Consider the following 72,089-nt stretch of genomic DNA (forward strand, 5'->3'; position numbering starts at 1 on the left):
GGTTCTGTTTTTTAGCCAGTTTGCTACCCATCTTGTGACATATGGATTTACATTTAGGCTGCTGAGCTTGTCTATGATGCCAGAGTGTGGTATTGTGTCAAAGGCTTTAGCCAAGTCCAAGTAGGCAGTGTGGCCAGCCTTGCCCTCGTCGATGGCACTAGTGACTGTCTCGAAGAAGTCAACCAGGTTTAAGAGGCACGATCTGCCTTTTACAAAACCGAACTGGGTGGGATCAAGGGTCTGCAGATCCCCAATGTCGCCATTTAAGAGTTCCATGATGATTCTTTCCATAGCCTTGCAGACCAGGCTGGTCAGACTTATGGGGCGGTAGTTACCAGGGTCAGTAGAATTTCCCCCTTTGTGGAGTGGGATCACTGCTGCTGTGCGCCAGTGTTCAGGTACGTATCCTGTAGTGAGGCTAAGATTGAATAGCGTTCTTAGGTGCGGGTTTAGTTCATCTTGAAGTTCACGTAACACGCAACCGGGGATACCATCGGGTCCCATAGATGCTGTGTTTATTGGTTTGTTGAGTGCTGATTTCGCGTGTATGTGTGTGATGACAGGTAGGTTACATTCAGCAGGGATAATTACTTCATCTTTAGGGGTGAGGGAGGAGAAATTTGCACTGAACCTATCTGCCAGAATATTGGCAATGTCGGTAGGGTCAGTGAATTTTTTGTCGTTGTGTACTAACTCAGAGCATATCTGAGAATTTCCTCCCAAGGTTCTGACATAATTGAAGAAGGCCTTGTGATTGTCTTTGGTATCCTTGGCAATCTTTTTCTCAAAGTTTGCTTTAGATGTTTTTATGAGAGAACGTAGTTTTTTACTTGTGCTGATCAGGGAAGCCTTTCCCTTGTGGGATTTGGCTTTGTCCTGCAGTAGCTTCCTTCTTTTGTTGTACAGTTTGTTTATAGTCGGGGTCCACCAAACCGGGCGTTTTCCCTTGGTGGAGAGGGTCTTGGTTTTAGTTGGGATTGCTTGATCCATGCATTCTTGGAGATGTCCGTAGAAGGCTTTTGTGAAGGATTCAGCATTTTGGGATGTGGTTTCCATTAACCCAGTAGGCTTAAAGGATATCATTTCTGACTTAAGGAGCGCAAAGTCAGCTTTTGAAAAGTTTTTCACTGTAGTCTTTTGTTCTGGGGTGGGGTGGGATATGTACATCCAACGTGATCAGTTTATGATCTGTTCTTACAAGTGAGGGGTTTATATCCGGTGGAGCATTTGGACCCCATGTTTGTGATAATCAGGTCAAGTATATTATCTCTCCTCGTAGGAGAAGTGACCAGTTGCTCCATAGCATTTGAGTTAATGAATTCCAGGAATCTTTGGGCTAGGGTGTTAGGGCTAGAATAGTGGGCCCAGTCTATGTTGGGGTAGTTGAAGTCACCCAATATGATGGTGTTTGGTGTGACATTCATATCCTCCAGTGTTTTCAGGAATGCTTGATGGGATTCCTGGGATTGGGAGGGTGTTCTATAACATGCGACCAGTTGTATGGCAGTTTTGCCTATGGTGAGTAAAACTTGTATGGTTTCTGATGCTTCATGGTAGCCACCAATCGAGAGGTGTAGGTGTACTTTATGAAAATGGACACTCCTCCTTTGTGGTTCGGCCTGGAACTTGAGGCAAACGCATGATATGAGGTATAGCCTGGTAGCGCTGGAGTGCTCTCAGGAGCCTTGAACCAGGTTTCAGTTACTGCACAGACATCGATGTTCTCCATACTGAGAAGTGCTTCGAGTGCCTGCATCTTGAGATTTAGACTTCTGGCGTTGAGCAGCATTACCCTTAATTTTTTTCCATTTTTGTTTTTTATGGAGGTTGAATTGTCTTTTGAGCATTGCCTAAAAAGGCACTATGGGGTGGCAAGAGCCTTGGCCAGTATCCGGAAGCCCAGTGGTGACAGGTGCAAGCCATCCCTTGGGGAGCAACGTGGCCTGTCCAGCATGTCATCCCAGGCTGACAGACATTGGATCCCCCTAGAATGACACCAGTGATTAAGCCAATTGTTAAAACTGATCATTTTGTCTTTGTACTGAGGCATCATTCTTGGTGAAGGCAGGATGCTGCTCAGGGTCAGGGTCATACCAGTCTGGGCTACATAATCGGAGAGCTCCTCAATGTCTCTTTTCATGTAGTCCAGGGAGGTACGTCTCAGGTCATTCACACCAGCATGGACAATGACTGCATCATACTTGTACTTGCTTTGGAGTGACCTGAGTGCGTGTGTAATGTGGCGGATCCTTGCTCCCAATAGGCAGCTCACCGTTACCCTCTCCTTATTCAGCCTGGTAAGTGGAACGTCGGTGTGTCTGACTATAGAGTCACCTATTACTAATGTCTCTGGCATAGTGTTTTGCCTTAGGGGCTGTGATTGTGTGACACACCTGTTGCTTGAGGTATGTGTTGTAGGTGTTTCGTTTTGTGGGGGTGTATTTCTGGGTGTCTGCTTTGGAGGCCTCTGTTGTTTTGGTAAGTTTTTTATAAGAGCATAATAAGTGATAAGTACATGTCCGTGGAAATGTTGTGGAAGCCTTTTGCTGTTCAGCAGTCACCCGAACATAGTGCTGCACAATCCTCAATCACATAGCTATGTGGCACCTCATAGTGTTGGCCCAGCAGCCATGCTTAATGCTAATGAGACAGTCTGGGGGAGAGGCATATGCCTATTAGCCATGTGCTCTCTCCCCCCTAGAACCACCTTCAGGAAGGCATCTATGCACCAAGCAATTCAAGAAATTCTTCATCCATATATATCAGCATGGCTGGCCCCACCCTGTCATGATATAGAATATAGTCAAAAGGTTATGTTTGGCTACCTACCATTATTATGGCGTGGGGATTGGGAGGGAGCATTAAATAGCAGGGATGATTATTTAAGTGCCTTCATGACACTGACATTACTATGATGATCAGGGGGAATCACTAGACCCCAGGGATTATGCAAATGTGCCATAACAGCACATAAACTATTAAGGTGGTGGGCTGGGGAGGGTGTTAGCTAACATGGAAACTGTACATGTGCTATAATGGTAGACAAACTATTACAGAGATTAGAGCGGTTGAGGAACCTCAGGAGGTAACACCAATCAGGTGGACAGGTACCGGTACTGTGGAGTGTGTGGTTTGTGTTTGAATGTTTACTTGTGATGGGGAAGTGACCACAGGGTGGACTGCCAGTGCCTACATGGGCAGCAGTTTACTACTGCGATGTGCAAATCAGCAGTGATCTGCAAATTGTGGTAGTAACTGTGATTCAGAGACATGCAAATTACTTAATAATGAGGTTTTACCTCACCATGGCTAGCGTGTCTATAAATTGCAAATGACTGCATTGTGGAGCACAGCCTTTCTAGCATGAGTCACGTGGCTCCTGCTAGACATGTTAATGAATTCCCATGATTCTTCATTTAGATGATACCAGAAGCAAAGATGTAGCCTTTAGCATGAGATTAGTCTAATTTGTCTGAATAACAAATTTTCAATGAGTTGTTAATGTTTGTTTTATAATACATAACCATTTTATTTATTTACTGGACAAACAGGACTGTTGTAAATTATTCATTGCTATATTAGTGATACATTTTTAAAAAGTTAGTATATATCTCCCTTTCAAGATTTGTCATAGATTGTATTCTAGTTAATATTGTCCTAATATTTTGCGTAAATAGCCAGTCATGATCTATATAGTACAATCCAATTATATAGTCATCACTTAAAGTTTTTGAGTCGTTTAAGCAACTATGTGAAAAAAGTCATTTTCTTTTAAACTCTTTCTGTCCCTCTATGATCAACCGTCCAGTTACTTGTCCATCCAAACTACCTCTATTCTGTAGTTTCTCTATACCAATAATATATCATATCTTTATCCACTGCTTTTTCTTCTATTAAACAATATGACTCTGTACGTATGTATCGTATGCTATGTATTTAATTTTTACATTAAATGATACTTTACAGATGCTCTCAGAGTCATCAACTTATTCGACCTCTATTGCTGTTCTTACCAGACAATGAACTATAAATTATTTCACACTGTCTACGATGCCACTTTCTGTAAATTGTATTCTCTCTTGTAACTGCAGTTGTTGGTGCGCATTTCAGTTTTTGTTTTTGTATTACCTCCTTAATGTAATTTTTTTCTCTCTAACTGCTATGTATAACAGCATTATATGTTACTGTCAGTTTTATTTATTTATTGTTTAAATACTCTGGTGCTTTTCTCCCCAGGTCTCCACTGAAAATGGGCCTCTGGCCCAGTTGGACCAACCCAGTTAACAAATGTCAGATAAAATAAATAAATAAAGTAACATTTTAAAGTGATTAGATCATTCTAAAATACTAGAGTATATGGCATAGGAAATATGGGAACATCTACTTTTTCCTAATATTTATTATTTAGGTATACAATGTCTAAAGAATTTCAGCATGATATTTATATAATTAAATTTAGTGGATTTTGAATTATAAAAATATAAATAATTCTTTAGCAGCTATAACATCTTATTATTTAAAATTTCCTTAGAATAAACAGGTATTTTAGTGGTCAATCTTCTTTTAGTTTCTCATGTAATAATTATCACTTAGCATTAGCAGTTGAATACAGCTATATTTTTAACAAAACTCTTTGCTAGTATATTTTAGTATCTGAAAGGCTAATTCCCCTTAAACACATGATCCAGTAGGATGATGCATATAAGCTACACTAGATTTGCTTGAATGCCATAAAAATCTAAGAAATGAGTTGTGGGTTCTAATCCCACACCAGGTAGATGGATTGCTGACACAGCACTGTAGCTTAAAGGGGGGGGGGGTGCTGTCCTTCTGAGTATGTCATCCTTTGGATGAGAAGTTAAACAGAAACCCCATCTGCTTGAGTTGGTGGCAGTTCAGGTGGATGCAAAAAATCCCAAAACACTTATCAAAATGAGTAGAAGAGAGTTCTGCAGTGTCATGGTTAAATTTCCTTATTAGTATAAATGCCACCTCAGGTCTCCCATGAAAGGAGGCTACTAGCCTACTAGAACTGACCCATTCAACAACAGATTAATAAATAAATAAGAAATACATTATTTTCTTTGTCTGATGTTTTCTTGGACTTAGAAATACACCCAGGAATTCATTAACAAGCATGTACACATCACATTGATGCCTACATGATCAGCTGTCTTCATGCAATGAGCAGCATTACTTACCGAAAATGCAAGACTCTAAGCAACCATATGCATCGAGCTGCACCTGCTCATGTCCATAGCTCATGGTAATAGCCATGCTGAAGTGAAGCTGAGCTCAAGTATATACTACATACATCGGAAGGAAAATAAACTTAACCTCAGTAAGCAAATATGTGCCAACAGCACAATGCTAGCAAGGCCAACTTGGAATACATAAAGGTCAGGGAAAGCCTAACAAACAGATAGTCAGTGCTCTGAAATGAATCAGAGACAAACCTAATCCAAATGAGGGACAAATGCAGAAATAATATGGACAATAAGGCACACTTTTTAAATTATTATAATTAGATGAGATGTTGACAGAATTGGAGCATACAAAGTGGTAGATTCTCAAATGTGAGAAAATCAGACACATTTAATTAGTGCCATGATTTACTGAAGTAAAATTCACCACCTTTCTACAAAGGTCACCAATTCTTATATGGGGTTGAAAGTGAGAGAGCTAAAACTGGAGTCAAACTCAGGCAATATAGAAATGGAAAGAACTGTGGCCAGCTGTACAGGTTAAGGAAATGAGTATGGCCTATGTATGGAGTGACTCTGACCCATTCAGCCTCCATTTGCTTACTGTTTGACTCTTAGCATATCACTTAATGATACAGTGCTCTCACGCTACTTAATGAGACAGTGCTCTCACGTCACTTAACGATACAGTGCTCTCATGCTACTTAATGAGACAGTGCTCTCACGTCACTTAAAGATACAGTGCTCTCACGCTACTTAATGAGACAGTGCTCTCACGTCACTTAACGATACAGTGCTCTCACGCTACTTAATGAGACAGTGCTCACATGTCACTTAATGAGACAGTGTTCTCGCTACTTAATGAGACAGTGCTCTCATGTCACTTAACGAGACAGTGCTCTCATGCTATTTAATGAGACAGTGCTCTCTGGCAGAGTCTGGCAATGGTTCATGTGGATCTGTGTTCTGCCATCCTTAAAAATTTAAAGTAATTAAGTAAAATAAATAAATAGAAGCTAATATGGTGGTTTGGAAGATTCTTGCGGGATATGCTATAGTTGGAAAAGGTGGATGCACATGACACAGTGTGGGGGAGTTACATGAATATTTATAAGGTGTTATTTAAATATTAAAAGAGGTTCCTTATAAAAAGAATACAAAGTGTAACAAACCTGCTTTATGCAGTGCACGTTAAACCCCTTTTCCTCTACTCAGTCTCCTATAGATTGCTGAAAGATGATCTATGCCTGGCTTACAACACATCCTCAAACCCCATACTTATGAATCTCCTGCATATTCATAAGTCAAAAAGTACCAGAAATACAAGGTCTAGGGACCTGAATTTTGTCTGTGACTTGAACAGAAAATGCTAGAGAGACAGATCTGTGTCCCAGATACTGCTCCTCCTATGGAGCAGGCTTTCCAATTATGTGAAGCTGAGTTAGTCTGTTACCTAGTTTAAATGCAGCCTAAAGCAGTGGTTGGGGAATAGGAAATTTACACTGGGTTTGGCACCCATAGCCAGAGGTAGCTTATAACTGTCTGGCCCTCAATGTCCTCTTTGGATACAGGACATCATTATTCTTTCAGGAAAACGTGGCTAGGCTTAGAAAGCCCCCCCTCACCCAGTCATTAGCCTAATAATAATCTATGGATCTATGAAAAGATTTTTGTTACTTTTCAGACAGCTGCATGCTTAGCAATATGGGCTACATGAGTATTATAGCCATCTACTGTGTGTACAGAATGAATTATATTTGAATGTTTCTCTGTTTGGTTAGGGTAGGCTAACTAAACACATTAGGAATACAAAGAAATGATAAATCAGAGAAAGGGAAATGACAGTGCTTAAAATATAATGTACAATACTGTTTAAATAATGGGCCATGAATTCTATTATATAATGTACACTGTTATACATGTGATGTTTCATTAATGCGCAACATGAAACTTGAGAAAAAGAATTAGAGGAAAAATGAAATATTTCTGCTATCACCACTAATTTGGGCTCATAATACCTCATCAGCATTACAAATAAGCAGGTGATTGCTTTAGCAGTGTCAGTGGCTCATCATGCAACCCATTTTTCTTTGGAGCTGGAATATCAGATTGCTGTGGGTTCTAGTCTCATCCCGAGTGATTGATTTCATTTTTTTAAATTGCTGCAGTACAGCATTAGGAGGTAATGCACTCTGCCTGGGCTGTCCTTCAGAGTTGGTAGTAGCTCAAGTGGATATAAAAGGTCCTATGGTACTTTTTAAAAAAGTAAGGGAAGTTTTCTGGTGACCTGGCCAAATTTCCTCTTGTAGTATAAATACCACCTCAAGTCTCACCTTGATGAGAGACTATTAGACTAGGGGGACTAACCCAATCAAAAATAAATCAAATACAATTATAAGATTTATTATTAAATCATTAACAAGCAAGTTTCTCACTGACTCATAATAACACACAACCATAGCATGGTTATATTTCCACATGCTTCTAAGAAGGAATGTTATCCAATACAAGCATTCTTAGGTTGTGCTGTATATACTTCTGTTGTCATGTCCCCTCTCTGTGAAGTGTGCTCACTCTGTTTAAACATCTTGGGCTGCAGGTGCACCCCCCACCCTCCAAACTTGAATAAGTACTATTGCTGAAGTGCAATTCCAGTGAAAATATTACAAAGGCTTCTCTGCAAGCACGGTTTTCTTCAAATTAAAAGTAATCTGTTTAACCGTCTTGGGCTGCAGGTGCATACCCCCCCACCCTCCAAACCTGGATAAGTACTATTGCTGAAGTGCAATTCCAGTGAAAATATTACAAAGGCTTCTCTGCAAGCACGGCTTTTCTTCAAATTAAACGCAATGTATGTCTTAACTTTCAACATAAAAACTTAATGTTAATGCCTTCATATACTGAGTTTTCTTTTGTTTAAAGCATGCACACTTGCAGAGGCCTGTCTAGCTAGCCCAGTTTTCCTAACTCCAATCCTGTAAGACCCCATTTCAGACTCTAGTTAATGACACACTGCTGGGTTCTGTACCTCTCTCTGAGTAGCAAGGCACATTTTTTTTATTTTTATCTATGGCTTTTACATCCAACTGTGCTTTTTTCCCCAGTTTCATCTCTGACCAGTCAGTATTAGACTATTTTTGTATGGCCATAGCTATCCACTTCCAAACTAAACTGCAATACCCCAGAATTAGTAACACCAGAAATAATTAACTTGTGCTAGTTTAGTTCCCCCCTTGAACTGTACTGCCATTTACTTAACTGCAGTTCATCTATTCTCTTGGTACTCTCGCCATATCACTTAGCTACAGTTTGAGTCAGCGGATTGTTTGTTTTTGTTTGAATTGCCTATCTTCCAAATTCTGGTTGAGAGACCTGTCAATCACTCCCACAGGACTCCTCCTGCAATTAGTCCCTACCCTCCTCCCCCACTAGGAATGCATAGCACAGAAGTTATATAAAGGCCTGCATTCTCTGTTATCTGATTGTTTTCCAGCCCACAACCCCTCCTAAGAGCAGCTAACAAGTCCCTGCCCACTTCGCTCCCCACCCTGCCCCCAATTCCCACCCACCCCCGGTGGTCCTTCCTTTATTAGAACAAACCCCTCCCATCATTTTTACCACCAACCACAACACTACTCCCAACTCTAAATCCACCATCTTCCCACTACTACCCCTCCTCTTCTAACACAAATAATCATACCATACTTATACTCTTTGCATACCCTCTCCTTGCATATCTTACATCTTACCAAAATTCCATTATACCCCCACTCAACAACTTCCACTGTACAACTATTCACTCTATCACTCATGACTCACCGTCACTCTGCTTCTCTCCCACCAACTCAAGAACCATCCCTATGCATTCCCCACATATTCTATCAACTAAAATACTAAAACTAAATGCATCCCTACAAGTTAACAAAATAAGCCTCCCACCACATCTGTTACCGACTGCACCCAATCATAAAGTTTCCCTGAAATGCAAACTCTTTCACAAACTGATAAAACTAATAACCTCATGCATATCAAAACTTGCCCTCGGTGGAGACATCCACCCCAACCCTGGTCCTTCTATCTCCAACCCCACTTCTAATAATCAGACTAACAACTACATCTCCCAAATCCCAGCCAGTAGAAAACCAAATGACCTCCTTCTGCTAAGCCTAAATATCAGACGTATAGCCAACAAAGTCTGTGAACACCATGCCACCATAGACTCATACTCCCCAGATATAATATTCCTGACAGAAACCTGACTAAAACCTCACATTACCAGTGAGCAAATCCTCCCTAATGGTTACAACATACTAAGACTAGACTGACTAAACAAGAAAGGAGGTGGTATAGCTATAATATTTAAACAGCATCTAAACATCCGGAGTCTAAACTCATCAGCTCCCCAAATTGCCAGTGAAGAAATAATATATACCAACCTGAAAATAAACCAAAATAAAACCATCAGCATAATAGGATGCTACTTCCTACCTGGCCAAAATATCCCTCCACTAGAAAACCTCCTAAACTGGACTACCCACCATCTCCCTCAAGAGACCATAATTTTAGATGACTTCAGTACTGATTGGCAATCCTGTTGTGACAACCATCCAACCCAGCATCTAAACCTTCATGGTTTCATCCAACTAGTCCAGTCACCAACCAGAATAAATAAAAACTCCAACAAGCACACTACCCTGGATTGGATACTAGTCAGCAAGATTCCCCAGTCCTATATAGCAGGCTGCCTATCAGATAGCCTCAGTGATCATTCCCCAACATTCCTACTCAAAAAACACCTATACCAAATTAAACCAGTCATCTACCACCAAATACGTAAAAAACTACACTTTAACCCAATCACATTCATCTCATCCCTCAAAGAATGTTACTGGCACCCTCTAAATTACCTCAGCCTAGATGACGCAGTCAAATTTTTCAGTACTACCTTTCTAAGTATCCTAAATAACCATGCCCCCATAAGACTTACCAGAACCAAAGCCCAACCCTCCCCATGGCTACAGAAAACCACTAGGTCAGAAATGAAAAACCGAGATAAAGCCTGGGAACACTGGCGCAAAACCAAAACCTGCTCAGCTACACAGAAATTCCTAGAACTATGCAATAGAGGCAAAAAGCTAATAAAGGAGGACAAAATCCAATACTACCAGTCTGCCCTCAACTCCTCCCAACACAACCCCAAACAATTCTGGACCTCCATAAACTCCATCCTCCACCCAGGTAAAATCAATACCCCTACACCTAACATTCCTCACTCCTCAGTCAACACACACTTCACACAAACCATACTATCACTAGCTAGACAACACAACCCCCCTCCCCTACACCTCGCACCTTCACCCAGTAATCCCCCCACACTCTTCTCATTTTCCCCCATTCCTACCTCCAACATAAGAAAACTCTTAACTAAACTTAAACCGACAAAATTAGCAGTAGACAACCTCCCAAGTGAATTCCTACAGATTGCAGCTGATGCCCTAGCCTACCAGTCTCCATCTTGATTAACCGATTTCTGTCAGAATGCTACGTCCCTACACTATGGAAAATATCACACATCATTCCCCTTCACAAAGGTGGCCTCTCCACAGATCTAACCAACTACTGCCCCATAGCGATTCTATCTCCACTCTCCAAAATACTAGAGAGACGCATTCACTCTCAAATCTCAGACTACCTTCTTACTAATAACCTCCTTTCTAATACTCAACATGGTTTCCAACCAAACCATAGCACCACCACTGCCTTACTCTCTTTTACTAACACTATCCTTCACCATAAAAACAATGGCCATCTCTCCTCTGCTACTTTCCTAGACCTATCTAAAGCATTTGACATGGTCCTGCACAAACAACTCCTCTCTGTACTCAATAACCTATCCTTTTCTCAATCAGTCACCAACCGGTTTCAAAGTTACCTGTCCGACTGCCAGCAATCTGTTGTATGGCAAAATGACATATATCCCCATCATCTGCTCCGCTCTGTCCCTACCACAACTGCAAAAGGTCACACAGCATGCCTTTTCCTCTATTGAAACTTGGCTATCTAATGCCCAGTTAATACTCAACCCAAACAAAACTAAACTCCTCATCTTTGAACCCACCAAACATACTCAAAACAATTCTCACTTTAACATCACAGCAAAAGACAACACCACTATCCACCCAACAGATCACACTAAATTGCTGGGAGTTGAAATAGACAACAGTCTCATATTTGACATTCACATATCCATGACCATAAACAAAGTCCTCCAAAAACTAGAAGCCTTATGCAGAAATAAGCAACTCCTCACCAAAGCAGGTAGGATTTCAGTTGCAAATTTGCACCTTATCTCCACCCTACTTTATGCCTCTCCAATATATACCAACCTAAGGCAATGTGATCTAAATAAACTCGAGACCTGCTACAACAAAATCACCAAATTTGCCACCGGGGCATCCTATCACAGTCACCACTGTCTCTCACTTACTTAACTAGGCTGGCTAGAACTCCCTCACCTCCTTCAATGGTATCAACTCACACTCGCCCACAAACTGGTTAACCATCCTCTGAAGGTCCCACCCCTCCAGTATCTACTCCAACCCTAGCTCACCATCAGACCACTACAATCCAGCAACAAAAATCAATTACAGGTTACTAGAGCCAATAACACTGTTGGAGAAGCACTATTCTCCAGCGCTATAGCCAAATTATGGAACACCCTCCCCCCCACAATAACCTCTCTGCCATCATGCACCCACTTCAAAGCTTTACTTAAAGTGCACCTAAAAGCATGCTGGCTATGCCCTTGTAACTCTCCCCTCTAACTTCTCCCACTCCATCTACCCTCTACCTCTCTTCCACCCCACAAACTACCTTCGTTTACAGCAAGCTCTGATACTTCCATGCCTATCTACTTATTATATGGCAGTAACTTCTTATTGTAAAAATTGTTAATATCTGTTATGACTTTGTGGATAGAACAGATGCTAGTTATCTACTTAATGTGCTATGTTCTTCATCTGTAGCTATGTTTGTAATATTTTAATTGCTAGGATTCTTCATCTGTAACTATGACTGTAAGATTTTAATTTGTGGAGCTTTTCTCCCTGGGCCTCTGCTGAAAATGGACCTGCGTCCAGTCAGACATTCCCAGTCAACAAATGTAAATAAATAAAATAAATAATAAGCAAACCACAATTCCATTATGCATTTAAACTTTTTGCTTCTTCCAAGTTGCAGCCATGACATTTTCATTTCCTATTCCTCTTTTTCGTGATGTATATTTAAGCCAACCCATATAGCTCTCTACTCTGAAACCACTAATCAACCTACAGAGAGTAATGCTACCTGTGCACGGAGCAAGCACTGCGTGAATTACAGCAGGTGTGCTGTAACTTTATATAGAGGTGGCTTTACCTCACATTTATAAAACTACATGCACTGTTCAACATGCTACATTAGGGGAATGTTAAAGTATATTCATAATGTAGTAGTTGGTATGGCATAGTTTTTCTTTAGGATGTTGTTGTTGTTGTGTCTTTCAGCTTTTCCCGGTTAGGGGTCACCACAGCGGAACTCCGGTCCGCTAATGATTGGCAGTAGATTTTTACGTGCCAATTTACCAGCCCTGACACACAACCTTCAACAAAGGTGCGCCCATTCATGCATGTCTCCACACACAAGACCCTCTAGCTGAGAATCGAACAGGACAACGTCTTAATGTGAGGCGACAATGCTACGTCTGAAATCGGTCACAACATACAATAGCCAAATGAGAACTTCGGTTAGGGGCTAAAATGTTGCTAACTATTCATGAATAAAAAGTAAATCTGTTGAAACATAACTATGCATGCCACAGGACTGGTAACATCTCAGAAATATTGCAAATCAAAGCACTAGCAACATAAGATATATCAGTGTACTTTATCTTAAAGCAGGTGTATCAACCCTTGAGCACTGATTTGTTTAGGCATTTATTACATTATATAAGGCATATACTTTCTACTTACCAAAGACAATTTACAGAAAAGAACGGTGGACAAAGCTTCAGATAAAACATCTGCTGTAGTGACTGGATATATTACAAACATTTGAGCTACCTTTTGCCAACAAAGTCACTGGCTAAAAATTGTGGAGTATAAATTCAGCTGAAACAGCAAGAAATCATTTTTTTTCAGAATGTAAGCTCCCATCCATCCTGTAATATGGAAACTCTTTTCATGAAAGAGCTACTTGTAGGAGTGCCAGCATTAATTATTATATAGACACTTGCATGTCCTGTCCAGCCCACTATGTAGGCAAAACCAACGGACCTTTTAAAGAATGGATTCTACACCATCTATCTGATATTCGCAATAGCGTTGAGAATAATGCTTAATATGGGCATATTAAAACAATAAAACACATCGGTTTCAGTTTATGACCATAAGCATGTTAAGAGAGAATTTGAGAAGGGGCAATATACGTAATAACACTGAACTACAAGAAACTAAATGGATTATGGAACTCAGAGCCAATCATCCACCTGGTCTCAATGGTGTTATCCTCCTTAAGCCCATTTTAAAAGCAAGAGGCCTTGCCAAAAAATGCATTTGATCTAATGAAACATGCTAATAGTCTTTAGTAAATATGGGCTCTGTACTCTGTTGTCTTGCTTTTCTTAGGAGTCCCTGTAACTAAGTCAACCTGGGCACTGTATTTCGCCCTTTGGTTCCCCTTGCCTTCTTTGGGTGTTCAACTTTCAGTTTGTGATTTGATTGTTGCTTTCCTCCTATGACTATGTACAGTCATGGTTTAACTTCCATTGGAAGATAAGCTTTCTAAGATTAATTGGTTGTTCCTTTCTTCTGACTCCCAATGTTGGAAGCTAAGCAGGGTAGGGCCTGGTTAGTACTTGGATGGGAGACTGCCTGAAAATACCAGGTGCTGTAGGCATTGGAAAATAAGCTTCCTGGTTCAAGATGATTGGTCTTTATTTTTCTGTGATTAGAAATTGCTATTATGAATGGTTTTTGAGACTGGCATGCTTCTGATTGGAAGAAACAGTTTCTGATAGTCTCTTATTGGTCTTTTCAATATGCTAATAGGTTGGTTCAGTATGACTAGTTCATCGGTCCAGCTTGTTCCTGGAATTTTGCTGATTGGTCCTTCTCCTTCTGTGATTAGAAACTGGTATTATGAATAGATTTGAGACTGGTATGCCTCTGATTGGAAGAAATAGTTTCTGACAGTCTCCTATTGATCATTTTGATATGCTAAATAGTTGGTTCAGTATGATCAGCCTATTGGTCCAGCTTCTTCCTGGATTTCTGATGATTGGCTATCTGACATCTTTTTAAGGAAATACACTGGTTAATGGGTGAGGATCTGAAGAAGGTTTTTACCAAAAGTGCTTATCCACCTTAGAACTTTGTTTTATGCTACTTGTATTTTTACTGTTTACATTAAAGAATCTTTTTTAATGTGACGTGTTTGTCTTGCGAGAGCCTTGGTGGTACGTCTCATCTTTTTCCTGCAACACTGATTTGTTGAGGCATTTATTACATTATATAAGGCATTTACTTTCCACTTACCAAAGACAATTTACAGAAAAAAATAGTGGACAAAGCTTCAGATAAAGCATCTGCTGTATTGACTGGATGTATTACAAAACTTGAGCTACCTTTTGCCAACACTCAAGTCACTGCCTAAAAATTGTTGTCTATGCATTCAGCTGAAACAGCAAGAAATATTTTTTTTTTCAGAATGTAAGCCCCCATCCATCCTCTAATATGGAGACGTTGCCTCTCCACCCCATTCTACCTGCATGTACTAACTTCAAGATAAGTCAACAGTGGAGAAAAGTGAAAGACTTCCTAAATAAACATCATTATCCAACAATCTTATACCATGTCCATTCCTGCATGTTCAGAAACGTGAGTCAATCAAAAGTATCCGGTAATTCACATCTCAATGAAAAATCACATTTGAGCAAAGAAACTGTAACCATACTTTTCATTCATTCATTGTCATTTATTTATTTTTATTAACCAGGTTATCCCAAATATGTAGAGTTGATCTACTGTTTACAACAGAGAAATGGGTAAAAATTTCTAAATTGGCACAATGACTAAAAAAAAAAAAAATCACATGACATATCCCACAAATACTGCAGCATGACCCTACCCAGTCTGGATTCGGCAAGGGTAGATCTTGTCTTTTGAACCTGGTTGATTTCTTTAAGAGTATCACCAAGGCCCTGGATGAGGGAAAGTCAGTACATACAGCTTACCTTGACTTGGCCAAAGCCTTTGACACAATCCCCCACTCAGGCATCATCGAAAAGCTAACACAGCTTGGTGTAAATCCCTGTCACATCAGGTGAGTGGCCAACTAGCTCACCGACAGGACCGTCAGTGTCAAAATAGGCATAGCCACCTCTGATAGCAGACCTGTCACTCGTGGAGTTCCCCAGGGATCTGTCCTGGCTTGGGACCCCTACTGTTTGGCATCTACTTCTCAGAGGTCCAGGCAAAGACAAAAGGCCTGTGGCTGACCAAGTTTGTGGATGACTGTAAGTTGGGTGCTGTCATTGACTCCCCAAATGATGTTAACACACTGCAAGAGGATCTCACAACAACTAATGGTTGGTGCTAAAGGCCTCAAGCTAAATGCAAAAATTGGTATCATCATTCCACTCAAGAGAAACATGGCCCCTACTGATTACCACTTCAACTGCAAGCCCCCAAACACACAACCTGTGGTGACAGACCTGGGTACTCAGGTTGATAACAATCTCACATTCAACTATCATGTAGCAGCAGTGGTCAGAAAAGTCTTTTACTTGGTTTATTTAATAAGTAAAGGGATTGCATCCAGAAAAAAGGAGGTTATTACCTCTCTAGACTTCTCCCTTGTTAGACCAATAATTGAGTATGACACCCCATTTGGTATGTACCTCTCCAATCATCTGTACCAACTGGAAAGGCCACAGAAATACCACACAAAGAGAATCCATGGCCTCCAACATCTGTCCTATACGGACAAGCTCAAATCACTATCACTCTACTTGGTATCATATAGATTGCTCAGAGGTGATCTGTGTCCTGTCTACAAGGCAGTTTTGGACCCTGCCCTACTAGAGATGCTCCATATCCGTAAGTCTGACTCCTTGTGCATTACCCGCTTGAAAGGCATGAATCTAATATGTGACATCAACAAAACCTGCTGAAGAGACAGGTTTGTCTCCCAGAGGCTGCCCCGTCTCTGGAATAGAATTTCCATACATGTCAAACAGAGTACCTTGCTGACCCTCTTCAAGCGCAACCTTGATGAGTGGATGGGAAACCACAAATTTGTCCCAGGGATTCCACCTGTGTCCCTCATTGACTGGGGCGACAAGTGTTGACTGTGTTTTTTTTTTTTTTGGGGATAAACTCTTCGCTAGGCTTGTAAGGGCCCCAGGGCCATTAGCCTAGTAACCTCCTATGATCCTATGACCATATAAACATATGTGCAATATTGGAATGATACTATGACTCATGGACAGTATTTGTACAGTGTAGTAGAACAGTATCTGTGACACAGACACAGTACAAATCCAGCAAACCAGACTGTATACGGAGAAGAATTAGTGATAGAACGTGTTATGAGAAGCAGAGAGTAGCAGATGACTTAAAAGTGACTGGGAGTAGATAAGTGTAACTGAACAGGACCTAATGGGTTGTGTTACTCCAATGGTGCTTTGTCAGTTTCAGATTAACTGTTAACGGAATTCTGCATAACATCTTTCTGATCAAAGCTGGAAGTCTGGTCTGCATATCAACAAATGTCTCACATTTTTAGTCTATATGATGATGGAGCAACTTTAGCCATGCTATTGGAGCTCACAGGTGGGCAGCTGTAGTAAATAAGGTATTTGAGGAGTATTGAATCTGAGTTGGAATATAGTACACGTGGACTAAAAAGAGACAGCTTTTTCAAAAATGCACAGTTTTCTCAGTGAAGTGATGAGTGTTAATCAAACAACAGTTGCACTTAATCAACAAAACCAAATTAGTCAGCTTTGTTATATGCCTACTCACATTTATAAAGACTGCTTGACTATGATCAGATTAAATAACAGAAGCATAGACATGTAACCATGTAAAGGAACTATTCAAGAAGTAGAAAGCTTAACTAAGTCCATCATGGATTTTCTGGCCTTAGAGAAGAAACCAAATCTTCTGTTACATGGCCAATGGCTTTAGCCATGTGCTGTTTAAGCATTAATTTACAATTCAGGATAAGGCCTAGCAAGATTAGTCTGCCCCTAGTAAACACAGCCACTAGACATGAATATTCCAATGAAAAGAGTCCATTAACATGGCAGTAAACCAGGTGCTTGCTTATACGATACTATGCTCAGTAACTATATATATATATATATATATATATATATATATATATATATATATATATATATATATATATATATATATATATAGTCTGCTCAACAGATGCCCTACATACGGTATAAGAGATGCAGAGTAGAAGATAACCAAGTGCTGACATGAAACAGATGTGCTTCTTTTTCAGTATGCTCACTGCATGTTGCAGTTTGACGATGCTGTGAGTGTTGCACTGACAGGTCACAAATGGCAGGCATGGGATTTTCTTATAGGTGATGTACTGTACAGCATACTGTGTGTCTTGTAATGGTGTAGGACACTAAACATTAGGTGGACAAAGCTAGTACATGATATGGTGGCACAGCAAAGCCGATATTAGACCATGTAATGAATTAACATAGTAACTCATGGGAAGAGGGACAGTAACCAGAGAGCGCATAGTTTACTGTGTACCTGACTTGGATACAACACATCTCATGTTCGAGTGAGATATCAGGATTGGTGGGGAAAGGATATGGACCTAGCCTTAGCACATTAAGCAGTAAATAATACAGAGACAAAAATGCACATGCATGTGCATGAGAAAGATTCTTCATTCTGCACTAGAATACATGCTGTACATAGTACATTGCAAAAGGACAGGGTATTTAGATGGAGTGGGACCCACAATTTAAATTTCATTGGACCTGTAATAAAAACTTTAACAGTTCCTGCATTTGTGCCATCATTTGTATATCATGAGAAATGCATACTCAATTGCCTAAACACCACAAAGGAAGCTCGCAAAACAACAGGATACCAAGATTTATTGAAATTCAACAAGGAAATAACGCTTGTAATCCAAATACGTTTTCGATAAAAATCTTCATCAGAATCAGTACAAAACACTCAATTGATGCCTGTTCTAGTTATATACCCTATCTAATTGACATAATTGATTAAATACCAGTCAGTAAGGTCCATTACTAACTAACAAGCAATCTTATTTTAAAAAGCCTAACAAACAGTTCTAAAAATCAAATAAGAATTAACTTTCAGCATGTTTTGAATAGAAAATTCTGTGTAATAGGACACATTTGCATGTATAAATGTCATTATTATATACAAGATTAAAAACAGTCTAAATAGTAAACCACAGCTCTAAAACAATAAAAATTGTATACCCAGAATATCTACAATGTATGCTGCCATCTAATGGCTGTAGTGGGTAAATATACTTAGTGCTCATAACTTAGCTGATCTAAGTTTCAATACTGGTTTAATGGACAAAAAATCATTTAATCCCGGGAATTTATTACATTCCAGAACTATTTGCCAGTATAATTTGTATTCAATTTGTCCTCCCCCCCACATAAACCGCTCTTTATGTTGGGCACAGAGTCCAAAACAAAAAGAAAATGTTGCTTGAGGGCAAGAAATCTGATGTCTGTACAATGCATTGTTAGTATTCTGCTTTTGATTTTACATAAATGTTCGGATGATATGACATCCGAGTTTCCTTTCTGTTTTGCCCACATAGAAGGGAGAGGTACAGTTACAGTAGCCAAATACACTATTCCATAGCTATTATAATGGAAAGTACCCCTACTTGAAAGTGTTTTGTTCCTAGCTTCCAAGAAAATCTCCTTCCTATTGTGTATCCTTGGACAGAACAGAACCACCAACTGTTTGTTGTATGTACCCAGCGTGGTGTGGTGTTTTGTGTTTTGGAACCACCATATTCAAAGATTTGCTTGAAATTGGTGTCCTTCCTGTAAATAAATTTCAAAGGGGTTTGATTGTTCAGTGGTAAGTCTGTAAATTGGACAAATCTCCCCCATTCCCTTGAAATCAATTCCTTAATAGGTCCTGAATCACCTGTGTAATCAAGTATATAGGCTCTATCATGAATGGTGGTGTTCTGATTTGTTAAAATATCAGACGGGGGAGGTACATTCTGTCCCAATATAGGGGCAAATCTTTTATGTCTCTCCTGTACTACCTCTGCTAAAACATCTTCCAATAAGATCTTGGGATACCCTCTGACGGCTAACATGTTACACACATTACTGCACTCTTTCAAGAATTCATGATCATCAGAGGTCATTCTACAGACCCTTACAAGTTGTCCCTTCACTAAGTTCTTCTTTTGGAAGTATGGGTGGGCACTCTTAAAATGGAGGTATGAATTGGAAAAGGTTTTCTTATGATGTATGGAAGAAAAAAGAACCCTTGTTCTCCTGGAAAAGGTTTTCTTATGTGTACTACTGGAAGAAAAGAACCCTTGTTCCTCCTTTTTAAGTTTAATGTCTAAGTAAATCAATTGTTCAGCATTGACTTCAAAAGTGAAATCCAAAAATTCTTCAAGTAGTCCAGGAATTCAAGAAATCTTTCCTCAGTGTCTATCCAAAAGATACATATATCATCTAAAAACCTCTTGTACATAGACCAGCATTTATACATGCAAATGTGTCCTATTACACAGAATTTTCTATTCAAAACATGTTGAAAGTTAATTCTTATTTGATTTTTAGAACTGTTTGTTAGGCTTTTTAAAATAAGATTGCTTGTTAGTTAGTAATGGACCTTACTGATTGGTATTTAATCAATTATGTCAATTAGATAGGGTATTTAACTAGAACAGGCATCAATTGAGTGTTTTGTACTGATTCTGACGAAGATTTTTATCGAAAACGTGATTGACATCAGTTTATTTCCTTGTTGAATTTCAATAAATCTTGGTATCCTGTTGGTTTGCGAGCTTCCTTTGTGGTGTTTAGGCAATTTCGTTTGGTTATTGGTTTTATATTCATTGCCTTCATCTGTTTTGCTTAGAAATGCATACTCAGTAGGAATGCATTGCTAAGCCTCATAACACAGAGGCACAGTGTTACTGCTGTTGTATATATTGTGTAGGACATTTGCCTGTGCATTTTATACCAGTTGCCTGCTTGAAACACATTACTTCCACAGCTCTGCAGTATTCACACACTCTATGAATCGCGTATCGACATTTTGTTTTTGTGTATTTTGTACAGCAAAAGTCTTACAGAGTATACTCGCTGTTTCTCAATTCCAGGTACTACCTATGGTGAACCACAAGCACCAACTGCCAAATAAGAAAAGAAAAGTATGCAGCTCTCAAGAACAAAGATTTCAATGCATTAGCTTAGCCAGGCCCCAGCTCACTTCATAGGTTCATAGTCTCATAGGTGTTTATTAGGCTAATGACCACAGGGGCCTTTTTAAGCCTAGCCATGCATCCCGAATATCTGACGAGTTCTGACACCCTTGATAAGTGTAAGTATGCGCCTGGGAGATGAACCATTTACAGGTCACCTGTTTGAACTAGAGACACAGGTGCCAAACCAGGGATGAATTTCTGGTTTCCCATCCAGTTATCCAAGTTGTGCTTGAATTGGGTTAGGGAGGAACTCTGCTTCATATGGATGGGCAACCTGTTCCATAGACGGAGTAGTCTCTGGGATACATACCTATCTCTCCAGCAGGTCCTATTTATATCACAAGCAAGGTTTAACTCTTTAGAATGGGTAATTCTTGTACTTTTTTTTTTTTGTGGATATGCAGGAGGTTCATCAGATTTGGGGTCTGACAATGCCCTGTATGCCAGGCATAGATCTCCCCTCAAAAGTCTGTAGGAGACAGAATACAGGGATAGGGCCTTGAGGCGGTCAGCATAGGACATTTTACTTACACCCTGTAGTCTTTTAGTGAGGAACCTCTGTGGACGTTCCAGTTGTTGGATATGCCTGGTTACGTACATACCAAAGGGGGCATTGTACTCAGTGATAGGTCTGATGAATGCCGAGTACAGTGGAAAAGTGATTTCCTTGGACTTAGATGCCATACCTTTGTTTATAAGTTGTGCAACATAGAATGATTTCCTCACCACTGTAGACAGGTGAAGATCAAAGGCTAGATTACTATCTATGTGTGTCCCTAAGTCCCTGACTACTGGGTCAACTCTAAGGAGTGTGTTGTCAATATGATAGTTACCAGGCATGAATGACTTCTCAAAGGATACTATTATGCATTTCTTGGCATTTAGTTTTAGTCCATGGCTCTGACACCAGTTGTTTGTCTGTGTCAGACCCTCCTGGAGAACATTTGTGTCAGTATGAGATTCAGTGACAGCTCCTAATTTGCAATCATCTGCACATTTAGTCAGCCAGAGACCACTGACATTGGTCTTGACTTCTTAGAAGTAAATACCAAAAAGGAGCGGTCCAAGGACTGATCCCTGAGCGACTCCACTTGTGAGTGGCCTTTTTGTAGAGGTGGATTCTCCAATTCTAACTTCCTGGGTCCTGTCTGTGAGCCAGCTGATGACGTACGGGTTTGTACCTAACCTCTTAAGTCTGTCAACAATGCTCGAGTGGGGTATTGTATTAAGTGCCTTGGACAGGTCAAGGTAGGCAGTGTGAAAGAGTTTGCTCTCATCCATTGCTTTGGAGACCTTCTCAAAGATGTCCACCAGGTTGAGTAGGCATGATCTGCCCTTGACGAAACCAGACTGGGTTGGGTCCAGTGTCTCAAGGTTTACTGTATCTCTGTTGATCATCTCCATGATAATTCTTTCCATGGCTTTACATATAAGACCAGTGAGACTTATGGGTCTGTAGTTTCCAGGGTCTGTAGATGGCCCACCTTTGTGCAGAGAGATGACTGTTACCTTTTTCCATTCATGAAGCATAAAGCCTGTATGGAGGCTACAGTTAAATAGTGATTCCAGAGGCTCTGATAGGTCAGGTTTTGTGCTATTTAAAAGGCATCCTGGGATATTGTCTGGGCCCATTGATATAGTGTTCATAGGTTCATAGGTGTGTACTAGGCTAATAGCCCTGAGGCCTTTACAAGTCTAGCCATAGGATTACCCTGGCATAGTGCCACCCACCTTAGTTCCCAGTGCCTCTGTCGAGTAGAGCCACTGGTTTTATCCCCGGGGTGAATTTTCTGTTTCCCATCCACTCATCAAGATTTCTCTTGAAGAGGGTCAGCGAGGTGCTCTACTTGACATGTATGGGAAGTCTGTTCCATAGCATGGGCAGTCTCTGGGTTATGAATCTGTCCCTCCAGCATGTTCTGTTAATTGTGGTAATGAGGTTGAGGTCTCTGAAGTATGTGGTGCGGAGGGATTGGGATTTCTTTAGATGTAGCATTTCTAACAGAGCTGGGTGAGATATGGCTTTGTAAGTCAAGCAGAGATCACCTCTAAGTAGGTGATATGAGACAGAAAATAGTTGGAGTTTTTTGAGTCTGTCCATATAGGACAAGTGTTTAAGGCCTAGGATCCCCTTTGTGAGGTACTTTTGCAGCCTCTCCAGTTGTTGCAGGTGTCTAGTGAGCTACATGCCAAATGGGGCATTGTACTCGATGATTGGCCGAATGAGGGAAGAGTAGAGGGAGACAATGACCTCTTTCTTCCTGGATGCAAAACACTTAATAATGAGATGTGCCACATAGAAGGACTTTCTGACCCCAGTGGTAATTTGGTGATCAAAACAGAGGTTGCTGTCAACCTGTGTTCCCAGATCTCTTCTAACGTCTTCTATTTTCAGTGGACTACCATCAATGTGATAATTCATGGCAACCGGGTTTTTCCCAAAGGGGATGATGACACATTTTTTGGCACTGAGCTTAAGGCCATGGTTCTGACACCAGTCGTTGGTCACAGTGAGGCCATTCTGTAGGATGTCACCATCACTTGGGGAGTTAATAATAGCTCCCAACTTGCAATCATCTGCAAACTTTGTCAGCCCGAGTTCCTTCGTGTTGGCTTGAACTTCAGAGAAGTAGATACCAAACAGGAGAGGACCCAGGACCGAACCCTGTGGGACTCAACTCATGAATAATTGGCAGTCTGACTTGGAGTCAGCTACTTTCACACTGTGGGTTCTATCTGTGAGCCAGTTTGCAACTCACCTAGTGATATAGGGGTTGATGCCAAGCTTAGTGAGTTTTTCTATGATTCCTGAGTGGGGAATGGTATCAAAAGCCTTGGCCAGATCAAGGTACGCTGTATGAACCATCTTGCCTTCATCCACAGCTCTGGTATTTGACTCAAAGAAGTCGACCAAGTTAAGCAGGCATGATCTACCCTTCACAAAACCAAACTGTGTGGGATCCAGAGTTTGGAGATTCCCTATATCCCTGTGTATTAGGTCCATGATGATGCGTTCCATAGCATTGCATATCAGACTCGTCAGGCTAATGGGGCGATAGTTCCCAGGGTCTGTAGTTGCTTCTCCTTTGTGGAGAGGGATAACTGTAGCAGTGCTCCATTCGGCAGGGAAAAAGCCTGAGGTGAGGCTGTGATTGAACAGAGCACACAGGTGAGGTGCCAGTTCACTCTGAAGTTCATGTAGAACACAACCAGGGATATTGTCAGGTCCCATAGAAGCTGTATTCTTGGCCTTGGACAATGATGTTTTAACCTGTGCAGCAGTAATACTGGGTGCCTGGCAATCTACTGGTATTGTGATTGGTCCTTTGGGGGGTAAAGTTGGCAGTGAATCTGTCAGCCAGTATACTGGCAATATCTGTTGGGTCAGTATAGGAGGTACCATTGTGCAGTAGCTCAGTGCAAATCTGGGTATTGCTGTGGAGATTCTTTACATAACTATAGAAGGCCTTGCCTGACTACTGGTGTTCTGGCTGAAGTGTGATTCTCAAACAATCTGGAAATATATCGCTGATTGATAAGTATATTTCTTGGCATTTTAACCTTTCATAGATTTGCATTGTTTGCCTGATGGAATTATTTTATATATTTTCGGGCATAGTTTTCTGTTTCTCATCTGTCCTGAAAGTGTCCCCCCCTTTCTTGTGGTGTTGTTATAGTTGGTGGCTTTGCAGTTGCCTGCCCCTGCTGTAAATTTGATCTGGGACACCCCTCCCAGTCTGATGTTCACTCTACTTAATACAGAGAGAACATATGAGAAGGCCAACCCACTTAAGTTCTTAACCTTGAATTTTTCTTCTGCTCCTTCTTCCTCTCTCCTTGCACTTTACTAAAAAAATTGCACTTTATTTTGCTTTTGCATCTTCTTAAAAGTACTCAATTGTATTTATTCTGCTCCATTTATTACTGCTTGGTAGTAGCCTGATTAAATTGTAACTTTTATTCTAAGCCTTTGCTTGAAGCACTTGGGCTTCAGATCAGTTGTTTTACATTAAGAGGGTTTGTGGTCTGCACTGTTGTGGCAGGACAGGTAGCTTACATCCTTCTAAGTTGAGAATTGCTGATTGAAAGGTTAGTGTCTGTTATTTTAAAAGTGTATTATTCTGGTTTAAGCACTTGGGCTTTGTGCCAGTTATTTTACATTATGAAGGTGTGGTCTGCACTCTTGTGGAAGGAGAGGGTAGATTCTGCCCTTCTGAGCTGGGAGTTTCTGGTTAAAGGCTTATTGTGCCTGCTTATTTGAACTGTTTCTTTCTGAAACTGGTACACATTGTTTGCTGTAGCACAGACTAAATTCAGACCTGCTGAATCTAGCTTTGTTTGTATAACTTGAGCACTAATCCAGACCATCTTTTTTTGGAGAAGGTTCCCCTGCACCCTAGTGGTAGGAGTGTGCAGTTAGAACTTGTCTGATCGAAGACTGTTGGAACGGGGCTCAGTTTTTAGCTTTTTATTGGTTAATTGGTTAATTTGTTTAAATCAGTTTGCTCATTTGCTACTGTTATATTAAAAAAGTACACTTTATGCATCGCCGCTTAGCTAGAGTTAAACTATTCCCACGCCATAAAGTCTGCTCTTTAAATTTTCCCTTAGAACTAGCCAATTTTTTAGTTTTAGCACTCAAATCTATTTCTTGGAGCTCAGCACTTGTTTAGAACTCATTGTAAGCACTAAATAAGCTACAAATTACTACAACATTCAACTTTCCTCACTTGTCTAGAGGAAAACAGTTTTTAATACTTAATAAATAAGCACCTATCCAGGCATGTCTTAGGGTCAGCTCCCGGTGTTTTCTCTTGTCTACCTGATGAATCTGAGCATCTTGGGGCAATGCAGCAATTACCTCATGTACACAGACAACCCTCTCCTTCCACCACCCAACACTACAACCTGTGAGAGATGCACTTATATAGCCAAACTGGAAGCAAAGCTGTCTTCACCCAGGACTGGACTAGACAGTCAAGAGGCGAAGGTAAACACTTGCACCACACCACACTCATCACATAGTCCCTCAAAACCTACACCACAAAAACAGAAACACAAAACACGCACCTATATTCGCAGAGGCTCTCAATAAAAATCTGCTCAAGCAACAGAGACCTCCAAAGCAGAAATGCAAACAACCTCCACCCCCAACACAACACAAATGACACATAGCCCACAAACTCAGCATAACAATGTATCCAACATGCTAGTCATAGGTGACTCTATAGTCAGGCACACTGATGTTCCACTCACCAGGCTAAACAAGGAGAAAGCTACTGTCAGCTGCCTGTCAGGTGCCAGGATCCGCCACATAATGCACACACTCAGGTCAGTCCACAACAAGTACAAATAAGACTCTATCGTTGTCCATGTTGATGTGAATGACCTGACATGTACCTCCCTGGACTACACGAAAAGAGACATGGAGGAGCTCTCCAATCTTGTAGCCCAGGCAGGTATGACCCTTGCTCTGAGTAGCATCCTGCCATCACCCAGAATGATACCACAGTATAAGGACAAAACGATTGACTTCAACAATTGGCTAAGCTTCTGGTGTCATTCTAAGGGGATCCAGTATCTGTCTGCCTGGGATGACATGATTGGCAGACGACAATGCTTTGCCAGAGATGGCCTGCACCTGTCACCTTTGGGATTCTGGATACTGGCTAAGGCTCTTGCCACCCCATAGTGCCTTTTTTAGGCAAGGTTCAAATGACAAATTCACCACTGTAACAGGTACAAGCAAGCAAAATCTAAGGGTAATGCTACTCAATGCTAGAAGTCTAAACTTCAAAATGCATTCACTCGAGGCACTCCTTAAAATGGAGCACATCAACATCTGTGCAGTGACAGAGACTTGCTTCAAGGCTCCAGAGACTACCCCTGCGTTACCAGGCTATAATTCATACCACACCTTTCGGCCACCTAACCTGGACCGAAACACTAAAGGCGGAGGCGTGTCCATATTCATTAAGGATATCCACACCTCCAGGCTAGTTGCTCAGCATAATGCATCCGAGATTATCCAAGTGCAACTAACTCTGGGCAAGACTGCAATCCAAATTGTAACTTGCTACAGATCCCCCACCATGCCCCAGGACTCCCAGTCCTCATTTTTTGATACATTGGAAAATATTAGTGTACAACCCAACACCCTAATAATCGGTGATTTCAATTACCCTACCATTAACTGGGAAAACTACTCATGTACCAAATCATTTGCTCAACCTTTTCTGGAATTCATAAATTCCAATGCCTTAGATCAGCTTATCCACACCCCCACCAGGAGCAGCAATATCCTAGACCTGGTCATTACCAACATGGGCAACTGGTGTTCTACACCAGAGGTCAATTCCTCGTTGGTCAGATCCAACCACAAGCTAATCACCATAGACATCCACATTCCGCCCTCACCCCCCATTAGGGAAACCACCGTAAAAAATTTCTCCAAAGCCAACTTCACGCTTCTTAAGACAGAAGTGGCAAACTTCATGACACCCATGCAGATGGACAGTAGAGGTACAACTGCTGAATCCTACACAAATGCACTTTATAAGCACTTACACGAGTGTATGGATCGTGCTATCCCTAACAGAATCAAGATGCTATCCTCCAAAAAAATGAAGCCAGTCTGGTGGTCCCCTGCCATAAACAAACTGTACAACAGAAGAAAGAAACTGTTTCAAAACAGAGTAAAATCCTATGATCAGAGGAACTCACTGGACAGCCTCAGTAAGAAGCTGAGATCTGTCATAAAATCCTCCAAAGCTAGTTATGAAAACAAAATCGCCACTGATTCTAAAGACAACCACAAATCATTCTATAGCTATGTCAAGAATCTCAATGGCAACACTCAGATCTGCTCTGAGTTACAGCACAATGGCAAGAAATATACAGAACCAGCTGATATTGCCAACATCCTGGCAGATAGGTTCAGTGCTAACTTTACCTCCCTCTTATCCTCTAAAAGGCCCATCTCTATACTGGAAGAATGCAAAGTTCCTGTAATCACGGCTGCACAGGTAAAAACCTCACTCTCCAAAGCCAAGAACACAGCATCAATGGGACCTGACAACATCCCAGGCTGCTTTCTACATGAACTACAGAATGTACTGGCACCCCACCTAAACACCGTGTTCAATCATAGCCTCACCTTAGGCTTTTTGCCCACTGAATGGTGCACAGTGACAATTATCCCACTCCACAAAGGGGGAGCCACCATGGACCCCAGGCACTGCCACCCCATTAGCCTAACGAGCCTGGTCTGCAAGGCTATGGAACATATCATCATGGAACTTATAAACAAAGACATTGGTAATCTCCAAACTCTGGGCCCCACCCATTTTGGGTTTGTAAAAGGTAGATCATGTCTCCTAAACCTGATAGACTTCTTTGAAGCAGTCACCAAAGCTAAAGAGGAGGGTAAGGTGGTTCACACAGCCTATCTAGATCTTTCCAAGGCTTTTGACACCATCCCCCACTCTGGAATTATAGATAAACTCACTAAACTAGGTATAAATCCCTCTGTCACAAGATGGGTTGCCAACTGGCTCACTGACAGAACCCACATTGTGAAAGTAGCAGACTCCAAATCTGACATCAGACCAGTGATATGTGGAGTACCACAGGGTTTAGTCTTGGGTCCTCTCCTGTTTGGTATCTACTTTTGTGAAGTACAGGCTAACACACAAGGTCTTTGGCTAATGAAGTCCGCAGATGACTGCAAACTAGGAGCCATAATCAGCTGCTGCAGATGTCTTGTGAGGTACATTCTAACGATGTGGACATCCTACAAAAGGGCCTCACTGAGACAGATGCCTGGTGTCAAAGCCATGGCCTCAAGCTCAATGCCAAAAAGTGCATTGTCATCCCCTTTGGTAAAAACTCTGTACCCATGAGCTACCACATAAGTGGTAGTCTACTTGACACTGAAAGTGTGATAAGAGACCTTGGGACACAGGTGGACAGCAGTCTCTCCTTTGATAATCACAGCGCCACAGTAGTCAGAAAATCCTTCTACGTGGCACACCTCATCACAAAAGGTTTCTCATCCAGGAAAAAAGAGATCATTGTTCCCCTCTACTCGTCACTCATTAGACCCATTATAGAGTACAATGCCCCTTTTGGTATGTACCTCACAAGACATCTATAACAACTGGAAAGGCCACAGAAATACCTCACAAAGCGATTATCGACCTCAAACAGATGCCCTACACAGACCTTCTCAAAAAACTCCAGCTTTACTCTGTCGCATATCACCTACACAGAAGTGATCTCTGCCTACCATACAAAGCTATGTCAAACCCAGAGCTGTTCGACATGCTCCAGTTAAAGAAATTGCAATCCCTCTGAGCTACACGCTCTAGGGACCTAAACCTTGTCACCACAATAAACAGAACATGCTGGAGGGCTAGATTCCTGTCCCAAAGACTTCCCATAGTCTGGAATAAACTACCTATCTATATCAAACAAAGCTCCTCATTGGATGGGAAATAGGAAATTCACCCCGGGGATCAACTCTGTGGCTCTGCTTGACAGTGGCACAGGAAAATAATTTTCTTGGGTGGCAAAAGCTAGGATACATAGGTTCATAGGTAGGTACTAGGCTATCAGTCCAAGGGCCTACTTAAGCCTAGCCAGTAAGGTTCCATAGATTACACCACCCAAGAAAGTTATTTTCCTGTGCCACTGTCCAGCAGAGACACAGAAGTGATCCCCGGGGTGTATTTCCTACTTCCCATCCACTCATCAATATTTTTCTTGAAGAGTGCTAATGAAGAACTTTGCTTGACAGAGATGGGTAGCTTGTTCCAGAGTATAGGAAGTCTCTGAGACAGGAATCTATCCCTCCAGCATGTCCTGTTTATTGTGGTGACAAGGTTTAGGTCCCTAGAGCGTGTAGCTTGGAGGGATTGGGATTTCTTTAGGTGTAGCATGTCCAACAGCTCTGGGTTTGACATAGCTTTATATGTTAGGCAGAGATCATCTCGGAGTAGGCGATATGCTACGGAGTAAAGCTGGAGGTTTTTGAGGCGGTCAGTGTAGGGCATTTGTTTGAGGCCAGTAATCCTCTTTTTGAGGTACTTCTGTGGCCTTTCCAGCTGCTGCAGATGTCTTGTGAGGTACATTCCAAAAGGGGTGTTGTACTCTATAATGGGTCTAATGAGTGACGAGTAGAGGGAAACAATGACCTCTTTTTTCCTGGATGAGAACCCTTTTATGATGAGGTGTGCCACATAGAAGGACTTCCTGACTCCTGTGGCAATGTGACTATCAAAGGGGAGACTACTGTCCACCTGGGTCCCAAGGTCTGTTATCACGCATTCGGTGTTAAGTAGATTGCTGCCTATGTGGTAGTTCATGGGTACAGAGTTTTTACCAAAGGGGATGACACTGCACTTTTTGGCATTGAGCTTGAGGCCATGGCTCTGACACCAGGCATCTGTCTCAGTGAGGCCCTTCTGTAGGATGTCCACATCATTTGGGGACTTGACTATGGCCTACAGCCTAGTACCTACCTATGAACCTGTAAATCTTGTGGTTGTCTTTACTATCTGCTGTAATTCTGTTTTCATACCTAGCTATAGAGGATTTGATGAGGGATCTCAACTTTTTGTTGAGGCAAATAAGGGAGTTTTTCTAGTCTTGAGACTTCACCTTATTCCACATCAGTTTCCTCCTTCTGTTGTAGAGTTTGTTTATGGCCAGGGGCCACCAGATTGGCTTCCGTTTTTGGAGGAGAGTGTCTTGGTTTTATTGGGTATAGCGAGATCTGTGCATTTGTGTATGTGTTCGTACAGTGCATTGGTGTATGATTCTGCAGTCGTGCAACTATTCTCCATTTGAATGGGTGCCGTGAAGTTAGCCACCTCTGTTTTTAGGATCCCAAAGTTAGCTTTGGAGAAGTTTTTGATGGTGGTTACCTTTGCTGGGGGGCTGAGAGGGATGTGGATTTCCAAGGTGATTAGTTTGTGGTCAGATCTAACCAGGGTGGAGCTGACTACTGGTGTAGAGCAACAGTCACCCATGTTAGTAATGACCAGGTCAAGGATGTTGCTACCTCTAGTGACGGTAAGAACAAGCTGGTCCAGGGCATTAGAATTAACAAACTCCAGGAAATGTTGGGCAAGTGTATTGGTACATGAGTAGTTTACCCAGTTAATGGAGGGGTAGTTGAAGTTGCCTAGTAAGAGAGTGTTAGGTTGGACCCTAATAGTCTCCAGGGTGCTTAGGAACGTGGAGTGTGAGTCTTGGGACATGGTTGGAGACCTATAGCAGGCTATAGCCTGAATCACTGACTTACCTGATGTTAGGTGCACCCGAAGTATCTTTGATGCATTATGTTGGGCTACCAGTCTGGAGGTGTGCACATCCTTTATGAATATGGAGATACCACCACCTTTGGAGCTTCGGTCTAAGTTCTGGGGCCAAAAGGTGTGGAATGAGTTATAGCCTGGTAGTGCAGGGGTGCTTTCTGCTGCCTTGAACCAGGTCTCTGTTACAGCACAGATGTTGATGTTCTCTACTTTAAGGAGTGCCTTGAGCGAGTGCATTTTGAGATTTAGACTTCTAGCGTTGAGCAACATGACCCTCAGATTGCATTTGTTTGTAGCTGTTATGGTGGTGATTTGGTCTTTGGAACATCACCTAAAAAGGCACTATAGGGGTGGCAAGTGCCTTGACCAGTATCCAGAAGCCCAGGGGTGACAGATGCAGGCCATCTCTGGCAAAGCATCAAGGTATGTCAATCATGTCGTCCCAGGCAGACAGATACTGGATTCCCTTAGAATGACACCAGAAACTTAGCCAATTGTTGAAATCAATCATTTTCTGCTTGCACTGCGGAATCATTGTGGGTGATGGTAGGATGCTGCTCAGGACTAGGGTCATACCCACCTAGGCTACATATTCCCAGAGCTCCTCTATGTCTCTTTCCATGTAGTCCATGGAGGTACGTCTCAGGTCATTCACACCCACATGTACAATGACAGAGTCATATTTGTACCTGTTGTTGAGTGACCTGAGTGCATGCGTTATGTGTTGGATCCTGGCACCTGACAGTCAGATGACTGTTACTTTCTCCTTATTCAACCTAGTGAGTGGGACATCAGTGTGCCTCACTATCGAGTCACTTATGACTAGTGTGTTGGGCATGCTGTTTTGCCTTAGGGGCTTTGCTTGAGTGGCACACTGTTTAGGACAGTTATGTGTCTCGTGATTAGTGTTGTGTTGTGGTGGTCAAGTGCATTTCTGTCTTGGAGGCTCTGCTGTTTGGGTAGATTTTTGTTGAGAGTCTTCACGAAGGTGGGTATGTGGTTTTTGGTCTTAAGAGAGAGCATTAAGGATCTGTTCCCTAGTGATAGTAGGGGGAGTTACATTTGTTGATATTTCCTGAAGGAAGGTTGACAGGGAGAGAGGAGTAAAGTTGGAGCTAAATTTATCAGCCAGGAGTTTGCTATATCTTCTGGCTCAGTATAGGTGGCTCCATTTGCAATGAGCTCTGCACACGATTGTGTATTGCCTTTGAGGTTGCAGACATAGCTAAAGAATGCTTTGTGGTTGTCCTTGGCCTGGGAGACCAAACTTACCTCAACTTTGACTTTGGCTGACTTTATTTGTCCTCTGAGTTGTTTGTTTAGTTTGATGAAAGTGCTTTTATCCTGTTGGGTGCTGCACTTCCTAAATTTTGCCATGATTTTCTTCCTCCTGTTATACATCTGACTGATTTTGTGATTCCACCAGTGTGGCTTGTTTTTTTAGTTAGTTCTGTACTTCTTCCTAGTGGGTACAGCTGCCTCTATGCAGATATTCACATGCTTGTACAGGGTTTCTGTGAACAGTTTTGCATACGCAGAAGTGTTCTCAGGGCTTATAGTGGCTTGAAATGTTGCCGGATTCTCACTTAATAGCAGGAGGTTAGCCTTAAAATAGTTCCTGAATATTCCCACTTTAGCTGGGGGTCCAAGTTTTATTTTTACTTCAAAGGAGATCATTTTGTGGTCTGACCTTACCAGGGAAGGCATTACAGTAGGAGGTGTGCAGCACTCTCCCATATTAGTGAGGACCAGATCCAGTATGGTTGCATCCCTGGTTGGTGTATTGACTATATGGTCCAGGGAGTTTGTTTACAAAATCCAGGAATCTCTGTGCATGTACATTTGATGTTGTATAGGATTCCCAGTTAACAGTGGGGTAATTAAAGTCATCCTTGAATATGGTATTGTGTTGGATGCTTAGTGTTTCTAATAAGTTTAAATACATGGTATGGGTTTCCTGAGTCATACAGGGGGACCTATAACTTGCAAGGAAGTGGTATTGGATTTTACCTATGGTGATTTGAACATGGAGCAGCTCAAGTGCATTGTCCTGTTTGACCAGATTTGAAGTATATTTATTTTTTATGTAAATACATGTTTTTATGTAAAGTCACTCCCAATGAATTTTTCAGTCTTATCCAATAATGGTATACTCTTATCTCTTGATCCAACAACTAATCTTCTAGGGGTAACCATTGATAACAACCTGAACTTTGAAACCCACATCAACAATACCATAAAAACTGTCAACAGGAAACTAGGCTCCCTTTATAGGATTAAACACTTCCTCTCCCCACTAGCTAGAGACACTATGGCCCATTCCCACCTTATCTCCACACTTCCCTTTGCTTCTTCAGTATATACTAACTTGTCAAAAATAACCTTAACAAGCTAGCCAACTCATACAACAGCATTGCAAGATTTGTTACTGCTTCCCCCTTCAGGACCCATCACTGCTATAACCTGAAACAGTTAGGTTGGTTAGAGCTTCAGAATCAACTTCACCTTCACCAACTCACCATTGCCCATAAGACCCTCTTCCAACCTACCAATACCCCAATACTTTCTAACATCATTACCCAATATAAAAACCTTAAGACTTTACGCTCATCTAATAAACTACTTGTATCGACATGTAAATCTAACAGCATGTCAGGAGATGCTCTGTTCTCTAATGCAGTTGGAAAATATTGGAACCAACTCCCTCATGAACTAATATCACTGTCTTCTTTTATACTTTTTGAGCACAATCTCAAACACTACCTTTACACACATTGGATATGTCCCTGTACAAATCCAGACTAATCTCAGCTTGTATCCCTGTTACTCTCACTACAGACCTTATGCCTGCTCTGTCTGCACCTTTGTCTATCAAGGCCTATCCCTGGCAAAGATATATCTTATCCTAATAAAGATAATTTAACATATCTAGTGCAAGTCTTCTGTATATAAAGTCTAAAATATCTTACCTAAGGCTTGCAAGATTTGTATAAACTGTTATACTTTTTGAACTGTTGAAATTTGAAGTATGTATTCTGTATAACTAGTTACTAGTAAAGTCTATTGTATATAAAGCCTAAAATATCTTATCTAATGCTTGCAACAAGATTTTGTATAAACTGTGGAAATTTCTGAACTGTTGAAATTTGTAGTATTTATCTGTATAACAACTTGTTACAAGAATGTTTGTACTATGGTATTCTCTTGGAGCTTATCTCCCCGGGACTTTACTGAAAATGGACATATATCCAGTTAGACTATCCCAGTCAACAAAAGTAAAATAAAAATAAAAGTAAAATAAAATAAATAGAGACACCTCCACCTTTAGTCCCTGCCTGTGAAGTGGCTGGTCTAAATGTGTGGAAGGTATTATAACCTTGCACTGTTGGTGTGCTGTCCGCGGCTTTAAACCACGTCTCACAGACTGCACAGACATCAGGATTTTCTATGGTAAAGAAAGCTTCCAGGGAGTGGAGTTTTTTGTTTAGGCTCCTAGCATTGAGCAGTAATACCTTTAGATTTTCTTGGTTTTGATTTGCTATGTCGGAAGTACTTTAAGTTTGGCATTGCCTAAAAAGGCACTATGAGGGAAGACAATGTTTTAGCTAATATTCGAAAGCCTAGAGGGGAGAGGTGCAGACCATCCCTGGAAAACCAATGTAGTCTGTTGACCATCTCCTTCCATGCTGACAAATATTGCACCCCCTTAGAATGACACCAGAAACTAAGTCAGTTATTAAAGTCATTCATCTTTTGTTCGTATTGTGCCATCATCCTTAGAGAAGGTAAAATGCTGCTCAATGCTAGGCTCATACTAGCCTGAGACATATATTCTGAGAGGTCTATGATGTCTCTCTTCGGATTCACTTTTTAATCCCGAAATACTGAAATATTGAATTTCAGTATCTCGAGACTATAAAGCCAAAAACTCACAAACCCGAAACCCACAAACCACGAAATTCAAAACCGTGACTGTCAAAAAAACACTACACTACACTACACAAACACAAATACACCTACCTCCCGACATTACAACAAACCAAAACAACACACATGAACACAAGACAAACACACACACCTACCTTTCCTATAAGCAAGGGGGCAAACCCCCCTGCACCCCCTGCTACTTATATATACTAACTCCGAGGTCGCACTAAAAACCGAAAGACAGAAAACCCACCACCACACAGTCTACACCTCCCTTGCACAAACACACATCACATACATACAAACACCACCACTCTCAGAAATTACACACTCACACCCTAACCCACACCTAAAACTCCCCAACACACTCACATACACACAAACCCTCCCCAAAACCCTTAAAAAACATTACACTTACCTAATGTGCCATCACTACTGCAGGTTCGATATTCTGCAGTTTCGCACAACTGCAGATTCGACACTTTGGTCTCAAGATACTGAAATTCGATATTTCAGTATATTGAGATTCCAAAGTGAACCCCACCATTCATATAGTCTAGGGGGGTACATCTCAGGTCATTTACTCCCACATGGACTACAACTGAGTCATATTGGTAATTGTGGTCCAATGACCTGAGTGCATGAGTAATGTGGTGGATCCTAGCCCCAGATAAGCAACTGACGGTAACTTTCTCCTTACGCAGCCTGGTGAGAGGGACACAAGTGTGTCTCACGATGGAGTCTCCAGTGACTAGAATACTGGATTGTGTGGTGGCTTGCCTTATGGGCTTAGAGGTAGAGGCTCCATGATATGTAGCCCTATGTGTTGATGTGGGTGTTCTTTTGAAAGTGTGTGTTTGGGGCTGCTGAGGGTATTTCTTATGTGCACTTTGTCTAAGAGCTCTTTGTGGTTTAGAAAAGTTACATGTAAGTGCCTCAGTATATGTGGGTCTATATGTAAGCTTTGATTTGTGCGTGATGGGTGCAGCATGTGTACCACTGACAACCTTATTGACATTAGGAGTACCTTTATGTGAGAGCTTTGCCTCCAGTAATGTTGTGTAAATAGAGCTCTCACATACCATATCAGTTTGAGAATTAACTGGTTGTCAGTAAACATGAGGCAATTTCTACATTGCCTCAGGATGCCCATATCCACCAAACTGGTAACAGAGACAGCAAGAAAGTTCATATCCATGGCAACAGACCCCTTTTCCCTTTTTTATTGATTAGACTGTTGGAGTGACAATATCAATCACTATCAGGTGTATCCGGTTTGCATCTATGCGGATAATGCTTGTCACTGCAAACTAGTTGTTTTGTGTGCAACTAGATTTTGGAGAAATTTCAGTTGTATTTTTACAGGAAAAGTGTCACTCAGGGTGTCTGAGTCTGTACAGAGCACTGCCAAACACTTGAGGGGAAACCTATACACAGACACTGAAAATTTAAGGAAGAAGTATTTAGGCAGGTATTCTGAAGTTAGAAACAAATCAAGCAGTACTTACTGAAAACAAAGAATTAGCTTGTCAAGAATGATGAAAAGAGGGGAGTCGCATGAATGGCTACTGCCTGTCTGTTACTAATGCTGGTCTCAGCACAGCTTCACTCTGTTGGGATACAATACTCCTTTGCTTCTTCTCTCACCAGAAGCACAATATTAGCACCAATCCCGAGAAGAGAAGCAGGCCACAGTCTATATGTTGATCCACAGTCTTGTCCCAGATGATGCAAGGGTCAGTAAGCTTGTAGCCTTTATCTGGTAGATGCCTTAAATAGCAATCAGACCAATTAGGTACATTAAGCATAGACACTCACTCTCCAATCAGAAAACGTCAGGAATCAATGCACTCTGCTCCTTCTCTCATTAGGATCAGAATATAGGCACAGATTCCAAGCTGTCACCTATAAAGCAGTTATTAGGCTTTCTGGGGATCAGCAGTCTCCAGGAAATAATGTCCCTGTACTCCTTCTCTCTCCAGGAGAAAACAGAAGCGCTAATCCCAGGATGACTACTGAGAGGCAAAATGTGGGCTTAGAGAATATGGCAGCATTATTCAAAACATACTGAACCCTCTGCAAGTTGTGCAGCCTTAAGTAACAGAAATGCACAATAGGAAAAAAATGGTATTACTAAAATGTGACTTGCACTGCCCAGGCATCTCCTGTCAGATGTACACTTGAAGGAGATCTCTAGAAGAAAATATTTTGTTCTAAGCACTGCACTATATTAATTTCTCCAGATAGCAGGTGACTAGCGTACAAATGGTGAAACAATAGAAAAGTTAAGACCAATAACATTAGCCAAAGTAGAATAATACAAATCATGTGATGTGGATGCCACACTTGTAAACTAGAGGTTCCTGAACATTGCCCTACTGGTGTGTTTGAAAGTTGTCTCACTCGCTGCTCCTGTAGTCAGTAAATGTGTTACAATTCAAAAAGGCAGGAAATTAGGGAACAGGAAATGAAACACTATTAATTACAAGGTGTTGTATATTTTGTAACAAAAGAATCTAAGAACGGCATTCAGTCATAACTTCAATCGGACCATTTACTGAGTTTAAATGTGCCATACTGAGCTTAAACTCAAATTTTAAAGATATTTTAGAAACATAATCTGGCATTTACATCTGCTTAACAGTTCTCACAACCAGCTGCTTTCAACTTTAATCTGTCTTTTCACTTATACCTATTAAATTAACACATTAGTCCTGAAGAAAGTTAGAATCAAAGAATACCAAAACCAAGTAAAAAATATATGAAAAGGATCACCAAAGGAACACTGCAGCACTCAATCCAGAAAATTTATTGAAAAAAGTTAAGCGCTTTCGTCAAAATCACAAGACTTCATCAGAACAAGAACAAACAGAAAATGTCATATCTAAATACCCTGCAAATAAATAAATAACTCCCAAATGCTAAAGGTGGTCTGTCACAAAAACAGTCAATATTGGCAGAAAAAAAGACAGAAAATCCACCCAAGGATGGCCAATCAACGAAATCCACAAGTGTTCCAATTAAAATGTAGTCCTTTAATACGAATAAAACTTCGACTTGAAAATAAAATGAAAAATAAAAAAGCTCAAAACTGTCCCTTGAAGATATCTGATAAGCGCTTTTGACTGTTGTCTTCCTCAGATCGTATAAGACACTAGGGACTTCCATTTCCTTTTATATATGAAATTCTATACTGTTTGACCAATCACCATTGATGAATATTTGACAACATCCAATCCTATCTTGTTATCTCAAGATTAATTTGCATGTAATCAACTCTATGCTTCTGTTTCTCGCCTTTATTGAGTATGTAAATTAGATGTTGCAGTCCTTCATTTTGATTGGATGTATATTGTGTTATTGATGATAATGTGAGCAAAGTGAGTATTACTCTTCCATTTTCCTTTAATTCTCAAGGCCAATAACAGGTGGTGCTGTTCTAAATGATGTAGTATCCAAAGTAAATAGAAGCATTCATAAACACTCCAAATATTAAATCTTCGAAGAGGGTTGCGACTATAACTTTCTATTCATTATAATGCTATGCAGGTATGATGGATCTTTACCTGCATAATCAAAATAATGCCACTTAAAATTATGGAATTACAATAAGTATCCTTCAATTAAATTATATCACATTTCGAAAAATACAACCAATGCCTGCTTCAGATGTTATCTCTAAAATACCAAAGTCTTGCCAAGAAAGGAAAGTGTGTGGATAGAACAGCAATGCTAACTGTTCACTTTCCAATCTCTTTCAAGCAAAGGCAACATCCAATCCTATCTTGTTATCTCAAGATTAATTTGCATGTAATCAACTCTATGCTTCTGTTTCCCGCCTTTATTGAGTATGTAAATTAGATGTTCTAGTCCTTCATTTTGATTGGATGTATATTGTGTTATTGATGATAATGTGAGCAAAGTGAGTATTACTCTTCCATTTTCCTTTAATTCTCAAGACCAATAACAGGTGGCGCTGTTCTAAATGATGTAGTATCCATAAGTAAATAGAAGCATTCATAAACACTCCAAATACTAAATCTTCAAAGAAATTTGTGAATATAACTTTCTATTCATTACAATGCTATGCAGGTATGATGGATCTTTACTTGCATAATCAAAATAATGCCACTTAAAATTATGGAATTACAATAAATATCCTTCAACTAAATTATATCACACTTCGAAAAATACAACCAATGCCTGCTTCAGATGTTATCTCTAAAATACCAAAGTCTTGCCAAAAACAGAAAAGCGTGTGGATAGAACAGCAACATTAACTGTTCACTTTCCAATCTCTTTCAAGCAAATGAGGGAAATTACTTCCCTTTTTCATAAATATTTTAGTTCTTTCAACTAACAGCAAAGGCTTTGATTTTGTCACTGAAAGTGACTTCAACATGTATTAAACTATTGGTAGCATGATCTTGTTTTTTATTTAATCATTAATGTAAGAGTTCATTGCTTTTACCAATAAAAATATAAAATATGAGGAAATTGATGTTGTTCGATAAGCAAGCAGTATAATATCCTTTAACAATGGCCAGAATAAATTTGGCCTTAATCAGGTAAAATTCACTTGTTGTTACTATCATCAGACAAAATTCAAATTACAGGTTTGTCATATAGATGGCACAATAATTTTGTTGTTATATACTTCTTCTGTTCTTAAATATGAAAGTAACTTTCATCATTATATTCTCTTCATTCCTTAATATAAGGCTGTATTCCTTTTATTAATAGAGATATGAAGAAGATGGTGTTGGCCAATAGGTGAGCAATGAAATGTCCTTTGACAAAAGCTGAAAAATGACTTTGGTCTCAGTCAGATACTGCTCATATAATATTGTCTTTGTCAGTTGACTTTAAAGTTGAAAATTAATAGATGGCACAGTGGATTAACTACACTTTACATCTTCTGTTCTTTAAAACAGGTTTAAGGGGGACTATGCTATTTAAACCAGGGGGTTGGTCTGCCCTCAGGTTAATAATCCATTTTGTTTCTTTCAGCTCTGTCAAAGTCTCAATGTCCCCTTTGCGTGGATCAGAGAAAGCTCTATCAATGACTTTAAATAGAAACTTGTGATTGTTATTAATAACAACATGTTATGCCAAAGCATTATGTATTTCCTTGTTCTTAATATCCAATTGATGTCTCTGTACCCTTCTTTTGAAGCATTGGTTAGTTTTTCCTATATTGAATGATGTACAAACCTCACAGGTAGCTAAATATACAACATCCGAGGTTTTACATGTTGCTTTGATGTTAAAAATATAGTCTTTCCCTGTAACCGGATGTGTGAAGTGGTTGCTGTCATCTATCACACAACAGATATTACAATTCCCACATTTTATTGTTCCTTTCCATCCTATTATTGTATTTGTTGTCTGGATGTTAGAACATAATAATCTTTTCATATTTTTCTTGTTTTTGAAACAGAATCTAGGTCTCTCTCCAGCTATAGCTTTTAGATGTGGATCTTGTGTAAGCACTGGCCAAAACTGATTATCTTAGTGATCTGAGCATTATCTGAACTATATGTTAGAGATAGTCTTACAAAAGTATCATTTGATTCAACATAATTTTGTCTTGTGTTCCCATCAGATTGTAGGTCTTTCTCCTTATAGCCACGGGCCTTCAAGTTGTTACGCAAGAAGTTTATTTCTTTAATTCTATTTTCTTCTCCATTGCAACGTTTGTGAATCCTATTTGTTTCATTCTTCACGATGTTCTTGGTTACATGTCTCGGATGCATGCTGCTTCTATGTAAGTAATGATTTCTCCAAGTATTCATTCTATATAAATCAAAATTCAAGAAACCTTGATAACTCAAACTGATACTAACATCTAGAAAATTGATGTTAGATCTACAATTTTCAGAATTGAACGTAATATACGAAGTAGTTTGATCCAAGTATGTATGAAATCTCATAAATTGTTCTCCATCTCCTTTCCATAGGATAAACAAATCATCTATAAATCGACCGTAGAATAAGTTTTTTCCACGGATTATTCCTACTAAGGACAAAGTGTTGTTCCCAACCTACTAGAACTAAATTGGATAACTATTTGCACAGGGGGTGCCCATCGCAACCCCCCATTTTTGTAAATAACGGCTATTGCCATGAGTAAAGTAGTTGTTCTCCAATATTAGTTCCAGCATATCACAAATAGTTCTGGTTTCACTGGCTGAGATCTTACTGATAAGTACTTGTCTCACTGTCTCAATACCAATGTCATTTGGAATACTAGTAAAAAGACTGTTTATATCTAGAGTTGTCAGTAATAAATCTTCTTTATCAACTACATCATTCATAGCACCATTCAATTTTTCCAGAAAATCATCAGTATCCCTTAGCACAGAAGTGAAGGAGCTTAAGATCTGTTTCAATTCCTTCTCTACATATAGGGATAAGTTTTCAGTAGCCCATCCCCGTCCTGAAATAATTGGACGTAGGGGAGGGTCTGTTAAATTCTTATGTATTTTTGGCAACCATTGATAACTGGAATAGTTGGTTTAGGAATAACTAAGAACTCATATAAGTCCATTTCTATTTGTCTATGTAATACCATATCTTGTAAATATGACTTGATCCTGTTAATTGCTTTAGTTATTTCAAAATGAGAAACTTCAGTATAAGTTTTGGAATCCTGTAACATCGTCAGTATTTTGTTCACATACCATGACATATCCAGCATCACTATTGCACCTCCTTTATCAGCTGGTCTAAGTGAGATCAAATCGTTATGTTGTAAACTTGAGATAGCTATTTTTTCCTCAGAAGTGACATTACAATAATGTCTAGTATCTAGATCTAATCTCAATTTCTCAACTTCATTAGTGCAAAGTCTTACAAATAGATCCACTGCTGGATGTCCAACTGGAACAAAAGTGCTCGGTTTCCTCAGTATAGTCCTATCTGTTGTTTGATTTCCAAAAATGTGCTTTAGGGTGACATTTTGTCCGAAATATTTCTTATCCAGGACAAATTCATCTAAAGATGATCTAAATGAAGGAATGAATGTTAAACCTTTTTGTAAAACTGAGAGTTCCGATGGTGTAATATCATGTTTGGAAAGGTTAACTACTAGTGATTCCTCTCCGTGAATGGTTTCTTCCGGATATCTTCAAGGGACAGTTTTGAGCTTTTTTATTTTTCATTTTATTTTCAAGTCGTAGTTTTATTCGTATTAAAGGACTACATTTTAATTGGAACACTTGTGGATTTCGTTGATTGGCCATCCTTGGGTGGATTTTCTGTCTTTTTTCTGCCAATATTCAAATACCCTAACCCTTACAGCCATTGTTTGACAAAGCAAACATCATTTCCTGTAAAATAATTAAGCAGTTTAAAAAGACAGTCACACATAATCACAGTAACTGCCCACTACAACACACCAGTTGCCACCTACCAACCACATAGACATTAACGTGCATAGACATTAATGTGTTGTGTATTGAAGTATGATTTAAAACACAGATCTTGAATAAAATCACATAAAAAAGCTGATTTTAGTTTTAATACAGAACTAATGGATAACTTGTCATTGAGCCCAGGTGGTTGACATGCATTTAATTTAATCTGCCACTTGATCTCTAAATATTCAAGGAAGTCATCATTGGGCCCGTCTCGTGGATGGGTATGTAAGATTGGTCAAAATGATGTCTGACCAGGACAATTTTATTAAAGAATGTGATGTCCTAATGGGTATGTTGCAGAAAAGAGGTTACCCCTTTAACTTTGTCAATGACATAGCTGAAGAAGTAAAATCAAAAAGAGCTGGGGGTATTTATTCTACACTCTTGGAGAAGCCTGAAGGTTTGAATAGAACCTCTGGTTTGGTAAAAACTGACAGTTTTACTAGGACATGTGTCCTGCCCTTCACCAGGGATTTTTTTTAACATTAGAGGCATCATTTATGATTTTTGGACCATTTTTTGTTTGGATGAGAAGATCAACAAAAGGTTGGGGGAAAAACCTGTTGTGGTTTACAAGAAGGGCACCTCCTTGAAAGAACTGGTGGAGAGAAAAAGTTAAAGGCAGGCCTTGGTGGAACTTTTAAAAGTGGGAGGTGTGGACAATGCCCCTATATATTGGACACTGATTCCATTAGAATCAGGAACTATGGTAAAATTACTACTGTTAAGAAGTGTTACTGTTATACCAAGGGAGTGGTATATATTGCAACCTGTATGGTATGTGAGGGGTATTATGTGGGGAAGACAATCAGAGCCCTCAGACAAAGAATATATCAACACAACTATGATATACTAAAAAACAAAGAAACCAGTGCTTTATTTAAGCATATAAAAGTACATCCGACACATTATTTTAAATTTTTTGTACTTGAACAAGTAGACTTGGGTCCACGAGGGGGCCTGATGATGACTTCCTTGAATATTTAGAGCACAAGTGGCAGATTAAATTAAATGCATGTCAACCACCTGGGCTCAATGACAAGTTATCCATTAGTTCTGTATTAAAACTAAAAACAGCTTTTTTTATGTGATTTTATTCAAGATCTGTGTTTTAAATCATACTTCAATACACAACACATTAATGTCTATGTGGTTGGTAGGTGGCAATTGATGTGTTGTAGTGGGCAGTTACTGTGATTATGTGTTACTGTCTTTTTAAACTGCTTAATTATTTTACAGGAAATGATGTTTGCTTTGTCAACCAATGGCTGTAAGGGTTAGGGTATTTAAATATGGCATTTTCTGTTTGTTTTTGTTCTGATGAAGTCTTGTGATTTTGACGAAAGCGCTTAACATTTTTCAATAAATTTTCTGGATTGAGTGCTGCAGTGTTCCTTTGGTGATCCTCTTCATATATTTTTTACTTAGTCCTGAAGAAAGAAATGTCAAAAAAGAGCTTCATGTTATTAGTAGGCAGTGAACAGCATATCAAAAGCTTATAATATCTAACAAATGATTCATTAACTTTGATGGAACCTGAAGGAAGTTAACATCAGCAAACAGGATTTGTCTACAAAGTGAGTCTTTCTGCCAGGCCTTTGGTGAATAAGCAGTTTCTACAATTTGTACTGATGCATTTAAATCAGAAAAGTACAAAAATGGCAAATGCACTCAAAAGCAACATGTCAGTTCTGGCTTTCAAAAATTCTGCAATTTACAGAACAGCCTCACTGAAGTCCAGTACTTTCTCTTTACAATGGAACAAAGTTTTTAGGAGTTGGCACAGGGTTAAAACAATGATCCACAGTTCCAGTAGTACAGGTTTTGATTCCCTTGACTATCATTTGCTTACTGTGTGACCTTGAGCAAGTCATTCAACCAGACAATGCCTGGGCCAACTAGAATTTGTGCTAGGTTCCTCCAAGGTCTCCTGGACCGCACCTTAGTAATTACCTATGAATAGTTACCGAGTGTACTGCAAGGAAATAGACAAGATTAGCAAATGGTCTGTGATAAATCAGAAGTAGGACAGTGTTACTCTAAGCAAGGCAAATGTAACCATTGTCTGCATATAGCCAAACATTAGTAAACCAGTAGTTTTACTGAAGATCGGTGTCATGAAATTTTAGCAGCACCTAAAATGTAGTAGGCACTAAGTATGACTTGGCTATAAATAGTAGGCACAAAGCATAACTTGGTTATAAATACATCAATTGCACTGTTTTTAGGTGGGGTGTAGAGCTACCTTATTATTAGGAAAATAGTTAATATAATGGATTTCTTCTGTAAACAATAAGGAAGAAGAGATGCTCTAATTTATACTGACTAGAGGAAATCATTTCACAATCCACACATCTTGTTCTTTGAGGACCTATCCTTATAAGGACACTCTACATACCAAACTGATAGATTGCACCCTATGTGGGCAGAGGTAAGGCACTCTGAAGGGATAGTTTAGTATGTCAGATGACTGTTGAGTGGAACAACTTAAATGAAAACAAATCAAACAGCATGATCATGCTTCATATAAGAAGGGCTCAGACTGCTAGGGCTGGATATTACTAAACAATTAGTTCTAGGGCTTACTGTTTTAAACTGGTATGTGCTTGCATGTGTGTGCCCATGAGAATGTGTGTGTGTGTGTGTGTGTGTGTGTGTGTGTGTGTGTGTGTGTGTGTGTGTGTGTGTGTGTCTGTGGCAGAATGAGACAGAAAGGGTTCAGATATGCATGTGAGCATCATGTGTCATTGCTTAAGTATCTGTTGATGAAGCAAGAAAAAAAATGAACCCCACAAACGTCTGGAAGACATAATGTAAGAATACTGCATAATGCCCCAAAAATTCACAAATGGACAGCTATGGGGCATAATGGTAATGTGATAAAAAGACTAGAGGTGTGTTAAAATTGTGTTAATGGATATTGCATCTATTTCTTTAAAACAAATAATAAAAAGTCAAGAAAAAGGGCATTGTTTTGCTTATCTTGAAATACTGAATGTTAAACAAGTAAATAAATAAATAAATACACAATAATGTTTAATGTAAGCAGAAGTAGAAGCAATTGCTCAAAAAAACAAAGGTCCAAATTCAGGAAAGCATAGCTAAATCGGTCACGTAAGGAAATGAAACATTTCTTGCATGCACATGATATAGAAGAAAACCAAAATGAGGAATGTACCAATCAATACTTATGTACTCATGAAGAAACACAGAAGGTATCAGAAAAATGCAGCTAGCAGAAGAAACAAAGAAAACGTTATAGAAATGCTTTCTCAAAAGAAAGAATAATGAAATAACGCCAGGAAAAAAAACACATGGTAATTAGTGGGAAAAAATAAAACAATGAAACTCATGTCATAACCCAGTGAAGTAGGGTTAAGCAAGATCAAGGTCAGGCCAGACAAATCAACTGAATTCTGCTAACTAGGCACCAAGCTACCATATCAGAAAAGAGGAAGGTACCATATCAGAAAAGGGGATGGTACCATATCAGAAAAGGAGATGATACCATATCAAAAAAGGGGATGGTACAATATCAGAAAAGGGGATGGTACCATATCAGATAAGGGGATGGCACCATATCAGAAAAGGGGATGGTACCATATCAGAAAAGGAGATGATACCATATCAAAAAAGGGGATGGTACAATATCAGAAAAGGGGATGGTACCATATCAGAAAAGGAGGTGGCACCATATCAGAAAAGGGGATGGTACCATATCAGAAAAGGGGATGGTACCATATCAGAAAAGGAGATGATACCATATCAAAAAAGGGGATGGTACAATATAAGAAAAGGAGATGATACCATATCAAAAAAGGGGATGGTACAATATAAGAAAAGGGGATGGTACCATATCAGAAAAGGGGGTGGCACCATATCAGAAAAGGGGATGGTACCATATCAGAAAAGGGGATGGGGCATTTTGGTGCTTCAAGGAAACTTGTAGCAGGTTACCAATGCAATTCAAATCAGCACAGCTTCTAGCAGTTTACATTGTGGTAGAATTATGTGCAAAATAATGAAAAGGGAGTAAAGGCCTTATGGGACATGGACAAGTTTAGTGTTCTCTGTTAATCTAGTTAGTTAAACAAATTCAGGGTTTCGGGACAGGATATCTAGGAATCTGTTAGCATATAAATTAGGGCCATAAACCCTTCCACAAACTGTTATTCAAGAGACTTCTAAAAAGTAACAGATACAATGCAGTCACCAAGCTTGTTATTTTGTATGCCTTTACATTTCTTGACTGAAATGTATATTTGGTTGTTTTGACAAGTTATCAAGAGTACTTGGTTTTCTACTTTAGTATCATCTGCAAACTCACTTACCCAGATCTTCAGACATAAAAATGTTAAACAATGCTTGCCCAAGCATTGAACCCTGGCCAACTCCAGCTGTCACCTCTTTGAAAATATTTCTTATTTTCGCTCTAAAACTTCTATTTGGAAGGTAGCTAGCAATGTACCTTGTGATGTATGTATTGTCATATAATACTCTAATGACATTTAATATTTCCTGGTGATGTAGTGAATCAAAGGCATGGTTAGCTCTAAATAAATTACACCTTCTGTCAGTCCTGGTCTCTTGTGTTTATTACATTGAAATAGAAATTAATCAATTGGTCAATTATGAGCATCCCTTCACAAACTCATGTTTGACATTTTGTCCCTGTTTACCTGTTTCTGGATGCAGCTGCAGAATTATCCTGTCATATCACATTCCTACAATGCTAGTTAAACTAATAGGGTGACAGATGTCTACAATGGCATTTGTGTTATTCTTGGGTTTGCATATAAAAATGGCATCTTTGAACAGTTTAGGTGAAATCCCAGAAGGCAGTAACTTTCAAAAAGGAATGTTATGAATGGTGTTATGTATCTAAGGATATTACTTAAGAAGTATCCATTTGTATCATCTGTACCAGCTGCTCAGCTATATTTAATAGACATAGTAGCATTTAGTAGCATTTCTTTAGAAAGCTCTTGGCAAATATCCTGCCAGCTTGTTTCTAAATCCTCAGTGGTATAAGTTTAGATATTCTTTGTGTTTCACTGTTACAGTCATCATACTTGGGTTATCTGCCTGCAGGTACCCCTCAGTCGGCCCGAATACCAGAGGCTTTGTATTTCTACATCAGTTGCTGTCACTTCAGGACTGTCATCAGGTCGTCAGGGTTATAACAACAGGCAGCCAACGCCATTACATCAGTCTTTCTTGCCGAGGAGCCCAAAGCAGAAGCAGTTTGCATGAGTGCCAGTCGGCCCCTACCTGAGTTTTCATTTGAGACTGACTGTGGAGGAGCTGTGAAGGAGAATGCGAGACCTGGATTCTGACAAATTTGGTGTCTCCACTGCATAATGTCACTGTTCATAAACTTTCCAAACTGGAATCTAAAAAGTCAAGGGTTGTTGATGTTGGAACCATGGAGATTTCAGGTACCATTGAATTTTTCTCAGGTGGAATCTTGCAAGAGATGCAGAATTATATATATATACATATATATATATATATATATATATATATATATATATATATATATATACCTTTCAGTGTCTGGGAAGAAATGTGGAGAAAGCAGAAAAATAATGGGGTAACCAAGGCCCAAAATCAGGGACAAATTTTAAACTTTGCTCTTGCTAGAATACCAGGTTTTGATTATCATATATTTTGAGAAGTATATGAAGTCTGAAACCAAAATGTGTATCATTATTTACTGACATCAATCCTCAGTGTTTTGCCAGAGATCCAGATCCACAAGTTTTATCAGGAAAAGATAAAAAATATGAGGCAAAAATCTGGACATTCTGTGAAAATCCAGACAGCTGAGAGAAGTATGATTATAGATGTCATGAGGCCCAGGGTCCTGGCAAATTCTCCTTCTGAGTTTGAAGTATGTGTAGAACACTACAGGGATAGAACTAAACATGAATCTGTTTTTCCTGTGGATGAAAAACTCTTTAAACTGAGGTATTCAGAAGATGCCCCAGGAAAACAATCCTGTGTTGCATTGACATTCCATTCTGTGAAGGTGATCCCATACCCGTTTAAGAGATTCTTGACAATTTGAAAATCATGCTGCAAAGATACGCCAGTCATCTTGATAACTAAAAATGTGAATATACTGTAATCTGTAGTGGGCTATCACAGGAGATAGCCAGTTTTGAACATATTAGATGCAGTATATAGCCCAAAGAGTAATACAAAGAACTAATATTGTGATCTAGACACAGAAAAATTTATGAAACATCTGATATCTGGATCTATAGGAATGCGATAATATCCATCTTTTAAATCCAGGATCACTAGAAAACTCAAATGGGGAATAAGGGGTGACAAATTGTGAAGTGACGACATGTTGAACTTGGGCACTATCACCAATAGGTTCAGAAAGGAAAGATCCAGAACTGTTCACTAAGAATCTTCTTTCTTTGGCACTAGAAACATCCTCAAATAACCTTCCTCTCCCCTAAATGAGGAAGAGGGTTAGTTTAGTTTCTATCATCCCATTAGCAAACAAATTCTGGGAGACAGGTAGGAAAAGAAGAGTTCAGTCTGGCAAGTGGTAAGGTGGGATTCCCTGAAAAGGTGGGAGGTGGAGAAACTCTCATTGCCATCTGTAACGATGATAGATTACTCTCAGGGCCCATCCCTCTAAAACAATCTGTTACCAAATAGTGAAACGGAGGTTCAGACTTTCTGGAATGATTAAGGAAATTCCAAGATGGGAGTTTGTATATGTGTGTGTGGGGGGGCCTTCATATAGTCATTTAGACTTATTAGACTGTCCTTGTTCTGGGGGATTCCTGCTTTCTTTTTGGAACAACCATGCCATGGTATTTTGAAAATTTGCTAACCAGTAACTTGATGGGACTATTCTATTTGCAGTTTAAAGAAAACTGGAGAGAGAGAGAGAATTGAATCTCTTGGTAAACTTGGAGAAGGAGGGATGAACATTTTCAGAAATCCCTTGAATCAGCATTCCTCTCATCACACTTTTTAATGACCTCTGGAGCACAGGTGAAGCAGTAGTTTGCTATCTAATGGAGAACTCTAAATCTCATTTTTGACATCTTCTGGGAAGTTTTGGGAATACAGTCAGGCAGACATCCTCATAACTGTTCCAGTGGCAGCAGCCATGGAAGTGGCAATAGCTAAATCATATGCATGTTTCAAACAGTGGGTAGTCACTTGAGGCACAGAATAAACCAAGTTACACAAAGCAGACCACTCCTCACAAAAGCAAACAGATGCCGAAATATTCCTTGTATTCTCATAAGAGGTATGTACAAACTTCCATATATGAGCTGAGAATTCTAAAAAAAATCTTTTTGCAGAAGAATACAGTTTTTCTCAAATCTATCAAAGACCTTCCCATCCTAGTCAGAAGGACAGGGATTAGAAGTAACCAGATGTTTAGCAGCAGCTGAACTCACTAAAACAATAGCGGATTGCTTTATCTGTGCAGATTGTATAAAATCTTAAATGACTGAGGCAGTTTATAAAGTGCTTTTTGGGAGCAGCTGGCTGACTGTCATGAAAGTTGCAGGCTGGGACCAAAACATCCTCCAAAGCAGACCTAATAGGAGGCACAGGAGTTGGTTTTAGGAATTCGATCTGTAGTATATCATAATACTTCCTGTAAAGGGTCTGGTAAACCTCACTGTTTTTCCTCTAAATTAACTCATTCATTCTGGAAACAGTTTCAGAGAAAGAGAATCCTTCAAAGGGAATAGCTGAAGCCACACTCTGCATAGAATCTGAATGAGAAATCTGTGGAGACAAGAAATAAATGCCCCTTCATAATCATTCTGAGGTTCAAATTATTGAATCTCTTCTGAAAATGAGGAGTTTCCCTTTTCATTTACTAAAAATATCCATACAGGAAGGGTCAAAAGCCTACACAAATGTCCTGTACCAAACCCAATAAATAACTCCTGTCAAGTAAATGTGACAGAAAAATGCATGTTTAACTTTTTGACAGGAATTTCTGAAGAAACAGACTCCCTTTTGCCAGGAAAATACTCCCTAGGGATAGGTACAGCTTAATGGCTAGATAGTTACATTCTGTGCCCCTTTTCACAGGACCACGAAGAGTGGCTCTCTCTTGCCTACCAAGAGCACTCCAACAACCATGGAGATTGTATCTAACCACTGGTCCTTGGTGGCTGTAGGGACAAAGGAAAAATATAAGAGGTCTATGGAACCAGTTTTTGCCACAACAGTCTACCATATGCAGCTTAGGCAGTTTATCAGCCTGCTTTGGTGGCAAGGGCTGTTTAAAAATGTCCATCTTTTTGTGACTAGAAGAAGGGTGAACTACCGAACCAGTAGGTTACTCTATGGTTAAGCTGAAAAAGGTGCCTGATTCTCATGGAAGCCTAACAACAATAGTTGCTGATTCACATGACAGTCATTAAAAACACTTTTCCTCACTTAAGTAATTAAGTTTCACAGAAAAGGTAAGTTTTCTGTCATAAAAGGTAAAGTAGAAGTTTTTTTTTTTCTCTGAAGGAAACTGTTGGCCCTCAAAAGACTGCTGAGGAATGCTCCCTTATATGAGCTTTAGTCAGCTCAGCACAAGCTGACTAATGCTTTGGCTACATGGAAGTTGCCTTGAAGCTTTGAAAGCTGGTTGGCTGTTATATTCTTAGTAGGATGTAACCAGTGAATTTGAGGCCCATTCATTTACCTAGACTTACCTTGAAGGTGGGCTACATGTTACGAAATGTATCTATCATACCAGTCTGTCTTGTTTATCTGTTGATGAAGGTTTAGTTCCTTTAATTTGTATTTTGGGTACCATTTGTTCTGCAGAGTAATAGGAGGTCATAGAGGGTTGGATCTTTCATGGTCTTATCTGGGTCTAGATATCCTCTATGCACTGCATAACCACTACCCATTGCTTTGGTTACTTTTTTTAAAGAAATTAATGTGGTTAAAGAAGTAGGACATCCATTTGACAAATCCATATTGATGAGGGCCCAGGATTAAGAGAATTCGAAAGACATGAAACTGGAGCATTTCTTCCTTGGCCTCCGCAGAAAATGGGCTCTGTTACAGTCAGACTTTCCCAGTAAAGAAATGTTAAATAAATAAATAGAAAATTTAATGTCCAGATTAATGAAATCTGAGGCAATGCAGTCCATCTCTTTACCTATTACTTACTTGTGAGAAAAGAGTTGTATAGTTACCAGTGTCCATGGTTGGGCCACTGTCATGTGACAGCATTACAATGTCTGTTTTGCAAGTTACAGGAATGTAACCTGTGGAGAGACTTAGATTAAAGGCATTAAATAGGATTTCAGATAGGCCAAATCTGACTAATAATCAGGCAACATAGTATGTTATCAGGGTTCGTGGATGAGGTAGTCTTATTTTTGAGAGTGATGAAAGAATCACTTCATTAGTAATTAAAAGGTGTAGCTGAGACAGTGAATCTGTGCAATAGCTGTAACTGTGGGTGGAGTATAATTTGAACTAAATCTGGCAGCTAGGATATTACAGATTTCCTTTCAAAGTTTGCATTATTATTCAGGACTAGCTCCACACATTGTTGCTTGTTAAATCTTAAATTTCTGACACAGCTAAATAAAGACTTGTTGATTTTAGTGTTTATTTTAAGTTCACGCTAAGTTTTCATCTTCCTAATGGTTCTTTTAAGCTTATTACTAATTTGCTTAAGTCTGCTCTTAAGGTGAGTCAAATGAGGCCTCTTCTAAGTAATAAACAAGTTAATTTTCTTATTATATAACTTATTGATATGGGTATTTTACATAGTGGTTTGTTTTTAAATTTTTCATATTTGGTGCAGGAAAATGATGCCTTATCAATACATACTGCTCAATATCTGAGTTGTTTGGCTTCTGCTACATACCTACAATCGACTGCATTACTAGCTGAGTTAAGTACAAACTTGCAGTGTTAAAGATTGTACTGCATTTTATTTTCTGTGTATTTGTTTCACTGAATATTGTGGGCTGCGTCTCTGTAGTTATTTATTTTTCTATTTAATTGTTTCATAGAATACTGTGGTCTCTCTCTGTCTCTGCAGTTAGTGGGGGGCTATTGTGTTTCATTTCACTGATATTCAGTGTTAAACTCTTAGCCTAGAGGGTTTCTCTGTATTTACAAGTGTTAGTCACATATCTTTGAATTTATTACTGCTCAATATCTGAGTTGTTTGGCTTCTGCTACATACCTACAATCAATTGCATTACTAGCTGAGTTAAGTACAAACTTGCAGTGTTAAAGATTGTACTACATTTTATTTTCTATGTATTTAATTGTTTCATTGAATATTGTGGACTGTGTCTCTGTAGTTATTTATTTTTCTATTTAATTGTTTCATAGAATACTGTGGTCTCTCTCTGTCTCTGCAGTTAGTTTCTCGTCCACCCTCCCTGTTCTTGTTATGGTATTAATCTTGGTGGCTTTGGAATTGCCTGCCCCTCCTGTAAATTTGTGTTTGAACACTGCTCCTGGGTCTATCTCATTTGCTCACTCAACTGAGTACAGTGAGATCATATTTTGACTTCAGACACTCCTACCAGTCCCATCTATTTAGCTCTATTCCAGTCTAGTGTCTCTAGCTCATTCTACCTAATACAGAGAGAATATCTGTGAGGGGCAAGCCACTTAGTTCCTTAATTTTGAATTATTTCCTTTCTCCCTTTCCAAAAAAAAATTCTAAGCTTGTTTCCTGCCTTTCCTGTAACTAGTCTAGTCCAGATACAGATTTGCTGTAACCAGGACTGTTTGTAAGCTTCTGAGCCCCCAAAGTCTTTCTGTGTTGGAGAGATGTCTTCTAGCTTATCAGTGGGAGTGGTAAGCAGTAGGCAGCCTATCTACCACAAGTGTGGTTTCTGGCCCAGAAATTGTAGTTTATCTGTCGTTTGGGCAGTTTTTCCATCTCTTTCAACCTTCTGGTTTAAAAGTCCGCGTTTGCATTTGCTTCCCACCTTTCCTGTAACTAGGCTAGTCCAGATACAGATTTGCTGCATCCAGGACTGCTTGTAAGCTTCCGAGACCTCCAAGCCTTTCTGTGTTGGAGGGAAGCCTTCTAGCTTATCAGTGAGAGTGGTAAGCATGAGTTGGCCTATCTACCACAAGATCCTGGTACAGATTCTTAGTTTTAGCACTTGAATTTGTTTATTCATGTTCAGCACTTGTTCAGAACTTGTTGCTAGCACTAAATAAGCTACAAATTACTACAGCACTCAACCTTCCTCTTTACCTAGAGGAAAACAGTTTTTGTACTTACTTTCCTCACTTGCTTAGAGAAAAATAGCTCTTATACTCACTTTCCCTCACTTCTCTAGAAGAAAGTAGTTTTTTATTCAGGCATGTCCAAGGGTCAGCTCCTAGTGTTCTCTCCTGTCTATCTGATGAATCTGGGCATCTTGAGGCAATGTAGCAGATGAATTGTACACAGGATGCTTCTATGGCCTGTGATCCTTCATGAGCTTGTCACCAACTACATGCAGAGCACAGATAAAAAATCTTTGAGTACAGAATAAAGACATAGGTCAGAAAGCAAAAGTGGAATAGGTAGTCTTATGTTGGACTTAAGGCAGCCTTATGTTGGACTTAAGGCAGCCTTATGTTGGACTTAAGGCAGTCTTATGTTGGACTTAAGGTAGTCTTATGTTGGACTTAAGGTAGTCTTATGTTGGACTTAAGGCAGCCTTATGTTGGACTTAAGGCAGCCTTATGTTGGACTTAAGGTAGTCTTATGTTGGACTTAAGGTAGTCTTATGTTGGACTTAAGGCAGCCTTATGTTGGACTTAAGGCAGCCTTATGTTGGACTTAAGGTAGTCTTATGTTGGACTTAAGGTAGTCTTATGTTGGACTTAAGGTAGTCTTATGCTGGATTTAAGAAAGCTCTGACATGGGCAAAGTGACAACAGTTAATTTTCAGTGCTAAAATTAGCAAGGAGCTTCATTTGGGCACCAGTAACCACACACCAATAAACAATTTGGTGTGGGGAAAAGTTAAAGTCCAAGGACAGGTTAAAGGAATTATGAATACCTCCAGCTTAAAGAACTGGTAGAGATACAAGGCAAAAGCCAAGGGCAGTTTGAGGTTGGGCTACATCTTCAGAGCCAAAGACTTCAGTGGCATGGAGGTATGTTTCCTACACTATACACCATATCTGGGTTCTCATATGGAGCACTGTATACAACTTTGGAGCCTCTTTAGGAAGGTGAAACAGAAATGCAAGAAAGGCAAAATGGTAAAACAGACTGAAAGGTATTTGTGAAGTAAAAACTAGAGGGAGGGTTTGGCATAATGGTTAAGATCTTTACCTCATAAGCACAAAGTGCAACATTTGATTTTGATCTTGATCTAAGGTTATTAGCCAGGCTTAAAATGAGCCTTCAGGGCAGTTAGCCTAGTATTCACCTGTGAACCTATATGACATACTGGATTTAATTCATTTTGAGAATAAAGGCCATGGTTTTGGTCAATAAACTCATAATTTAAATTGCCAAAAAAAGACAGATGTATAGAGGATGGAAGGGACTAGGTGAAATGATGAAGTCATGAGGTATAAAATGAACTGCTGTAACTCAAAGAGGCTATAAGAAAATATTATTTAATTAAGAAAGTCATTGATAAAGGCAATCCCTGGGATTCATTAAACTCCATGCAGGAATAGTGGTATTCCTGCATGGAGCAGATCGTGCCCATGTAGAATAGCAGCGTGCCTTGCATATTCATGAAGGCGCGCTGCTGTATTCACTGCACGGACATGATCTGTGTACGAGTGCAGGGGGCATGTCTGAGCAGTGCACGGGCACTAAACATGCCCCCTGCACTAAGAAAGTGCTGTATGGCACTTTCTAAGCCATACTGGCATAATATTAGAGCTTTGCTTTAATATTATGCCAGGATTTCAGTGTCCGCTGTCACTGAAATGTAAAATTGATCATTTCATTGTCAGCGGACACTGAAATGAAAACGGCAAGACCAAAGCAATACAAGGGGTGTGTCACAGCTTTTGTGACACACCCACTGTATTGCTAAAGCAGTGTACGGCACTTCTGACTACTGCAAAAGCAGGAAATGTGTGCAAATGCACATATAATGGGATATATCCCCCCAAAAGTGAAAATGCACAAGCACAGCCCCACCAAAATACCCAAAGTTGATAGAGAAACATGTCATGCATCAGCATGAAACATACATAGAACGGTAAGCCCAGTTAATGCCAGTATGTCATGAATACAGTCCCAAGTAGTTGTCAGAACACCAAAAATACACACCCATATAACCTATAAATATAATAATAAGATATACTTATTTTTAATACCCTAAGGAATGTGTAAGTGTAGCTAAGTGGATGTGTACATTATGGCCGTCTAGCATAGCTTAAACATCCCATAGGAGTAAATGAAAATAGACAGATGAAATTTCCAAGCCAGCATAGTGTAGTGGTTAGAGTTGCAGCTTTACATGCAAGTGTTTACAGCTTGAGTCCCAAGGCAGGCAACTTATTTTCCTATGTGAAAGCAGTGTTAAAATTATTTTAGCAAACTTAAATTATGTAGAAACTATTTTTAGTAACCAGAGTAGTGTAGCAATTCCAAAAGTGAGATGTCAGTGTAGAAAAGATGTGAAACCCCCATATTAACACACGTGCCCCATACAGTATAGCCACACAAGAATATAATGTAATGAAAGCACATAGGGGGATGTCATGGATCCTGTAGAATCAGTCAGGTTTTGTATTTATACATATGCACATGTATATATGTATGGAGATGCATATATGTATATATATATATATATATATACATATATATATATATATATATATATATATATATATATATATATATATATATATATATATATATATATGTATAGACAAATATATACATAATAGAAATATATATATAGTTATAAAAATATATATAGTTACACTTCAGAATCTCAAATTACTGAAATCCCGAATTTCAGTAACCTGAGACCATGAAGTCTAAAACCAGAATGGCGAAAGTGCATAAGAGCAAATTCGAATATCTGGAATTCGCACTTATGAAGTTCCGGTGCATCGTGCGTATTATTATGGTGGCAGAGAGAGAGAGAGAGAGAGAGAGAGCCAGAGAACCTATACATGGTAGTTGCATAGTAAAGTACTGTTGCACATGTGTGTGTTGAACTACATGTGCTATACTGAGCTCATACTAGTAAACTGTTCAGTGTTATGCACACTGACCATATGTGTGCCTCATATTTGTAGTACTTTAGTCATAGAGTTGTGTTACGTCAGGCAGATCATTGCAAATCTGTGAACAGTACAACTTCTTCTTTTTCTTCTGGCTGTACTCATTAGGGATCGCCAAAGTGGATCATCTGTTGCCATTTCTGCCTGTCCTCTGCATCCTGCTGTGTCACACCAACCACCTGCATGTCCTCTCTCACAACATCCAGGAACCTTATCTTAGGCCTTCCTCTTACCTGGCAGTTTCACCCTTACCATCCTTTTCCCAAATATACTCAGCATCCCTCTGCAGCACATGTCCAAACTGATGTAATCTTGCCTCTCCGGCTTTGTCTTAAAACCATCCAACATGGGCTGACCCTGTCATCCCTCATCACAACCAGTGCAAATCCTAACATCTGTAACTCTGCCACATCCATCTCTGCCTTCTGCCATTTTGTCGATGACACTGGCTCCAAACCATATAACATAGCTGGTCTCACTACCCTGTTGTAGACCTTCCATTTCACTTGTACTGCTACTCGTCTGTCACAAATCAGTACTGACACTCTTCTCCACCCTCTGCGTCCTTCCTGTACTTTCAACCTCACCTGTCCTCCATAGTCATCATTACTCTAAAATGTTGATCCCAATCATTTATTCTCATCCACCTTTGCCAGCTCTACCCACTGCATCATCAACATTCCACTACCCACCGTCTCATTCACAGACAGACATTCTGTCATACTCCTGATGACCTTCATTCCTCTCCTCTCTAGAGCATATCTCCACCTCTACAGGGTCTCCTACATCTGTACCCTACTCTCAGTACAGATCACAATGTCATCTGCAAACATTACAGTCAACGGGGACTCCTGTATTATCTTGCCTGTCAACCTGTCCATCGCCATTGCAAATAAGAAAGGGCTCACAGCTGATCCCTGATGTCATCCCACCTCCACCTTAAATGCATCCGTCACTCCGGCCACAGACCTCACCGCTGTCACACCACATGTGTACATATCCTGTACCAGTCTTACATATATCTCTGCCACTCATGACTTCCTTATACAATACCACAACTCCCCTCTAGGCACCCTGTTATATGCTTTCTCTACTTCCAGAAAGACAAAAAGCAACTCCTGACCTTCTTTGTACTACTCCATCAACACTCTCAGAGCAAACATCACATCTGTAGTGCCCTTACCTGGCATGACAACATACTGCTAACCACTACTCATCACTGCCCTGCTTAACCTACCTTCCACTACTCCTTCCCATGACTTCATGCTGTGACTGATGAATATTATCCCTCTGTAGTTACTACAGCTCTGCACATCAACCTTATTCCTAAAATGGTATTAAAGCACTTTCTCTCCACTCCACATGCAACCTCTCACTTTCCAAGTTATCATTAAACAATCTGGTGAAAAACACCACTCCCATTTCCCCTAAACACCTCCATGCTACCACAGGTATGTCATGTGAACCAACAGGCTTTCCAGTATTCATCCTCATCATAGCAATCCTTACTTCCTCCTTAGTAAGCCGTTGCACTTCCTGATTCCCCATACCCACATCATCCAACCATCTTTCTCTCATTCTCTCCATTCATCAGCCTCTCAAAGTACTCTGTCCATCTGCTCAACACACTCTCCTCGCTACTGAGTACACTTCCCTCATTATCCTTTTTATCACCCTTATTTGCTGCACATCTTTCCTGGCTCAGTCCCTCTGTCTAGCCAACTGGGACAAGTCCTTTCATCCCTCCTTAGTGTCAAACCTGTCATACAAGTCGTCATATGCCTTATCCTTAGCCTTTGCCACCTCTCTCTTTGCCATGCACCTCATCTCTTTATACTCATGTCTACTTTCCTCACCCCCCCCACAATCCCACTCCTTCATCCCCAACCTCTTTCTCTCTATACTGTCCTGTACTTCCTCAGTCCACCATCAGGTGTCCTTGTACTCCTTCCTCCATCCACATGTCACACCAAGCACCTTTCTAGCCGCCTCCCATACTAGCTGTGCTGTAGATATTTGGTAAATCGTCACAGCCACCCAGTGCCTGTCTTAAGTCTTCCCTAAACTCCACCTCACAATCACCCCTTTCCAGTTCCCACCATTTGATCCTTGGTGCTGCCCTCACACTCCTCCTCTTCTTGATCTTCAACTTCATCTTATAGACCAATAGTCTCTGCTGCCTAACTACACTGTCCCCTGTCACCACTTTACAGTCTCCAATCTCCTTCAAATTTGACCTCCTACATTATATTCCACCTGGGTGCATCTCCCTCTACTCTTGTATGTCACCCTATGCTCCTCCCTCTTGTTATAGTATGTATTCACCACAGCCATGTCCATCCCTTTTGCAAAATCCACTACCATCTCACCATCTGCATTCCTTTGCTTAACACCATACATACCCATCACTTCCTCATCCCTTATATTCCCTTCAGCATGCCCATTAAAATCTTCTGCAATCACCACTCTCTCACCCTTGGGTACAGTCATCATTGCGTTATCCAACTGATTTCACATTCCTCTTACTCATCCATTGCAAACCCAACTTGCGTAGCATATTTACTAAAAGCATTCATTATTACACAATCAATTTCCAGCTTCATAAACATGACTCTATCAGTCATGTCATCCTCCAAAAACACTGTTGGCATGCTGTTCCTTCAGGATAGCCCCTACCGCCTTTTCCTCCCATCTGCACCATGATAGCACAAGTTTGACCTGCCTCCAATACACCTAGCTATACTCCCCTTCAATCTGTTGTCTTCCACACACAGTATATTAACCTTCCTTCTGGGCAATCATGTTTATCTATTTATTTATTTTATATTTGTTGACCATTTTTGTCCAACTGAGCTACAAATGCCCATTTTCAGCGGAGGCCCGAGGAGAAAAGCTTCAACAGAAAATAGAAATTTTACATATTAAATACATATAGAAATACATTCATCAGTACCACAGATTACTGCATTACAATGCCACACATTACATTCATCAGTACCACACATTATTGCATTACAGTGTCATACATTAAACTGTGGCAAGTGAAATACGTAGAAATACATTCATCAGAGGGATACATTCATAATTACATATTATATACATAATAGTGCAATAGTCACATAGATGAAACATTTTACTAGTTATATTTGTACAGTGATGTACCAAGAGGAGAAGATAAAGTAGTAAGTTTGTTTATTGAAAGGAAGGAAGAGAGAAGAGAAGCAGAAGGTTATAGGGGAGTGTTTACGGGGGATAATTACATTAGCAAGTCCATGTTTCATGAAGGTATTTTTTTATAACGGTTTTGAATTGATTGGGATGTTCAAGGGATCTTATATCTAGTGGTAGGCTATTCCAGGCCTTGGAAGGGTTAAAGCTATAGACTGGGTGACCCATTTTGGTCCTTTGTTTGTAGATTTTTAGTAGGCCTTGTTCAGAACTGCAGAGTAATCTAGTGGGTAGGTAATGAGAGATTAGAGATGAAATAGTTGGACAGAAAGAGGGTTTGTAGAGAATGGAGTGAATAATCTAAAACTGATTATACTGAAGCAGGTTAGGTAATTCTAACCAATTTAGTTCTTTTAGTGAGAGACAGTGATGGGATTTGTAAAACTTTTGGGAAGCAAATCTGGCAATCCTGTTATAAGTTGTTTTTAACTTGTTTAGGAGTCCAGTGTTGAGGCTGGTGAGAATTTGGGAGCTATAAAGTAAAGTGGGTAAGAGATAGGCATTTGGAAGGGTTAGTTTTGCAGTTTTGGAAAGATATTTTTTGTTTCTATAGAGGAGACCTAGCTTGAGATATGTTTTTCGGATACAATTATTGACGTGTAAATCAAAGGTTAGTCTATCATCAATATTAACACCTAAGAGTTTTGTACTGGTGTCCACCTGTATTTGAGTAATATTTTGTGACAGTTTATCATATCAGCTAGCTCTGTCTCTATACCAGTCATATTGCCAGCATTAAAGGTTCCTACCCTCACTACCACAGTCCTAGCCTTTCTTCTCCCCTTCCTGCCATATGAGTGTTGGACATCCTCCAGGGTATGTCTGTCAATGCAAAGGCTACTGTGCTATTGAATAACTCAGGTGTGTTACAGCAATATGAAGACAGTGTCACTAATTTCATCCCATTGTCCCCCATGTATGTGTGGCGTCCTGCAGATGTTCTGCTGTAATGGGTGGAGAGTGATGAGTGGGTATCAAGGGTGTGAATACAGTGTGCCATACTGACATAAAACAGAAATGTATATCAGATATTACCTGTGCACATGTCAGTATGAGTAGGTGCATCTGGCTGCCTCATAACAACAGACATGGGATGGAAAATGTCAGTTAAATAAGCTGTACATGTTGTACATGTGTAATGTTACTGTGCATCCAACAGAGTTTGATTTCTACAGCTACTGGTTGTTGCATTGCCCTGACACAGACATGGGTAGTAGAATAAGCATGAGTAACATGTTGACATGTTAAAGGTGTCCAACCATGTTATGAGCTTTTGTCCATGCCTGCTACACACAGCCGTATGACCACTGACATAGCTGTATGGACTCAGCAATACCTTATCTGTAAAACCTATCTACACCAAAGTAGAGTAATCCCCTTTGCTGGACAGCAGCAGTACACAAAACACATGATTGGTTGCTATGTCAGCTGTACAGGTCAGAGTAGGTGCAGGCACCAACTTGGCAGCGAGTCAGTCTTTGTCTGAATGACCATATGAGGTCCTAGGTGGATTACACTAAGGCTAACTATGAGTACAAATTGGACACATCCACCAAGGGCAATCACAAGGTCATCTTCACATATGTCTGCAATCTCAGAGGTGACAACACAACCCACCCTGTAATGGTGGTCAATCACACCACTTACACAAGCACCATAGCTATAGACAACCTGCTGCAGACAGGTTTAGGGCAAACATCACCCTCCGGTTCACCATCAGTGTAGGTGGATATGCACAGCACCTGCACCACTCCCCTCATCATATGGGAGCAGGTGCATACTGCCTAATCAAAGTCAATAAAAGCAGGTCTCCATGGGACCTGAGAAAATTCCTGTCTGCATCCTACATGAACTCAGGCATATGCTTCCAGCTCCATTACACACTGTATGCAAGCAAAGCCTGAGCACCATTGACATCCCTTCTGCAAAGATGATGTCTACTGTCATCCCTCTACACAAACATGAATGATGAATGGTGGTTTATGCAATTTACTGGCCCTCCTTGAGGGGAACATGACACATCAGGACCAGGAGTGCAATGCAGGTTCATATTGTGCTGGTAGAACAGGGGTATGATGTGGTGGTACGTGGTGGCTGATGATAGGCAATGCTGATGTGCTGGCTCTGTAAATGGCTCTGGCCAATGTCTGAGGTCCTGTGACATGTTTTCCCATTTATGTCTTCCAGGTGCCATGCAGAGACAACCATCTTACACTGCTCAGGAGAATGCAGCAATAACTGAAGCCATCCTGCAACACTATGCAGTGCTGTTTGGCTGGAGCCACCAAAATATGCGGGAGCAGACTCCTCTGTGGGATGAACTTTTCCACAGAGTCAACACCTTGGGCCACCATGGCAGCACATACAAGCAGGTTAGGCATCGTACAACTGACCTGCTATGCCGTGCCCGGCAGAGGGCTACTGCCATGTCCAGGGACCGTTCCGTGACAGGTGGGGGCCCACCTACACAGGTCTCACTTACACCAATGGAGAAGCTCCTTGCCCAACAATGGAGTAGCCCCCACACAGCAACCATCACATGTAACACCAGTCATGGAGGTGGGTGGCAGCCAGGCAACAGGCGAGGAGTGTCCAGGTAAGGCCACAGTGCACATAATTTTAATATTGTTGCACTAATACTGTCTGCTATAGAGTATCTAGATGCATATTTCAGGTAAAACTGCATTTGTGGCTGGGGTTTAGTAATGCACACAAGTGCACATCTATGGTGAAGGACAGCAAATTGTGTACTATCACAGCTTGTGATGTACATGTGCAGAAAAGTAGCATTCATCTTGTAACACTGCCAAATGTGAGTCTGCTGACAATACCTCTCCCCCACAACTACATAGGTACATCTGGTCTGCATGTGGGACGGCAGCCTGAAGCCAGTGAGTATGTGATTTTCCTGTTGTGGCTCACCAGTACCCCAGTAATGTTGAGGTCATGCATGTGACCATGTACACACCTGTTACTCTCAGTTATTCTGCAATATCTGCATGTTCACGTGTGGTGGGGTTAACTGCAGTGCATCACAGTGGTCATCACAGGGGCTACTTGCAGAAGATGTCGCATATCTGTAGCATACCTCATAACCTGTCATTGCATGAAATGTGGACAAAGATTGACAACATGGGGGTACAAAGGGCCAAAACTAGGGACATATTGTATAACTTTATGCTATACAGTGCATATAAAAGGGTGTACACACACCTGTTTCAATGGCAGGTATTTGTGAAATACAAAAGTAAGAGCAGAAGAAAACAATTCCAAACCTTTCCAAACTTTCATGTGACCTATAATCTGTACAATTCCATTGTTAAATAGACAAATCTGTTAGGGGGACAATTATGACACATGAAAAACAGACAAGAAACTGGATGCATATGTGTGGCCAGGCTGAAGCTACTACTGTGGTCAATTAGCTTTGCATATGATTTCATCATTACATCTTCTTGGGTACACATCTGCCATCACTGACAGAGACTCTTTGATTAACAACATATAACAGTCAGCTGTCCTACCAGGATTATCGTAATATTTACTCAGTTGTCAGCAACAGCCATAGTTTGCATAGAGCTTAGAAAGCAGCAAGGGGATCACATCTGTGAGAGGTATCAGCTCAGAGAAAGGTCCACACACATTTTCACAACATTGCATGTACCATGGAACACAGTGAAGACAGTCATCAAACAGTGGTGAAAATATGGGCCAACAGTGACATTGCAGTGAAATGGACATCACCCCAAATGTATGGAAAGACAAGACCCACACTGGTCAGGCTAGCTTCCAAGACAGGTCAATATCATAACATCGAAGTCTTACAAATTCGAATGCTATAATATCAAACCCAGTAGAGCGAAACACGAGAATACTGAACAGTCAGAATAGTGATTTTTTTCCCAGGGAAAAAATTTGCTGTTCCGACAAACATACACACAACACAAGCACACCAAAATAAATAATCCACACACACTTCACAAAACCCTGCACTAAACCATACATACACCACTAACTATCCACTTACCTTAACACAGCCCTAACCCTAAGGTCCGTCACTATCGCACACTCACCTTACCCGCTCTCTAACCCTAACTCACCTACCCCACCTTAACCTTCACGTCCACATAATCACACACTTACCTGACCCGCGCCCTAACCCCAGCTCACCTAACCCATGCCCAATCGAACACTCACCTTTGGTCGCACACGTACCTTAACCCGGTCCGTAACCTTCGTTCTACAGTTGAGGAAATAGCGAAGCTGCAGAAACGGCCCACTGAATACTTTCCCTAGGAAAGTATTCGGTGTTCTGCAGCTTCACTATTTCCAACGGTCACTCTTCTGGATTCGATATTATAACATTTGAAGTTGTAAGACTTTGATGTTATAATATAGACCTGCCAAGACACCTACAGCCACAGTAAAGGATTTGCAGGAACTCTGGCAAGTACTGTTTGTGTACTACATATGACAACAATCTCCTATATTCTCCAAATATCTGGCCTATGGGGTAGGGAGGAAGATGGCAGCCTTGTCACACACAGAACAATATCCAGGTCTGGCAAATGTCTCAAGAACAATACGTCATGCCTCCCAAATGCATGTGGGGAAATGTGTTATGGTGGAATGAGACCAAGGTTGCACATTTTGGCCACAATACCAACAGGTTTGTCTGGCACATCAACATCTCTGTGTATTACCAAAAGATCACCATCCTCATGGTGAAGCATGGTGATGGCAGTATCCTGCTTTGGGGTTGCTGTTCATAAACTAGAAGTGCACCTTTAGCCAAGGTGGAGGGGATTACGAAGTGTACCAAATACCAGTTCCTTTTGTCTCAAAATCTTCCTGTGTCTGCTAGGAAGCTGTAGCTGGGGGGAATTACACCTTTCCACACAACAATGACCTAAACCATGCATCCATATCCAAACATGGATGTGTTCACCACAAGACAATACATGGTCTGGAATGGCCCAGCCACAGTCCACACCTACATCCAATAGAAAACCTATGGGGTGCCTTGCAGGGGGCTGTGCAGAAGACATGCCCTTGCAATCTGATACAGTTGGAGGGCTTTTGCAGGGAGAGTGTACAAATATTGGTAAGTTGAGATGTGCCATGCTGATATACACCTTCCCAAGAGGACTGACTGCTGTTATGATATTCAAAGGTGCTTTAACAAAGTAGTACTTTAAGAGTGTGCACAGTCATGCAACCAACCTACTGTGCATATTTCAAATTACATATGTCACCCCTAACAAATGTGTTTGTTCTTCTATTGGATTGCATAGGTTATAGGTCACAGTAAAGTTGAGAATAGTTATCACATGATTTCTGTGGTCTCATGTCATATAGATAAATCTGGCATGTTAACGGGGGTGTCAACACTTCTGATACCCACTGTAAGCCTGGGCGGTTGTTGTTGTAACTGGTTCTGTTGTAATATACATGTACTGCAGGTTTTAGTGTGAAACCCAAAATATGTCATTAATTAGTGACACCAGTTCTCAGATCATCCCAGTAATGTGTCAGACTAACACAGGATTTATGAGGAACAGACCAAAAATATGAGCCATACATGTAGACATTCAGCAACACTATACACAGTTGAGAGGTATGTTCTCTAGGAGTTGCCATTACGCTATATAGGTGAACAGCAATTATGTGTACACGGATGCAGTGTGCGCCACTTGAAGGCCCTTCACCTACAAACAGTACGCATGTATCACAGAGGTGTAAATAAGTAATGACATTAACTGGAAAGGGCTGCACTGCATTATGTTAAGGGCCTGTCCAGGGTGTGTATGTAGTGGTCTGACTGTGCTGTGAATGTCACCATTTGGCTGTTGTGAGGTCTGTGTAATGCCTGGCTGCCACCTCACCTCTGTATGTGTGTATGCGCGCGCGTGTGTGTGTGTGAGTGTGTGTGTGTGAGTGTGTGTGTGTGTCCGCGCAAGCACATGTGTAGCAGCAAATTTTGTAGTGCAGGTAGTAATTTACATATGTTGTCTTCCCCCCACAGGTGGTCATGGTGGTTGTGGTTCTTCCCACTCAGAATCTGATGTCAGTGTCTCTGCAGACTCCGACAATGATGATAGTCATATTCAGGCACAGGTGGTTTTGTCAGGAGCTGAATCTGTGCCATGGGTTGGGATCCAACAGTGCTCGACACTGTCTCCACATACAGTCACAAAGCCCACACATACCCCATCCCCAGTAGCCACAGATAATGGACAGCTGGTAGGTGGTGGCATGGAACAGGCTAGTGTGGTGACAATGGCAAGTGTGACTGCAGCCACTAGCCATAGCCAGAGTGCTAGCGAGGTCCCACACAGGCAGATGGATAGGGGTGCCCGAAGGAAGATTGCTGCCCATCAAGCCGCTGTCTTATGTGCCACAGCAGGCATCAGCAAATGCATGTTTCGGGCTGTAATGGATGCACAGGCATGTAGTGAATACAACACCAGACACATACTCAGGGTGGTGGATGAAACACTTCCTGCTTTACTTGGTGACATACATGATCTAGTTGAGCCACACATCAAAATACTGAGGTCATGAATACACGGTGGGGTGAGACACTGGCAATCCTCGACCTTGCTATGTCTGTGATAGAGCATGTGGTGCGTGATGGGCATTGGCCACATGGATGTAGGTCAGCAACGACATCAGCTGACAGTCTACAGGACCATGCCCCTTCACAGTTCTGTACTGGCAGTGACACCAGCACTACCAGAGGGGTGGTGCTGTCTACATATTTGCTGTCCACATCACACTGGAGCAGGCCATGGGCACATGGTCCTGGCCAGTCCCGTCAGGGACATGAATCCAGCAGACAACAGTCACCCTCAGGAAGCAGTACTGCATCTGGCCTTGAGCCTGGTGGTTCTAGTGAGACCCATGGCAGGACCATTTCCTGTGTCCATGGCTGGAGATGGTGAACTGGACACCCTGCTATATATAGTCAACAGCTGTCCAACATACACTTCACATAAGGACAAAACCTTGGTTAACCAGTGAACAGAGTTTAAACTATCAGTCATTGTTTTTACTTGATTTGCTGCTATTCACATTATATACTTTTTGGACATCCATTCCACTGCATTTTTATCTAGCTGTCCAACATACCACTGTGTAGGGCAGCCACATGGCATCACTGTATGCATACATACACATATACATCTGTATCACATGCAGGTCACTCCCAGACACACACAGCACTTCTGCACAGGCCATCTACTGCATACCCCTCCACACACACACACACACACACACACACACACACATGATGCCAACTGTATGGGCCAGCCTAGGCCTCTGGCAAACACACACCACACCCTGTGCATATGATGATACCTGTGCCACATCCCTGTCATCCATACCATCGATGCAGGTACATGCTAATATGGGTCTGATGCACAGGGTGAATGTGGTACAGTGTAGCTTTGTAATATTGTGTAAGGTGTGTCTGCTTGCATTTGTTGTGGGTACACACATAGGTGTGTGTACCTTATTAGCCAGAATGCATTATTGCTGTTAGTACCACTGACTGCTTGTAGTCTGACATGCTGCATTCTGTTTGTCTTCCTGGTGTCTGTGTGTCTTCAGGCTGTGGCCCTGCAGACATGACCAAGAGGGAGTATGGTAGAATGGGAATAAATCACCTTTGTCATAGGTAAGGTACACCTTTATATGTACATCTACCAGGTGTGTATGCATGCAACAATGTGTGTGTGACACTGTTGTCAGACAGTGTGACCTTCCATACATACCCCTGTCACAGACAGGTAGCCATCATACATTTCACCTCAGTGTTGTGTACTACCACAGGCTCATACATACAGAACAGGTTACTACAGTACTGTCAGCAGATCCCTCACAAGCATAGCCAATACATTAACTGCAACAGATTCATCTGGCAACACCTGTTGGCCCTGCCATTTATTTCCCATACACTCAACCCTGATGCAGTTGGTGAGGGCATGCATGAAATGTGTATGACAGGTTTGTGCTATGTATTCCTGAGTTTGCAGGTGGAACATGGTAACAAAATGGTATATCTTTTGCATACATACAGTCAGGACTGACACAGGGGATGTGGATACAGCAATGCAAACACATTTGGCAATAGACTGATTACTAAAGGTACATATCCACTATGATGTACTGTACTACTATATACATGACATACCCCACATAGATGATATGCATGGGACATTACCCACTACCTGTTACAGCATGTACTGTTGTGAATGCCCTCATGGATAGTGAGTTAACCCACCAGAAATAGCATCTGGAATTATGTATTGCTCCAACAAACCTGGACAAGTGTTAGGATAAAAGATGTTGTATCAGTATGATGTTTCAGTCAGGTATGATACCTGATGCTGCCATATGTGTCAGTACGCTCACTGTGGCCTATCTGGCAACAATATCACATACGTAGGCATTGTTAAGGGACACAGACCACTTATAGGTTGCAAACATCTGGATAATCTGGACATATCTGTACAGAGGACTGGTATGGTCTGTACAATGGTTTAACATGCTGCATGTGAGGCAGATGCCATTACCACACTATATAAAGTAATGCCATCAGGAGGTGGTAACCAGCCGTGTATGGTACACACATCAAAATGGTATAAGCCACACTGTATATGATTCTCACACAAACACACACATGCCAGTATCGAGATTAGAACTCCTACCTATTTATTTATGTCTACTACAGTGTTACACAGTTGTCGGACATGCCACAGAGCTTATACAATTTCACCCACTCCAATGGTACTTCTAAGGTGAATGACATCATCAGGACTAGTAAATTAGGGTGAGGGGGTGTGTAGATGGTGGTACCCAACTCATAATGGTATAACCCACACAGTATATGATACACACACACTTACTTGGCAATATTGAGATTGGAACTCCTGCCTATCTAGTTATTTCTACTATAATGTTATGCAGTTATTAGATGCACCACAGAGCTTATACAATTTCACCCACTTCAAAGGTACTTCTAAGGTGAATGACATCAACAAGACTACTAAATTAGGGTGAGGGGAAGTGTAGAGGGTGGTATACAACTCAAAATGGTTTAAACTACACAGTATATGATTCTCACACAAACATACATGCAATCAGTTGCCAGTATTGAGATTAGAGCTCCTGCCTATTTAGTTATTTCTACTATAGTTTATGCAGTTATCAGACACACCACAGTGCTTACACAATTCTACTTTATCCAGAGGTGCTTCTAAAGTGAATTATATCAACAAGACTAGTACATTAGGGTGAGGGGATGTGTAGAGGGTGCTACACAACTCAAAATGGTATAACCCACACCACACAGTATATGATTCTCTCTCTCTCTCTCTCACACACACACACACACACACACACACACACACACACACACACACACACACACACACACACACACACATATTGAGATTAGATCTCCTGCCTATCTAATTATTTCTACTATAGTGTTACACAATTATTAGAGACACCACCAGCTTTTACAATCTCATCCAGTCCAAAGGTACTTCTAAGGTGAATGATATCAACACTACTAGTAAATTAGGGTGAGGGGAAAGTGTAGAGGGTGGTATACAACTCAGAATGGTATAAACCACACAGTATATGATTCTCACATACACACACACACACACACACACACACACACACACACACACACACACACACACACACACACACACACACACACACACACACAGTTCCTTGCCAGTATTGAGATTAAAACTCCTGCCTATCTAGTTATTTCTACTACAATGTTATGCAGTTACTGCATGCACTACAGAGCTTACTGGACTAACAACTGGGCAAAGGTGCTGATAACTGCACAGCTGAGGTAAAGTATTACAGGTAGCAGAAAGTCTGCCTTCAGTTTTTCCCTTGGATCTTGCTAGTTCTTTCTCTCTTGCACTTCAAATAGCATAATAGCTTTGCACTTCAACAGGTTATTGTATCAATAAGTGTAGCACACCTGGGAGCCATCAGCAGTAGTTGTTCCTCACAGAATTAGCCACAGTACTTAGTAGTTATGACCACCCCTCTTGGCATGATTGAAGTGCAGTGTTCTGTGCATTTGCCCATTAACCTGGTGCACTTGGCCATTCTGAGGCACTGTTGCAACTGCCTCAGGTACACAGGCAACCCTCTCCTCTAAACTCCAAACACTCAGACTTGTGAGAGTTACCTCTATATCACCAAATTTGGAAATATGCACTCTCCAGCAAAGACTGGACTAGCTGGCCAAGAGGATGAGGTCAACACCTGCACCACACCATATTGAACACATAGCTTGCCACAACACCCACTATCACAGCCCTGACATATGCTCGCAAACCACACACCCACCTTCACAGAGGCACTCAATGGACATTTACCCAAACAGCACATACCAGCAAGACAGTCACCCACTCAGCCACCACAACACAGCACATGCCAAAAGAGACATATGTCACCTACACAGTATGCCCCTCAACCTAAGCCTGTAAGGCTAACTACCTTGCCCAATACAGTAATCATGGGTGACTCAATACTGAGGCACACAGATGTCCAACTCACTAGGTTGAATATGGAGATGGTACCAGACAGCTGTCTATCACATGCCAACATCCAACACATGACACACCCAGTCAGGTCATTCCACAACAACTACAAGTATCACTCTGTCACACCTTCTTGGACTACATGACAAGAGACATGGTTGAGCTCTTGGATTATATGGTCCAGGCAGGTATGACATTAGCCCTGAGCAGTATACTGCCATCACTCAGAATGATGCTGCAGTACTATTAACAAATGATTGACTTCAACATTGGCTTACATGTTGTTTGTTATTCTCAGGGGATCCAGTCTCTCTCTGTTTATGATAACATGATTGACAGACCTCAATGCCTTGCCAGAGATGGCCTGCATCTGTCACCCCTGGGTTTCCAGGTACTGGCTAAGTCTCTTGCCACCCCCATAGTGCCTTTTTAGGCAGTGTTCCAAATCAAATTACCACCATAACAGTTAGACATGAATGCAATCTGAGGGTCATGCTGCTCAACAGTAGACATCTAGCTCTCAAGATGCAGTCACTCAAAGCACTCCTCAAAATGGAGAACATTGACAGTTGTGCTGTAATGGAGACCTGGTTTACAGCAGCAGACAGCAGCCTGCGCTAACAGGCTATGATGAATTCCACAGCTGTCAGTCCCAAAACATGGACCACAGCTCCACAGGTGGGGGTGTCTCCATATTCATAAAAGATATGCACACCTCCAGACTAGTATCCCAGCATAATGCATCTGAGATACTTCAGGTACAACTAACTTTGAGTAATAGTGCAATCCAGGTCATAGCCTGCTATGGGTCCACATCCATGTCCCTAGACTGTCAATCCACATTCCTCAACATCATGGCATCTATCAAGGTCTAGCCCAACACTGACATAGTAGAAGACTTCAACTACCCCTCCGTCAACTGGGAAAAGTAGTCAAGCACTAATAGACTGGCCCAACGTTTCCTGAAATTCATCAGTTCCATTGCCCTGGACTGGCTCATATTGACCCCCGCTAGAGGATGCGACAACCTTGACCTGTGTTGATTACTTACATATGGGACCATAGTTCAACAACAGTAGTCAATCCCTATCTGGTCAGATCCAAACATGATATAATCACCACGGCAATTCACATCTCACCCTCAGCCCCCACAAAGGTAACCACCTTGATAAACCTCTCCAAAGCTGACTTTGGAGTAAAAAAAACAGGGATGGATGACTTCACTGCACTCGTGCCAATGGAGTATAGCTGCATTGTTGTTGCTTCATACACAAATGCACTGTACAAGCATGTACATTGATGCATGGTACTAGCCATAGCCAACAGAACACAGACACTGCCCTCCAAACACTGGAAGCCAATGTGATGGTCCCTTGCCATTACTAAAGTGTACAATAGAAGGAAGACACTGTTGCAGAAAAAGATGGTGTCCCAAGACTGGTAAACCCCTTATTAGCCTCAACAACAATGTGAGATCCCTCATGGAATCATCTACAGCCAGTTATGAAGGCAGAATTGCAGCAGACACTGACAACAATTACAAAAGCATGCTGATAGTTATACCAACAACTTCCACAGTAATACCCACAAGTGCTGTGAGTTACTGCAAAATGCTAACTCCTATCCTGAGCCAACAGATATTGG

This window comes from Protopterus annectens, chromosome 15.part0 (assembly GCF_019279795.1).
Source record: "Protopterus annectens isolate FY-2018-M chromosome 15.part0, PAN1.0, whole genome shotgun sequence".
NCBI lineage: Eukaryota > Metazoa > Chordata > Ceratodontiformes > Protopteridae > Protopterus > Protopterus annectens.